Source organism: Panicum virgatum, chromosome 3K, assembly GCF_016808335.1.
Source record: "Panicum virgatum strain AP13 chromosome 3K, P.virgatum_v5, whole genome shotgun sequence".
Lineage (NCBI taxonomy): Eukaryota > Viridiplantae > Streptophyta > Magnoliopsida > Poales > Poaceae > Panicum > Panicum virgatum.
In genome coordinates, this window is record NC_053138.1 from 27,834,817 (window position 1) to 27,905,408 (window position 70,592).

General features: G+C 46.2%; 5 protein-coding genes and 1 long non-coding RNA gene across 9 annotated transcripts; 3 read left to right on the forward strand and 3 right to left on the reverse strand.

The window, feature by feature from the left end:
- Positions 1-1,767: 1,767 nt before the first annotated feature.
- On the reverse strand, positions 1,768-11,479 carry LOC120698798 (DUF21 domain-containing protein At4g14240-like). 3 transcript variants are annotated; one of them, XM_039982535.1, is made up of 13 exons: positions 10,945-11,479; positions 9,990-10,066; positions 9,240-9,323; positions 9,052-9,165; positions 7,356-7,442; positions 7,201-7,272; positions 6,563-6,630; positions 5,443-5,530; positions 5,287-5,360; positions 4,789-5,128; positions 4,628-4,674; positions 4,462-4,543; positions 1,768-2,254 (listed from the first exon to the last, which is right to left on the reverse strand). In XM_039982535.1, the coding sequence occupies exons 1-13, from the start codon at positions 11,333-11,335 to the stop codon at positions 2,132-2,134; spliced, it is 1,647 nt and encodes a 548-aa protein (XP_039838469.1). In that variant the 5' UTR covers positions 11,336-11,479; the 3' UTR covers positions 1,768-2,131. The 3 variants fall into 3 exon arrangements, with proteins under 3 accessions (XP_039838469.1, XP_039838471.1, XP_039838470.1); XM_039982536.1 differs by having other exon boundaries at positions 1,855-2,245; XM_039982537.1 differs by lacking the exons at positions 9,990-10,066; positions 10,945-11,479 and adding an exon at positions 9,550-9,955.
- A 5,233-nt stretch (positions 11,480-16,712) lies between these two features.
- Positions 16,713-19,009, forward strand: LOC120698799 (peptide-N4-(N-acetyl-beta-glucosaminyl)asparagine amidase A-like). 2 transcript variants are annotated; one of them, XM_039982539.1, is made up of 3 exons: positions 16,713-17,729; positions 18,014-18,021; positions 18,160-19,009. In XM_039982539.1, the coding sequence occupies exons 1-3, from the start codon at positions 16,893-16,895 to the stop codon at positions 18,821-18,823; spliced, it is 1,509 nt and encodes a 502-aa protein (XP_039838473.1). In that variant the 5' UTR covers positions 16,713-16,892; the 3' UTR covers positions 18,824-19,009. The 2 variants fall into 2 exon arrangements, with proteins under 2 accessions (XP_039838473.1, XP_039838472.1); XM_039982538.1 differs by having other exon boundaries at positions 16,719-19,009.
- Positions 19,010-19,913: 904 nt separating this feature from the next.
- On the forward strand, positions 19,914-24,377 carry LOC120698800. The gene is made up of 9 exons (XM_039982541.1): positions 19,914-20,198; positions 20,332-20,391; positions 21,292-21,436; positions 21,732-22,129; positions 22,368-22,541; positions 22,628-22,744; positions 23,254-23,433; positions 23,522-23,568; positions 23,667-24,377. Exons 2-9 carry the CDS (start codon positions 20,344-20,346, stop codon positions 24,229-24,231), a joined length of 1,674 nt encoding a protein of 557 aa, XP_039838475.1. The 5' UTR covers positions 19,914-20,198; positions 20,332-20,343; the 3' UTR covers positions 24,232-24,377.
- A 782-nt stretch (positions 24,378-25,159) lies between these two features.
- On the forward strand, positions 25,160-26,272 carry LOC120701373. The gene is made up of 3 exons (XR_005686066.1): positions 25,160-25,231; positions 25,328-25,410; positions 25,588-26,272. It is a non-coding gene; the product is annotated as an uncharacterized LOC120701373 (long non-coding RNA).
- Positions 26,273-52,955: 26,683 nt separating this feature from the next.
- Positions 52,956-54,634, reverse strand: LOC120698801 (uncharacterized acetyltransferase At3g50280-like). Its single transcript, XM_039982542.1, has one exon. It carries the CDS (start codon positions 54,484-54,486, stop codon positions 53,116-53,118), a length of 1,371 nt encoding a protein of 456 aa, XP_039838476.1. The 5' UTR covers positions 54,487-54,634; the 3' UTR covers positions 52,956-53,115.
- Positions 54,635-59,650: 5,016 nt separating this feature from the next.
- On the reverse strand, positions 59,651-66,718 carry LOC120698802 (protein ALTERED PHOSPHATE STARVATION RESPONSE 1-like). The gene is made up of 4 exons (XM_039982543.1): positions 65,620-66,718; positions 63,664-63,839; positions 61,025-61,248; positions 59,651-60,629 (listed from the first exon to the last, which is right to left on the reverse strand). Exons 1-4 carry the CDS (start codon positions 66,716-66,718, stop codon positions 59,837-59,839), a joined length of 2,292 nt encoding a protein of 763 aa, XP_039838477.1. The 3' UTR covers positions 59,651-59,836.
- Positions 66,719-70,592: the final 3,874 nt, after the last annotated feature.

The window sequence follows — 70,592 nt, forward strand, 5'->3', positions numbered from 1 at the left end:
ACAGTTCCCAACTTCGAATCGAGCTGTGTGCCTGGATAATCTAAGGTCAGATAATTCCTGACTCTTCTTGGAAAAAAAATCATTCCTGAAGATTAATCTGGGAAGGACCGGCCCGCACCGCCGCACGGACAGCCGTCTCGGTTGATCGGTATTGCGCTCCGCTCCGTCCCAGCCTGTCACGGGCTCACGGCGACGGGCACACGGGCTGTGCACCGGTGGGGTGACACTGACAGCCCGGGCGCCTGTGAAGTCCGTAGACTTGTACTAGGCTATTTTCGTAGCCAGGAATCCCAGGATGGGACGTCAACCGCGGCCAACGCTGGGCAATGGCTTGTGTTTCGGTTGGATCAGTAGCGGCTGGACGGCCCATATCGTACGACTCCGCTACCAAGTATTGGCACTCGTAGAGTGTGGCTAAACAGCGAGAATTTTTTTTAAAAGATTACATAGATACTCATCTTCTAATATTTGAGATTCGTACAATATAATTGTCGGATTCAAAATCTTATGCCACACTGACAAGAGAAAGAACGCAGCAGCATGCGAGACGGAGAGGGTGTGATGGAGAAAATCAGCTATACATCGGACATTGGTAGAAAACCGCAAAAAAGTACCACATCATAAACATCGGGAAACATGCAGTTCACTGTAACACGATAGAAAATTAATTACATAATCAATAGCAAGTGGATAATTACGAACAAAAGTTACCCCTCAAAGCTAAAAAAGCATTGTGAAGATTGAACTACAAAAAAGCTGTTTTTTTACTAGCATCTAGGGGAGAAACTGTCCTTTAATTGGCTTTTGGCATTTTTAAAAGCAAAAACAGTGTTGGAAGTCCAAGGAAACACACACTAAATAAACCTTTTGTTACTTTGAGGGCTATTCTTTTTTCTTAAAAAAAGTACAAAGAGAAAATTATGGGACGCCATCTTTATGATTCGGTCATGTGGTAACATTGTGCACAATCGATTGATTAGGTCGGCACGATCCGATCATGCGGTGATGACGGCGGACTCGGCATCTGACATTTCATCGCGTCCGGATCTCGCGCCGACTTCCGGTCCCGTGCGGCCACGGCCCACCGTGTGAGCTTCCCTCCTCTTCCTCCGGCACCGCCCTTGCCGCAGAAGCCCAGCCACCGCCGCCGCCGCGGCGTCGGCGTCTCCCCTGAGCTCGAGAAGGACCCTGCCGCACGACGCGCAGGAGGCGAAGTCGCCCTCCGCCCGGAGCCGGCGGAGCGCGCCGCAGTGGGCGCACCAGCACATCAGCGCCGAGGGTGCCATCGCCACGACGCCGCGGGTTCGCCGGAGGAACGTGTCGCCAACCGACGGGGATAATTTATACGTTGGGTGGCTACATCTTTTGGGAAGGTTTCCGGGCGTTCCGCTCCGAGATCGGACGGGCTCGGCTTCGCTAACGCATTGTGTGCTTGGTTTTGGAGGACGAGCAGTGTGGAATGTGCCTCCCTGATTTGGGGTTCCATATATAGTGCGCGTGCGAGTCGGCATCGAGTCGGTTCAAGAACCGAGTCAAGGTAGGAAACTTGGCGGTCATGGCTTCGCTTTCTTGACAGCCAAGGTTCCGGTGTTTCCCGAGTCCTATACACAAGGACACGGAATACAAGTAGGAGTACATCTCACTCGAAGAGTCACGTCGATTTTTTTTTTTTTAAAAAGAAGCAACCAAGTAACCCGATGCCGATGGCGCGTCAGGCGCAGCCATCCAAACCGGTCAACACCAGATAAGCCTGTCCTCAGCAAATAGTTTGGAGTAATTCGGTAATCGCGACGGCTACACACTACAAACATGTCCTCCAGACACAGGTTGTGATGAAAATATCATGCACAAATATGAAATCTAGGAGTCTACGAATCTGAAGATATAGGTAGTTCCTACTGCCAGTAGTAACAAATAGATTCAAAAGTGGCTATCTACTTTCAAAGTCCATAACCAAAAAGGTGGGAATTCAAACACTAAGGTTTATGGCACCATGTGCACATTGCTCCAGCTGGAATTTACAACAATGAGTACACCCGTATTTACCTCTTGCTGAATATAGCAAGAACCGTAGGCTCTTCAAGCATGGTTCCGTGCATTTTATCTCTACATTACACGACGCATTTAAGAGTTACCTCCTGTTTTCCAGCAGAGGCTCCACAAGGTTCACTTGTTTTGATGGGTTCGATTCACCTTCAGTAGGTTTCTTCAGAATTCCAGCAGGCTGCTGCTGTCCTTGGCGATTCTGTGCTCCCTGGAGGGACAGCAAAATCAATAGGTTTACTAAATTAGTAGCTCACAAGTTATAAATTTAGGGTAATTCTGGACTAGTGATGAAAAATTCACAGTAGTACAATAAGAAAGCCACAAAATGACACTAGTAAATAAAAAGGGAAAATATATCCAGCCATCTATTCAAAAAAAGGTTAGTATCCTGTCAAAAGGGAAATCTGGTCAATAATATGCCAGTCCAACTTAGGAGTCAAGAGACTATTATTGGCAAGTCCATTTAACACGTGATTTCTTAACTGACCCAGCATATGTAATTCGCATAATATCAATATTACAAAAAATATTAGAAATCCCAGTCAGCTGATATCTTGTGTAACCAATAAAATATTGTGTAAAAAGAATGTGGAAAAGATTAATGAACAACAAAACCAGCAACAAACAGATGAGCATTTTCTGTAATACCCACAGCATATAAGCTACTCCCTCCATTCCAAATTATAGGTCGTTTTAACTTTTCTAGCATGGTTTTCATGGCGTTGCCTAGGCGTCGCCTAGGCGACGCCAAGGCGTCCAAGCGAGCTCCCAATCGGGGCGTCCCGTCCGCCACGACCTTCCGGTCTATGGCGTCGCCTCGCGCAGGAAGGCGTCGCCAAGGTGTTCGCGCAGACGCCACACGAGCGGAAGGCGATGCGCGCGGAAAAAAAATGGGCGTCAGCGACCTGCGCGCGCATGGGAAAAAGGGAATCGCGCGCGCGGGAAGGGAGAGGGGCTGCGGGCGGGCGGGAAATCGCGCGCGGGGGAAGGGAGAGGGGTTGCGGGCGGGTGGGAAATCACGCGTGCGGGCGGGAAATCGTGCGCGTACCGCGTATACTCCAGCGCGCAGGGCCCCTGCAGTGCGAATCGACAGAGGAAAGAGACTAGCGGGGAAAGAGAGGAGAGGGCATGCCCCCTTGCAGCTCCAATCGATAGAGGAAAGAGAGGAGAGGGGGAAGAGAGGAGGGCGGCGGGACCCTGCGCGCGGACCTGGAATTCGGCAGCTGCACGCATCCACGGCCTGCTGCTCCGCCTGTCCACCGCACGCCTCCATGGCCTGCAGCTCCACCCGTCCGCCGATTGAAGCCTCCCCCTGCAGCTCGGCAGCTCCGACCTCTGCAGCTCTGCCCTCCATTGATTCGTGGCTGGCTGGCTGCTTCCTCTGCTCTGCCTCTGTTGGGGAGCCCTTCCTTCACGTTAGCTCAGAGCAGAGGTATTCTTCTATACTTCTCTCCCCTTCTTTGCTCTTCCTCTGCTTATGCCGTATTGTACTTGTTGCTGGCTGCTTTGCTCTTCCTCTGCTTATGCCGTATTCTACTTGTTGCTGGCTGCTTGTGCAAGATTGTTATGTGCTACTGCTACCAGTGGTTCAGTGCAACGTGCTCACTGCTCTGTTCTGCTTTGTATATAGCCAAGCCATGTCTGCCACATGGGCTCCAAAAATTGCAGCAACAAGGTATGTTTGTGTCACTCAACCTAGATTAGTGTATGAGTATGGCGTCGCCTCGCCTCGCGCCATACTCGCCTTAGGCGTCCGGAAGGGGGTAGGTCGCCACGCCTCGCCTTACCGCCGTAAAAACCATGTTTTCTAGATACATAGTTTTTAGCTTTTTGCTATGCACCTAGATATACACCTATGTAGGTAGAAAAATACGCACCTAGAAATGCCAAAACGGTGTATAATTTGGAACGGAGGGAGTATCTTGAAGCTGAACTTAAAAAACTTCACTCAATCTGAAACTGCCGCTGTTGTTGATAAAATATTAGATTGTCCATTCAATGTGTAAGTTTGTCCATCAAATCTTCTGCTTAATTTCTTAGTGGATGAATATTTAACAGGTTGAACCAACTTGAACAACTTAATTTATAAAAAAATGGATGAAATACAAATGTTTGGACATGAACAATTAGCACCCAACACTGCAATATCTGGCTGAGATGTCTGGCTGGCATCCAGGCCAAGGACATTCAGCACAATCAAAGATATATATTAATATTTTATCTACTCTCCAGAAAATTCATATTGTCATTATTAAATAGCAAATATAAATAAATTAGCATAAGAACAACAATGCTTTGACTTTCTCAATAGCATGATGACAAACTTGTGCTAACACTATGAATGCCAGACATCAAACTTTCTACAGCCAGCATGGGTCGTAGTTTACATAACCATAGCAGAAAAGTGTCACTTACTGCAGCCTTTTGACCCGTTAATCTCCTAACAGATGGAGCCCTTGCAACTGAAGATGCAGCAGCAGCAGCAGCCACTCGGATCCTGTAAGGGAGTGAGAATTAGTCGCTTTCTACTTAGCATATGTTGAAGAACGGGTAAAAAAAGTAGTGTGCAGTTGAGGCATACCTTTTGTGAACATCAACATATTCATCAGTCTCATCCACAATCTCCTCCTGCAAAATTAAAGAACTTGAACTGAGACACATCATATAAAATGGTATTCCCCCCGTTGTTATATGAAGTTTAGGACAAGCTACCCAGAGGAAAAATACATTTTTACACCTTACCTGCAGGAGTTCTTCAAAGACATCTTCAAGTGTGATGATACCAACGACCTCACCATCCTCGATATCCTCTGATGCCCTAGGCACTGTGTTCGATGCTGTGTTTCCATTAACCTGCCTGTTATGTGGTCTTTCAATGTCAACAACCACATTGTCTGCCCTTTCTTCAGCATTAGATAACAAGGGAGCAGTCAACTGTGCTGGCCCAACTGCTTCCCTGTTTGGTTCAGTTTTGTTAGCAGGTGGTTCAGTTTTGGGTTTAGCCTTCACAACAGCAGCCATATGACTACTTCCTTTCTGAAACTCATTGAGTATATCATACAAAGGCATGTCTGAAGGAACCCTGGAAAAGTTAGTATTAAGTTATTGACCAAATATAAGTCATGAAGAAAGCATGTTAATTTACTGGCATGATACAGCAAAGAAAATATTTCAAAAATGGTATCGTGTACTGAAACATGATTCTACGCAAGAATAAAATCCAACAGATGAGGGGCATACCTTGGAATCCTTCTAATTGAAACAGCACTAACTGGTGTCTCTGTTTCAGCACGAACAGTCAAAAGACTTTTCACCTAATTAAGTTCAAGCTTATTAGCTAATAATCCAAAATAACTGAATAATAATCAATGGCATCAATGAAACATTGAAACATACCAACAGGAGACCAATAATATTTTTAGGGTTTCCTGAGTATACAGGAACACGGCTGTGACCACGAGCAAGAATTTTTCCAATCGCTTCCCTGCAAACACAAAAGGACCAATAGACTGTTGTAGTTAAAAAAAGTTTCTATTGGCAAAATACGAATAATACAGTGTTCTGGATACATATTTCATGCAGAAATTTCTATAGTGTAGGTGAAACTCAAAACCTAGGATACTCCAAGTTTATGTCTGGACTTGATGTCTGTGGTTAGTCCAGTATGCCCGTGTTAGTGTCGTGGTTCATCTGTTATGTAATGCTGTGTATCCTAAGGCCCGTTTGTGTCAGTGTTCATTGTGTGTTTCTGCTGTCAGTGTTGTGTGGTGTTTCTGTAAACTCTCCTTACTAAAATATGCGCATGCCACGTTCTCCAAGAAATATAATGGCCTTGCAAGTTGCTAGAATAGATCGGAAAGTACAAGATAGCACAACCAGAAAAGTGCCAGTAATGTCAAGTGCTCATTGCAATTTACAGCCTTAAGCACAAGGAGCAGATGATTTCCACCCACCTGGACAACTGAAGTTCACAGAGCAAATATGGGATGCACAAATTATTGTGATTCACTTAATCATAATATATTGATAGGTAGTTGGCATATATGAGCAAACTGACAGGACTGTGTGTCCTTTGATCAATATTTAGCAACCAGTCTCTTCATGCTCATTTGACTGCACTCATGTCTAATGTACCATGTGGGCATGTAAATGGAGTGGAGAATTTCTGGCCGCATATTTCCTTTTCTTTCTTTTACTTTCTTGTTGGTGGCTATTGTTGGATTTCACCTGTAGCCTACCCCAACTTGCATGGGACTAAAAGAATTTGTTATTGCTATTGTTGTTGACTGACTCTGATTCCAAAGAAAAAATGTAGGATAATATACTAGTGATATCCTTCCATGTTTGCTATATGATTGCAACCCTAACCATCACTACAGACCCTAATTAGTGATGCAGGGAAACAGAAACAAATAACAAACGAAAATATGAGCATAGCACAAACAACATGAATTAAGATCAAGAATAAGGAACATGAGCATGAATTGTGGTATAATAAGTGGTGATGTAGTATTACCAATCCAGCTTGGAATCCACATCCAGCGAGAAAGTTGACTCAATAGGTGTCATAGCTTCTGCAGCAGTCTGCACACACAAAGCAATAAGATTCCTGTCAAATTCAACTAGAAGCGTTTAGGTTTCTGCCAGTGTCAGCCAATTAAGTGAACTGTTCCTCAGTGTGCACGGCGCTGCCAAACCTGAATCACCATGTCACTTTGCTTTCTAAGCAGTCAGCACATATATGAACTGAGGAACCTTGTATCGGATTTAACACAAGAGGAACTTGCACGATGTTATTTGCACAAGTATTACAACAAATATCAAACCTTTTCCAGTTAGCATTGTAACATGGAACTGGAAACCCTTGAGCTTACAAAAAAAAATAGAGATATAAAGAATAAAACAAATAGAGGTTTACTACAGGATATAAATAGGCATCCTAGCTTAATGTTGAAAGCTAACAGAATACAAGACAAAAGAGATTTATAGCTCATACCAAGGAAGCAACCATTTTACAATATAGCAAGTGTAGCAATGTTTGGCTTTTATACCAAGAACATTTACATTTGGATATATTATCAGTGTTCCCTTCAGATATAAGCATTACTTCTATACTGTGAAAATAGGTCTCAAATTATGAACATGATTATATACCTTTTCAGTCAGATCCAAGGCTCCGCTTATGATTGTAGTCTCATCATGAGTAAGCTCTCCACCCTTGCCAGCCTGTCATGGTAGAGGCTACACTGTCATATACCCTGGTTGAGCATAACAACTTCTCAAGAAGCAGAGTGATACAATAATGTTACCTCTTTGCCATGGATTGAAACTAGAGCTTTCAACTGAGCTCGCCTAAAAAGTGCAGACTCATTGTGCCCAAGAGCGCAGTCCAAGAGCTGAGGGCAAAAACATACTTGAGTAGCCATGCAATAGACCATAAATCAAGTAATAAACTTTTAAAAAACATAAACAAAGATCATCGAACAAAACAGTATCCAAAGATGCATACTGTGGTAGAATATGCAATCAGGTCATCTTTTACTAAACACTACGACATATTATATTAAAGTATGCAATAAATCAGAGTATAGCCAGTCCGATTTAGTCACTTTGATATTCAATCTCCAGTGAGGTCACTTTGGTAACAAAAGATCATCGAACAAAATAGTATCCAAAGATGCATACTGTATTACTGTGGCAGAATATGCAATCAGGTCATCTTTTACTAAACGCTACAACATATTATATTAAAGTCTGCAATAAATCAGAGTATAGCCACTCCAATTTAGTCACTTTGATATTCAATCTCCAGTGAGGTCCCTGCATCATGTCAAAATCTGCATTCAATTGCCTTCACTGAATTGCATAAGAAATTAAATGCAGACTTTCCATGACAGGAACTTAGCATATTCAAATTTTCTATGAGGGGCAACTTATCACAAGTTACTTTAGTAAAAGAAGCTTGATACCTGCTGAAAGGAAGGAGATATCAAGCTTCTATATCAGCCAACTCTTAAGATAATACAAAATGTTAAGATAGAACTGCCGGTTACACCTGTACTGAGGGCAAGTATGTAGGATACTATTGCTAGATTCAATTTTCATCACGAGACAGGATAATAAGCTTGACAAATGGTAGCAAAAGAAAATCTCACATGCAACTGATCACTATGGGGGGGGGGAATGAGAAGTGAGGACCAGTGTGCACTTTTTGAGGACTATAACATGATGACATGGAGTAAGGTTACAAGTTAAAAGAAAGACTTCACTGATTATTTAAGCATCAAATGTACAAAATATGAAACGGCTTGTAGAGTGCTCACTGTTCTACAAAAAAGTATCATGTTTTTTATTGGCTCCTATAAAATATCATATTATTAGGAAGCAAGATCAATAAATCGATACCTAGTTACTTACCAACAGGAACAGACAAGAAATCAAGAAAACATATGGAAATAAAGAGAACTAACTTTTGCAGGAAACACATGGAATTTATAAATTATCTACACCACTAAGAAAACTATCTCTATAAATATAACTAATTAGCACCATTCCTATTTACATAGTTTGTAGTAACTATTTTTCTTTGGGAGTATAACATCACTGCTTCCAGTGTGTAGCATCTACTAAGAAAATTAATTTTTCTCTTCCTAAGAATATTAAAAATATTTACTAGCCAATATATAGAAACTGGCAAGGATGAAGTTTTTGCTGAAATAGAAGAGAAATAACAAATATTAAAACTAGCTTTAGCTATGACACGTAATAGGTCATCAAATATCTCGCATGGAAGTTGCTGGGGTTTTCAAGGACAGTGGAGACCAAAACATCACTCTATAACCAAGTTCATCAGCTATGCCATAAAACTGAACAAAAATAGGAGTCTGAAGTAAAAGCTTTACCATAATGTTATTCATGGGATTCAAAATATATGCAATGACAGGAGCACATAGAATTGCAGTACAATAGGAACTAGAATTGAATTGTGCGATTTTGTTGATTTACCTTCCCAATGGGGTAAGCAATTGGATAGCACAGGACCATGAGGATCCGTACAAGCCATACAAAGTTAGCACCCACTGCTAGACCATATCTAGTACAGATTGCTTGTGGTATAACCTGGTGTTGAAACACTACACAGTCAGTCAGACTATACAATGAGCAAATAGTGAATTTGGACATCAGATGGATACCTCTCCAAAGGCAAGAACAAACGTCACTGATAATATTACAGCAACAACAGGATGAAAAATCCTGTCAAGAAATATAGGAAGTGCCTGTGATGGTCACGCGAGGTAAATGGAAGTCAATGGTTGAAGATAATAGAGAAAATAATGTGTAACATTTGCTCTACCTATCAATGACTTTAAAGTTCAGAAATAAGGTGGATAGTGACATAAAGAAACAAAGGGTACATAAGTGTCAACTAAGTGAAAGAACACTCTCCTATAAGAAGCATGATAGTACATTTAGAATGAAGCAAATAATAATGATTGGACATACATGCACCAACCGTGATGCAGTTGGACTAATAAGGTTAGCACCAACTTCCCCTGCAGTTGGATGATGAAAGAAACTAGCAGTACACATGCATGACCACAGGAAAAAAAAGAATTTTATGTAGTGAATGCAACAAATATTACACTCAATCTTATCTAAGCTTCATCAACTCCCAGTTTCCAACATGCAAGATAACCACAAAATGGATTAATGGAAATTTTATGATATGGTGAAAAAAATTGAACATATGGAGGCAACTTCAGAATATTGTCTCTCTCTCAATAGTTAGTTAAAACTTAAAAGTAAAAGTGTTGATGGCTGCATAATTCATCAGAAACTTGAGCCAGAAAGGTCTGATGTTAGCATACATTCTTTTGGCAAATGTTCAATTGTAGAGTGTAAAAAAGTGTGATGATTGATAAGATTGAACCCAAATTCTCTACCTCCATGGCAGCAGCATTACACAACAGCAGGGTAACAAGAAGCTGGTGCTGCTTTTGAACAACCGGAAGGATGGCAGCTGCAGCAAACAAAGCAAGTAAATAAACAGCACATGTGAACAGCTGAACTATCAATCAAACAGAAGATATAATAATAGTGCGTGCTGGATTTGAAACAGGGAAGACCAATAGAAGGTCGAAAGGACGTGCTAAAAGAGGCAATGTGTAGCCATCTAAGTGACTAAGCAGCACTACTGCCACTTTTAGACCGAATATTGCCCCCGGATCCATTAGATGAACTCATGACGATGAGAGGCCCAGATATCCCACTTACACTTCAGTGACTTGAGCAACCCAGACGAGATCAGCAGGGCAAATAAAAAAGATCAAAAGTTACAGAATATATTATGGAAAGCTATAGCAGCATGCTACCCCGATAAACAAACCTGGCAGACCCAGGAAGGTCAAGGGCAGACACCTTTATCCTTGTCCATTGCATACTACCTCCAATTCCCAGATACCTACCATTTCATAACTAACCAGAAAGAGGTGAATCGATAAAGACAAATCCCGCCCACAGTACTTTTTTTTATTCCCTGATTTCCTTACTAACTTTTTTGTTTGTTCTGCTTTCCTTTCCAAACATTTTTATAAGTAAATGCCAGTACTAGCATCCCATCTTATCCTCAGTGCCATTAACGCTAGTTTCAGAAACCTAGCAGCCCTAAAATCGGGGCCAGAGAAAATCATCACAGAACAACAAAAGCGTTCTAATCTTCAAATTTGCAGAGAAACAGGACAATTCGGTACGATGCTCTCATCCCCATTCCCCAACGACCAACGTAACATGCCGCAACACTATGACCGTATCACAAAACCCGCTCCTAAGAAAACAGCAATCAGATCGAGCAGAACGAGGGGGGAACAGGGGGGAAATGGGTAGGGTTTCGGATCGGACCAGCCTGCGCCTTCTCGGCGTCCGTGCCGCTGCGCTGGAGGATCTCCAGCTCGACGAGGCCGAGCGACATGAGCCCCAGGGTGAGCCCGGACATGATCCCGGCGAAGAGCACGAGGAAGCAGGAGGTGCCCGCGTACGCCCACCACTCCAGCGTCCCGAACGCCGTGTCCTCCCCCTGCACGATCAGCGCCATCGCGCCCACCCCCGCCGCCGCCGCCGCGCTCGACGCCGGCCGCGCCGTCGCCGCCACCACCCGCGCCGCCGCCGCCAGGCTCACCGCCCGCGCCCTCCCCGCCGCGGCCGCGCTCGACGCCGGCCGCGCCGTCGCCGCCACCACCCGCGCCGCCGCCGCCAGGCTCACCGCCCGCGCCCTCCCCGCCGCCGCCGCCATCGTCGCCAGAGACAGAGACAGAATCAGAGCTCGCCCTCCGCGGCCGCGATGCGTGGGCACCGTATAAAGCAGGTCCCGAAACGGGGGCGGAGCGCTCGCTCGCGAGGAAGGACAAGATGGCGCGGCTTGGAGGCCGTGTGATGCGGCCGCGGCCAGACTGGGGGCGCTGGCGGTCGATCGGACGGCTGGTGGGACGCCACGCGGGCGGAGCGGTGGGCCACGTGGACCCGTCCCACGGCCTCCGGCTGTGCGACTGGGACGAACACGGGTCGCGCCGCACGTCGCTGGCGTTCAGAGAGTTTTGGGCGTTGTTTGGTTTTGGGTGAAAAAAATAAATTTTTTTCTCTTTTAATCACTAATTAGAGGTATTAAATGAAATTTAATTACAAAATAACCTTCACAATCATGGTACTGTAGCATGTGGTGTAGCTAATAAAGCATTTGATCGTATAATTAGAAGATAATTAGATGTGGTTACTGTAGTATCACTGTAGTCAATCATGATGGAACTTGACTCATTAGATTCGTCTCGAAAAATTACACCTATACATAAAAAGATTTTGCAAATAAATTTCATTTAATACTCCATATATATTTATCTTTTTGTGAAAAGAATTTGAGGGTGGAAACCAAACATGGCCTTGGAGGCCGTCGCCCGCCGGTCGGGATCGTCGCGGCGTCGTGCTCGCATAATCGCATCTGCGCGGGGGAAAGAAAAGAAGCTTAAGATGGCCTGGATTGATAGCAATGATGTGATCGCGACGCCGCCTTGCTGATTCAGCTGGCTGTCTCCGTAATGGAAAATGTTGACATAGAAAAGCTCCTAGAAGCAAGATAACGCAGCCATCGACTGCACAGCAATTTCAATCTTGGATAAGTTTGTTGTTGGACATTTTTATTTTTCTATCGGATACTGCTCAATCTTGTATTTGCTAATAGGCACTCTTTAAATTTGAATATTTATCCAAGAATGCCTACTGCAAAAACTAATATGAAAGAGTGTCGAGCAGAGAAAATGGTTTACACGCATGGTGGTCTTCAACAACTTTTTTTTGGTAGTAGAAACGCTCTTGGTAATTTTAAAATTGGACCAACGTGCTAGTACGGATGTTGTGAGCGTAGCCCACGTCTTGAAACAATTTTGGGAGTAAATCCTTTAAACTTTAGCTTTCAGACAAGTCACACATCTATGTGACGTGGCTTGTCGAAAAAAAATCATAGAAAAGGGACGCGATAAGCCTTTTGTCCTATTTGTGCCGTATTATGACCATGACGGGCTGTTATCATTTCTTTATTTTTGGACAAAAAAATGTTTATCTGACCTCTTTTAGTACCATTTATCTTGTATGATCATGGAATCACGTTCAAATTGGTTTTTGTATATCGCGAGTGATGCTCATGCTGATATTTTATACTTTACTGATTTTCCTCGTGCTTGGAGAGCCATATGAATAGGAAAGGCACTTATTTTGTTATAAAAAAGCACTTATTTACAATAAAAAGGTGGATGCAGTTTTCACCGACCCAAGACACTTCTCCATAGGATACTGTTGCGTGAATGCAGAGTGGACGCAAAAAGTGTCGATTATAATTTTGGGAGTAGATCCTTTTAAATTTTAGCTTTCAGACAGGTCACACATCTATGTGACGTGGCTTGTCAAAGAAAAAAATATATATCATAGAAAAGGGGTGTGATAAGCCTTTTGTCCTATGTGCCGAGTGCCGCATTATGACCATGACGGCCGTTTCTTTCATTTTGGACAAAAAAATATGCATCTGGCCTTTTTTAGTACCATTTAAGCCCTGTTTGGTTCCAAATAAGTCACATACTTATAAGTCAAAAAGTGAAAAAAATAACTTATTTTGCCAAACACTACGAACTTATAAAGCCACCACAACTTATAAGTTTTAAGCAGCTCCACCCCTGCTTAAAACTTATAAATCCCCGTTGTCCGCGTGAGGTCTACACCTTTTTCGCGTGGGGCCCACACCCAACCCTCCTATCTTCACCGCCCCGCGCCCTGGCACCTGCACCCGCTGCCCCGCGACACGCTGCCGCCCTGCTGGCCCGCCGCCGCCGCTCCGCGAGCTCGGCGCTGCCGTCCCGCGAGTCTGCCGCCGTGCCGCGGCCACGCCACCGGGCACCTCCGCCTTGGCTTGCGGGCGCCGGCCGCGCAGGCCTCCGCCACCCGCCACCCCTCGCCGCCGCCGCCCCTTGGCCCAGATCTCGCCATCGCCGCCCCTCGCCCCAGATCCGGCCGCTGCGCGCCGTGCGAGCTCGGGGCGCGGAGGAGGCGGAGGGCGGCCGCCGGTGGAGGGGTGCGGCGAGGAGGCGGAGGCCGAAGCTCCTCGGCTCCTCCGCAGCCGCCCTTCGCCACCGTTCCCTATTTCCTTCGCCGCCTCCTTATAGATCTCGGTGCCGGTGCCGGTGCCGCCCCTCTCCACCATGGCGGCGAGGTCGGGGAAGGCTGCAGCGGCAGCGGCCAGGCGGTGAGGTCGGGGAAGCAGCGGCGGTGGCGGTGGCGGCGAGGTCGAGGAAACCCGCAGAAGCGGCGGTCGGGGCCGCGAGGGCGGGGAAGGCCGCAGCGGCGCCGACCTTCTGGAGGACGACGACGCGGGGAAGGAGGCAGGAGCCGGCAGCGCTCGACTCGGGGAAGAGGGCGAGGCAAGCGCGTAGGAGGAGAGGGCGAGATGCGCGCGGGGGAGGAGAGGGGCTCTGCGCGTCAAGAATAAGAGACAGGGTGGGCATCTGATAAAACTTATAAGTAATTTATAGCCAAACAGACAGGATTTATAAGTCATTGCTTTTAAATCACTTGACTTAATAAGTCACCCGACTTATGAAACCAAATAAGACCTTATCTTGTATGATGATGGAATCGCGTTCAAAATGTATTTTCACATCGCGAGTGATGCTCATGCTGGTATTTATACTTTACTCATTTTCCTCGTGCTTGGAGAGCCATATGAATAGGAAAGGCACTTTACAGTAAAACGGTTGATGCAGTTTTCACCTACCAAAGACACTTCTCCATAGGATACTAGTTGCGTGAATGCAGACTTGCAGAGCGGACGCAAAAGTGTCGATTTGTTATTGGGCCGGTTTGGTTACGGCCTAGAAGTCTTAGAAAAGATTTTGATGGCTAATTAGTGGTGTCAAACAAACACAGTTTACAAAATTAATTTCAGAACCTCATACAAGATTCTCTTCTCGGCTTGTGTGTTCTAGAATCCCTCGAAACCAAACGGGGCCATCGACACGATCGGGAATCATTAAGAAAGCATGGAAGCTTCAAAAAAAAACACGAGTAGATCGACATCAGGCATGACTACAAATAAATAGTTTCCTTTAGAATATAAATAAATAGTTTTATGACATGATTAGAAGAGTTCTGAAGCTTACGGATGACTGGGCCCATTTTGACCCTTATGTCACTGTCTGCTACCCAGCCAGAAAGCCTACCAAGGGCGAGCGCGAGCCCGTTTACATTTACAGCCCAGTTCACACCAAGGACGAAATCAGCTAGCTGATCAGCAGCAGATCTTCCCAGTGTAGGCTCTGTTTAGTTCCCACCCCATAAATCCCGTAAATGCAAAAAAAATCGTCACATCGAATATTTCGACACATGCATAAAGTACTAAATAAAGTCTATTTATAAAAATTTTTGCATAGATGGGCTGTGAATCGCGAGATGAATATAATGAGCATACTTAATCCATGATTTTCAACAGTGATGCTACAGTAACCATCCGCTAATTATTGATTACTCATGGATTAATTAGCATCATTAGATTCGTCTCGCGATTTACAATCCATCTGTGCAAAAAGTTTTGTAAATAGACTTCATTTAGTACTTCAAATTAATAAGATTCCAACGCAAAAAAAAATTGCGCCGGAAAAACAAGGCCGTACTCTCTTTGGGACGGTGCAAAAGCCTGCTTTGTTAATCGAGGTTATTAAGCCATCGACTAATTGCGATTAATCGTGATTAGTCGTCCTAGTCTCAGAGGTAATTAGACGACTAGGTAAAATTCTAATTAGTCAGACTTATTGTCCGGTCAATCACGATTAGTCGGGCGATCAGGATCTTATGTGGCGACTAAATTTAATTAGACGAGTTAATAACATTATCCGAGATCGAATTGACTCGGCACGGCTCATTAATCTTGCAAGCTTAGCTGAACCAGAAAACCTGGCAATAGTCGTACGTCTTGATTCGTTATTTTCCTATGGCCTTATCTCGTTATTTGTTGAAGTACTAAGGTGTGTGTTTGGTTGGATGAAATGTAACGTTCAGTAAGCAATACCGTTCTGGCAGTTTGTTTCCAACAATCTGTAATATCCGTTGTTAACAGCGTAATCCAATCTCAGTCAATACATATTTGTTACCATGGCTTCTACTACGTAATTAGAAAAACGATACAGCCCTGCCCTGCTTAGCTCAAGGCAGGCTCTTTACCTAGAGCTCCGACCACGCGCTGGCAATTCACCACCGCCTATTTCGTTGCTCAGCTCACCGGTGTTGGAACTGGAGATCTGTAACAGCTAGAGTGGGCCGGGCCAAATTCGCGAGTAAGCGACGCGATTTGGTCCCTGGAAGTTGAAGGGAACCCACACCAGTTTAAATACCAAGCCCAGGGTAGTTGAATAACTTCGGTTGCAATTTTTTGCGCGAAACGAGGACGAAAGCGCAAGAGAGTTATTTAGCAGGTGTGATTTACTCAACGTGCAGAGTAGATCTTAGCCGAACATGGAGTGTTACATAAGTATAAGAACAAGTTTAACCTAGAAATGAAAGTTGACGAACTAAATTGACCGTTTTAAAAGTTCGGGGACGAATTTGACCCTCCATGATCAAAATATCTATTGCCATAAATAAATTCAGACCTGAGAAAAAATCATCAGGTGACGAAAGATACGCCTTATCCTCATGGAGACCAGGTGTCCGTACACGTATTATCCTGCCGGCGCACGGAAGTTTGCCAATAATCCGATCGTGTTCAGGCCATGTGTTTCATTGTATTCTTTCTCGCGGAAAAACTCAAGAGCTTCCGGTTTCGGACCATGACCACGAAAGGCCAGGAGAAGCCGCCAACGTCGAGGACTCGAGGCAGCGGGCACCTCTCGCGCACCATCAGGGCGCTTGTGTATTCCCGGACATGCCCAAACGACGCGAGTACGCGACATATGTACGCGGCAAAGAGCAGCGTCGTCGCCTCGAGCGGTCTTACTCTTATCAAAGGCACGAGGAGTTATAGATCGATGAGAATATTGGCATTTTAAAGATGATACCAACACACCGTACACATACATAAACTTGCTCGTTGAACCATACATCACCGTGAGCATTTTGCCCACGATTTACGTGGCCACGAGTCACGACTCACGAGCAACCCCTCAATCTGAATTTTTCTCAAGTTCCGAAATCCGAATGCAGCCAAACGGGGTCCAAAGGAGGCTGCCGTTTTCCACTCCAGCGAGTCGAGTCGTCCCTCTCCCCCCTTCGACGCAAAGGGGACAAGCTCGCACGCGTCTCGCCTCGCCTCGCCGCGCAAGATGCCGCTGCGCGCGCCGCCTCGCCGCCGCCTCCTCCTCCACCTCCTCCTACTCCTAGCCCCGGCCCTCGCCGACGTCCCCGACCGCTACTCCTCTCCGCGCCAGGGCGCGAGCGCCGGCGCCGGCGCGGGGCACGGTAATGCGCCCGCGCGGGAGTACCTCGACCCCACCTACCCGACCCCGCGCCCCCCGCCGTCGGCGCCGTCCTGCGTCGTGCCGGTGCTCTCCTACTCCTTCGCCAACACCTACGGCGCGCCCCCCGCCACGGCCGCGTACGCGCCGCCGGCGGGGTGCCCCGCGCCCTGGTCCCTCGTCGTGCTCTCCTTCTCCGCGGCCGTCGCCGGGGACCAGTACGACCGCGTCGCGGCCGTCTGGCTCGACGGCGCCGAGCTCCTCCGCACCACCACCGCCGAGCCCACCCCCGACGGCATCCGCTGGACCGTCCGCAAGGACGTGACCCGCCACTCCGCGCTGCTCCGCTCCCCGCCCGGCGGCGTGCTCTCCGTCATGCTCGAGAACCTCGTCAACCACCAGTACACCGGCGTGTACAACGTCAGCGTCTCCCTCGAGTTCCACGGCGTCCCGGCTTACCTCGCGGGCGCGGGATCCTCCTCCTCCTCCTCCGGCGGCGGCGCCGTCGGTTCCAACCCGTCGACGCCGACGCTGCCGGAGTCGTACTTCCAGCCGGCGGACCTGATCCTGCCGATCTCGGAGGCCACGGGCAACAGCATCGGCTTCTGGTTCCGCATCCAGAACTCGTCGGACTCGCGCTCCAAGCTCGTGAGCGTTCCGTCGAGCACCTACCGCGCGGTCTTGGAGGTCTTCGTGTCCCCGCACTCCAACGACGAGTTCTGGTACTCCAACCCGCCCGACATCTACATCCGCGAGAACAACCTCTCCACCTCGCGGGGCAACGCCGCGTACCGCGAGGTCGTCGTGAGCGTGGACCGCCACTTCGCCGGCTCGTTCGTCCCGTTCCCGGTCATCTACACGGGCGGCATCAACCCGCTCTTCTGGCAGCCCGTGGCGGCGCTGGGCGCCTTCAACCTCCCGACCTACGACGTCGAGCTGACCCCGTTCCTGGGCCTCCTGGTCGACGGCAAGCCCCACGAGATCGCCCTCAGCGTGGTGGACGGCATCGCCGAGTGGCTCGTCGACGCCAACCTCCACCTGTGGCTGGACCCCGCCGCGTCGAGCGTGTCCGCCGCGCTCGGCCGGTACCGGACGCCGCGGCTGTCCATCACCCGCCGCTACAGCACGCGCCTCCTGGACGGGAGCTTCAGCATCCGCGCCAAGAGGAAGTTCCGCGCCAGCGGGTGGGTGACGTCGTCGCTCGGCAACTTCACGACGGAGGTGGAGACGAAGCTGGAGGCGACCAGCGTGGTGGAGTTCACCCTCCAGGGCCGGAACAAGACCGTCCGGCTGCAGGCGGAGCAGGAGACGGAGGTCACCGTCCGGTCGTCGGAGACGCGGAAGGAGGTGGGCAAGGTGGAGACGGAGGCCAAGTTCCCGCTGTGGCTGGAGATGGTGACCGAGGACGCCGGCGGCGGGAACGGCACGTACGTGATGAGGACGAACCTGACGCACTCCCTGAGCGTCGAGACGAGCGCCGAGGCCGAGGGGCTGTTCGAGGAGCGCGCGGCGCGGCTCGCCGACGAGCAGGCCGCGGCGGGGTGGATGCTCGTGAGGGACCACGACGTGCTCAACGGGTCGGCGGCGACGACGCAGGCGTACCGGTACAGCGACGGCGCGGGGCGGGTGGAGCGGGCCATCGACACGCTGGACGGCGCCGTGCTGAGCGACAACGTGACGGAGAGCTACAGCGCCCTGGGCGTCGCTGCGATGTAGAATCGAGCTCTTCGATCAGATTTCAGAGCGAGCCGTGCTTCCAGTTGTTGCAAAGATGGCGGCTTGCTTTGCTTCCGGTGTAAAACCGGTGTGTTATTTGTGGGGGGTTTTGAGTCCTTGCTGTTTGTATGTAGTTTCAACTTTCGAAGTGCACGCGTGGCGGAAATTGTCAGCGGTTTTATATGCCCTGATGATGAACAGAATAAAACATTGGAGATGTTTCTGAAGATGTTAATAAAATGGGGGTTCCCTTGTTGGCTTGTTGCTAATCTTTTGGGCGAGTTGGTCAGACGGCAAATTTCGTGCTTCACTTTACATATATGCTCTCAATAAGCAAACATTACAAATGTGCTCTCACATGATTTCGATTCATATGCCAGAAGCTAGCGAGGGAACAGTAGATACCACAATTAAATTTAAACACTCTTTCTGCCACGGCGGGTGATAAGGTTGCCCACTGGACAAGGCCTTAGAGCAACTCCAATAGATAGATTGATCTTCCTTTTTTTTCTTTTCCACTTTTTCTCAATATAGGAGATTAATGTTGAAAAAACTACTCCAGCAAATTAATTTTCCATCTCCCTTTTCCCTTTATTTTTTCTCAATCCCTAATATTTTCTCTCCAATCCCCAATAGAAAGGGGAGACATCGCATCTTCCTTTCCATATAGAAATGAGGAAAAATCAATCAGCTGGAGCACTTCTTTCATATATGTTGAAATTGAGAAAGAGGATTTTTCTATATGGTGAGAAAAGGGAAAGGAGAAGATTAATCTGTTAGAGTTGCTCTTACATGATCCTAATGACATCTGGTGGGGGCACTTATCCTGTTTAGTTCGATTTATTATTGTTATCTCGAGATCAGGTACGTCAGTACGCGAGCCTGCCAAACCAAACAGAACTGTCAGAACTGTACAACAAATCTACAACAGCCAGGAGCCGAAAGAGCGAGCCATGGGCAAGCCGTTCGCCGTGCCGTGAAGGGGGCGAGAGGCACCGATCTAAATCTAATCTTGACATCGACCCCGGCACGTAATTACTGTGGGATCGACACCGTTGGGTACTTGGGTCAGCTCAGCTGGGGGGGGGGGGGGGGTGCAGCAGAGCACCAATATGCCGCCGGACGGGCGCCTCCTCGTCTTCAGCCCCCGCGCGCCAGCCAATACGCCGCGCTCGCGGCTCTCCCTCCCGTTCCCACCTCGGGACCGGTCGCGCCCCAACGCAACGCTTTCCCAGTTCCCTACGCCCCCGCGTCGCGTGACCACCCGCCGCCGGCCGCCCTGCCCGCGCCCTCCAATAAGTAGCCGCAGGCCCCCCAGGCCGAAAACCCTCTCCACCCTCCGGACTCCTCAACGACTTCCTCGCCGAGACTCGAGACCCCCTATCCTTCCCGGCGCCCGCGCGCCCGATCGGGCCAGCCTCCACGCTCACGACGGGCGCGTCTTCTTCTTCTTCCGAGGTCAGGCTCCACCCGGTTGCGGATTGTCGCAGCTGCCAGATTCGTTCGTCCGCTGCTACTTGCGCCGGCGACGATCTCTAGCGCTCGATCGCCTCAGGCTGGTGACCGTGCGAATTTCGCGTGTGGTTTGCAGGGTGGGGGGACGATGGCGGAGAACCTGGTCCTGGACGGGCTCTTGGAGGTGTTCCCGCAGGTGAGTGCCGCCTGATCCAGTTCATCTAGCCATCTAGTCCGCCGCCTTCCTCTCGCTCGATCGATTCCCGTGATCCTGTCGCGTGCTCCGAACACTATTAGTAATAGTAATAAGAAATAAGGGGAAAAAATACTGAGATTTGCTAAGCAGAGTAGTGCACCGTATTAGCTTTGTCCGGGCAGTTTGTCAAGTTGTGGGGCGAATGTGCCATCGGGGACGGGGGTAGCAACGCTGCTGATTGTGTCGTTGTCTGCGTTGACGAAGTCCAAACCAACTATTTAGCATTACTTAGCGAAGAAGGTAGCATTGAACTTTTTTTTACAACTCGAAGAGAATTTGGCAACCAAACGGCGAGACCTCTTTAGACGAGTGGAATATGGGAATAATGGCATTCGGCATAGCTTAATTATGGAATCATGATCACTATGAACTTCTAATGGACCGAATGACGCCTCTTAATAGAAGTTTATAATTTTTTTGAAGGGTGGGCCGTATTTGTCTATTTAATAAACTGATATGGAGTTTTGGGTTACTGTTTGCACATTCATCCGACAATTAAAGATCTTTCAACCTGTTTAAAATATCCAGTGATCTAGTTTTTTTAACCCGCCAACCAATTTGCTGTCTGGCATACATTGATAGAGGAGAGTATCCATTGATCTTGTTGTCTGCTTCCAGAAAGTTCAAAAAATTAGCTATGCCTGCAATTAGTACATTTTTTCTGGGATCTTCTACAGCTCACACTGAAAATTCGTAAAACATTGGCACACTCTTTAGATTTCATTAGGAGACATGCTATGCACTCCCTTTGGCTTTGCTGTTGTTTCAGTTGATTAGTTGTATGCGTGTTTAGAAATTGTAGACCTGCTACTTAATCCTAATTCGATATATATATCGCAGGTTGACTTCTCGACACTGATAGAAGTTTCCATACAATTTAAGGATGACATAGATTCGGCTGCAGATTATGTCATGCAGAATGTCCTCCCGAATATTATCCCAGATCCTAGTCATCCAAACCCAAATGATGATTTATATATTCATGGTAAAGTTTGATCCTATTCTTTTAATTATTTGATTCTTCCTTTAAAGAATTTATACAAAAAACATTCAGTATAAATTTATATCTTTTTTTGTGCTGCATATCACCTTTGTTTGACTAAAAAAATACCAATACCTACCTTCTCAATGCATATCTTCCTGTTCATATGTTGGATCACTAGTCTGCACTAGGTCCTTCTATTTACTTGACTAAACACAGTGCTTTTCCCTGTTGGACGAATAGTTATGGTATTGCCTCAATTTTCTTTTCATTTCACTTTTTCAATTTTCTTCCTCAGGACATCAGCTGGCATGTGACGACACAAGTACCCAGTTAGAGCTTGATCCAGAGTTAAATGATACAAATTCGAATTCTGTACATTTTGATCAGAACAACAATGAAAAGCCAGATAACCTCATGGCAAAACATTTGAAGCAGTCGTCAACGGGTTTATGTCCTGAAGTTTTTGACGTTCCATCAACATCTGGTCAGAATTGTGTATCTGAAGAGTTCAGTTCAGATTGTCTGCTAGCTGATTCCCAGCTGCATGCGTCTTCTGAGAGGAAACTTGAAATTTCAGCTTCTGAAGAAGGTGATATTCCATATGATTGGTCACCTCATGTGACCCTGCGATCAAGCTATTCTGTTAACCTTGAGTCCCTTGATAATATTATTGCTGATGAACATTACAAAAAGGTAAATGCACTATCTTTTCCTTTTAAGTCAGAAAGCATTCTAACTGTTAATGTTGTACTAAGTGAAAACAATCTTTATATGTTGATAAGAGGTGGAACCAATGCAAATTCAATGATAGACTAGATCCCTAAACCCTAAGAATTGTTGACTGTGTAGTCATATATGTTATGTGGTTTCCTTGTCACTTTAATACTACAAAGAAGAGCTTATTAAGAATTGCTCTTTATGTATGACACAGAATGCTTTGATGTCAAATGTCGCTGCAATAAGTGAAATGCTGCAGGAGGTAGAGCTAAATGAAGAAAAAACAAAACGTGCTATTTCAGAAGCAAATCAAGCTGGCAATGATATCCTTGTGAAAGTGGAAGAATTAAAAGAGATGACAGCTCATGCTATGGAAGATAACAGCAAGGTTGTATATATTAAACATTATTGTGGTACTATATTTGTGTTTATTAGTTGTCTCAAAAGATATCTTTTTTTTTTTGCAATATGTAGGTGGCAGGGGAGATTTCTGCTGAAAAATCTATTCTAGCAACAGAAGCACAGGAGCTTCAAACTCGGTTGTTCAATATTTCTGAAGAAACAAAAAACTTTGTGGTGACTATTGACGAGGTAAATTGGAATTGTACCGATTCATATGTTTTTATTTAAAATTGTAAATGTAGAAAATCAACATTTAGAATAGGGCACACTATACAAAAGGTAGTATAAGGTTCACTTCCTAATTAAGTGATGTTTCATTTGGACCTTGCTTGCAGTTGCACAATTCTCACTATGCCCCCAACTTATGTGTTCTCTGGAATCGCTGATACTATACTATTAATGCTGCTCGTGGTTTAAATATTGTATTTACATCCAATTTTAAATGGAGGTTTGTTACACATTTGGAAATTGTGTTGCCTTTTATTTTCCTTGTTTGTATGGAATTTTTCAGGACAGTACTTCCAATCCATATTGGTTGGTGACTGTAAATGTTTTTTTTCTAGAACTAAGATGAGTTTATTCATGTTAGGAATCTTTCGCTACGTCCTTGGCATCATAACTTATATGCATATAACTTAGATTCTTCTGGTTGTCGAAACATTCTTCTTAAAATTATAATTCTCATTCATGCTATGAAGATGCACAACACTCTTCAAAGAAGACTTGCTGCTGCGGAAGCAGAAAGGGTGGCTGCTGAGAAGGCAAAACTTGAAAGAGAAGCATCAGCTCAGAAAAGTCTAAGAGAACATGAACTCTCACTTGAAGCTGCAAAGAACCACTCTAAAAGGCTGGAACAACAAGCACAAGAGAATGCAAAGGTAACGTAACTGGTATTTCATCAGAAGCACAGTAAAGTTTGATTCATGTTTCAGTAAGCAATGGCTAATATGCATTAATTTGATACAGCTGAGACAGCTACTGACAGACAGAGGCCATGCTGTGGATGCATTGCAGTAAGTTTTGTAAAAAAAAAATTATAATATTGGAATTGTTGAACGCTCAAACTCTTGGTTTTTTAAATAACTGACATTCCCTTTTCTTTTTAATCTAGTGGGGAAATGATTGGAATCTTTGACTGCATAACACAGCTTAAGCTAAGAGTGGATATGCAGCTTCCAGTTGATGAACAATGGCAACATGTTTCATCGAGCTTGTCTAGCTCCACTGTTGATGCACCAGCACAAGTTCCACTGGTCTTATCTAGCTCGGATGTTGATGAACCACTACAACATGCTCCATCGATCTTGTCTAGCTCGGCTGTTAATGAACCACAGCAACAAGTTCCGCCGATCTTGGCTTTTGATGAAGATCTGGATCAAGTGGCATCAATGTTGTCTAGCTCGGCCTTTTTTAATGGTAACGGGCCCCTACAACCTGTTTCATCAAGATTGTCTAGCTCGGCGAGATCAGCATCAGACAAAAGTTTGGCCGAATCATTTGCATCCAAAAGCGGCTGGCCGTCTCCTGCAGTACCGAGTGCTAATTTGATGGATGATAAGAGGATTGCTGGTGTTTGTGGCGGTGATTTCGCTTTGGACGACAGCTGGGATGTAGTCGACGATGAAGAGACCATCATGACCCCAGCAAGAGCCAAGAGTACACCTATGCTGCTCTAGATTTACTAATTAACCAGTATTTGCTGCCCCTTTCATGAACAAGTTATTAGCACTTAACCATATTTTTATCTGGATGTATACATTATTATTCTATTAAGTCGAAATTTATAATGTCTATATCGGTCTGCATGACCGATGTTCTGCCACCGTTGCCCTGTTTTGTTGGGATCATGTTGATGCTGTTTGCTTGTTGCTTCCAGCCGTTGTTTGTTCTTTCTGGTGCCGGCTGAAGTCAGGCGCAACAGCCAGACTCCGATCTAACTGCAGTGTGCGTATTTACATGCGTACTTGTATATCTGGGAAATATTTAAGAGAATGCGGAAAATGTGCAATTGAAAAGAGATTGTGGGTCAATGGCATCACGTGGAAAATTAAAGAGAACAAAAAGGTCAGATCATACATTGGACTTGAAGTTGTTGGGAAAAATGCATAATAAAGGTTGCCACTGTTTCACAAGTGGCATTCTGTGAATATCCACTCTTTGGACATGGGCACATGGCGTGCTCTTCCACCGGTTCCCGCGAGTTCTCGCCCGCACGAGTAAACCCTGGACCTATGCAGCTATGCTCGCAGGCAAAGCGGTGGCGCAGGGAACAGGCGGATGTTGGATGGATGGAGAGAGAGAGAGAAACATGCATCCTCGTACGCAGGCACGCACGCGCTAACCATGACGGCACAGAGCGCGAGCGGCGCCGGAGACAGACACGTCGTCGTCTCGCCCTCTCGCGGTTCGTGGAAGAGCGGCAAGGCATCCGATGGTGTCTGGTCGCCCGGCGCGCAACGTCGCGCCGTCGCGTGGCCGCGGCCGATAACGAACAGCCGGGCGGTACGGCGTGGGCAGTGGGCACGCTTGGTGGCCGAAGCTCCAAGCGTCGGCCGCCGGGTCCCTATATATTCCCCTTTACGCAAGCGCAGCCTGAAGCAGACGCCTCAGCGTAACGCACAGGATGAGGGGTCCTCCAAGTTCCTGTCACTTGTTCAGTTGTTCCTTCAACTTCAGGTGCATTTTTTTTTCGTCGTCTCCGCCTCTCTCGGTTCTGTTTCCAAATGGAGAGTTTGTTCTTCACTAAAATGAGGGTGTGAAATTTTGGTCTAGGTTTTTAAGCGCCTGGCAGTTCTTATCTTCTGACAAGCAAACTACTGTACTACTGAAGCATGATCTTCAATTCAGATGTGAAAGTATGGATCCTGATCACAGTTTCTTATCTTCAGGTCTCGTATGCATGGCACGCAACATGCATAGAACTAAGGAAAAATGTACACATTATTCCATCTGTGCATTTAGTGCATCTGAATTAGATTATTTAGCTTTGGTTCCAGCGCACGGAGAATGATAGAGCTTGGTCGGCTTTGCAGTTGCAGATCAAGTTTGAGCCGGAGGTCCAGGCACTTTTTAGTGCATCTGTCACCGTTACGGTGGGAAACGGCGAACGCACCTTGTTCTGGGCCGACAACTGGATTGGGGGCACTTCCGTGGCTCAGATTGCTCCCAATCTGATTGCGCTGATCTCCAACCGTAACCGCGCGGCAGAGAACGGTAGCACAGGCCTTGACTAGACGGCGGTGGGTCAGGGACATCAACGGCGGTCTGTCCATCCCGGTTCTCATGGAGTACATCCGCCTATGGAACCTGATGGCAGATGGTCATCTTAGCGAGGTTGCGGATTCCTTTCGGTGGCGGTGGACCACTAACGGCAAGTACACGGCGATGTCGGCCTACGCGGCGTTGCACCAGGGGAGCGTGCGTTTTCAGGGAGCTGCGCGCATTTGGAAGAATTGGGCACCTCCCAATGTGAAATTCTTTGTCTGGCTAGCAGCACGACAGAGGATCTGGACGGCGGATCGAAGACGCCGGCACGGCCTGGACCCTCATGACATGTGCTGGTTCTGCGATCAAGAGCCAGAGACCTGCGACCACATTCTGGTTAACAGCACATTTGCCAAGCAAGTCTGGTGGGATGTGATCTCGGCCTTGGGCCGTGTTTGGATCCCAAAATCAAAATTCCAAATTTTATTTTCCGGCACCTGCATGCAGACTTAAATCTAGACGAAATAAAAAACGCATTGCGACTGCTGTCTGTAAATGGCGAGACGAATCTAATGAACCTAATTAGGCTGTAATTAGATGCTAAATTGCTACAGTAATGCTACAGTAAATAACCTCTAATGACAGATTAATTAGGCTCATTAGATTCGTCTCGCGATTTACAGACGAGTTCTGTAATTATTTTTGTGATTAGTCTATGTTTAGTACTTCAAATATAGAAAGATGCCTTTTTAAAATTTTTACGTCCTGCAACCAAACACGGCTTTGGACTGCACTTGCTCTTTCAGTCCGTGCCAGCTGACACTGCGAGACTGGTGGACTCATTGCCGGCAGCTGCAAGTCAAGGAGCGTCGGAAGGGTTTCGATACTCTCTTCATGTTGATCGCTTGGTTTCTTTGGAAGGAACGGAACGCTTGCCTTTTCGACCGGCGGCTTTCGACCACTGAGCACTGACCAGCTCTTGGAGACAGTCAAGTCGGAGGTCAGACTTTTGGTGGAAGCTGGAGCCAGGAGGCTTGGTTGCTTGGAGTAGTAGGACTATTTTGTACTGTTAGGCCGAAGTTTTTTCTTATCTTCACTAAGCGGCTCTTGTGACCGTTTGGTGCTTGCCGGATGGTTTTCCTACTCGGCGTTGGGCCTGTATGTGACTTTTGCTTTTTGCTTAATACAAAAATGCGTAGCTCTGCTACCTATTCGAGAAAAAAAATCTGTGTATTTGAGAAAGTCTTTGTTTATTTAGCATTTGGGAGAATACAGAAGAAGAGTTAATTCAGCATTTCAGCATATCACGTTTTCAGAACAAAATGTGCCGATCGCGCAAAACCAAAAACTACCCAAAGGTAAAACTTTATCCCCTCTGAAAGTGAAATATGTCATAGGTTAGGCGCCCTCGTTGTTTCCGATATCACCTCCATCAGACTACAGCTCGCCATTGGCCAAAGGGCCTCTAGTTGAGTTGGTTAGAGGAACCCAGCGGCACTCCTCAGGTCCTGGGTCCCACTTCTCGTGGGAGCGAATTTTAGGCTAAGGTTAAAAAAATCCCCTCGCTGGCCCCGGTGCCAATGCACTGGTGTGGACGGCCCAGGTCGGCCTGAGGGTCTTACATGGCCCAGGCAGGGTTCCCATGGGCTACGACCCTCAGTGTCAGGGCGGGGCCAGGGTTCGGAGATTTTCTCGGTCGGGAAAGCCGAGGCTTCTTCTAGAAAATCAATACCGGTGGGGCGGTCTTTCTCCACCCGGCCGAGTTTTACAGCTGGCCATTGATGCTTCAGCCTTGTACATTCTCGTCCCAGATGCAGAAAATAAAAAATGGTAATGGACTGTACTTTGAATGGCGTCTTCAGTGCCACACATCCAACCAAGTCCCATATGCATAACAGGAATTCTGGCGGTTAATGGCACTCTAGCTGCTCTGTCCGCAACGGACATGAACCTCGTGGATGCCCGGTTTCAACCCGTCACTTTCCAGTAACACCTCGTGCGGCTTCCTAGCGGCCGAGGACGCGCCACGATGCCAGGATGAACTCCGCTAGTAATTACAACCTGCAAGAAGGATTTTGTCTATGTAATCATCCTTTTGTTAAACCAAATCAGTTTTGAAGCACCGTACCTCATGGCATTCGATCAGAAGCCTAGGAGAGAGACGTTAGTTGGATCGCGGCGCCGATTCGAGAACTCGAACCCGACAAACCCAGGTGTATGCTTATACATCAATCTTTCGTTTATGTCAGATTTGAAGCAAATGCACCAAGGATTTAGATCATTATAGCTTGATCTTCAGAGAAAATTAAAGGAGAACCCAGAAAATCAGAAAAAGATTTTGAAAGAGGGCCCTGACGAACTAAGAGAAAGCGATCGCCGCACTTTCACTGCTGCGGCGCTGTGTGCCCAAGGCTCCTAGCACCACAAGCACGCGCCGCAACAAGCGATCGCCGCCACGGCCGGTCGCTCTCGGTCCGGACCTCGTCGATCGATCGGGTTGGAGCCGGACTGGCCACACACTGCCCCGCGCGAACAGTTTCCGTCCCCTTGCAGGATCCGAGAGTATATAAAGTTTCGGGCGCGGCGAGTGAATTGAAGCCAAAATCAGCTAACCGCCACGCCGGCATGGGGGAGGGGAGCGGGAGGAAGACGAAGAGGAAGCTGGAGAAGGCGCGGGGCGCGGCGCGGCAGCAGGTGGGCAAGCTCTACATCATCGCCGCCTGCCTCGCGCTGCTCGTCTGCGGCTGCCGCAGCAGCAGCAGCAGCCACACCAAGCGTACGTGTATGTATATATGTAATATATATCCTGTATGTACCGGTTGGTATGCTCATATATATGCTGCATTACTATTCGATCTTTTTTTGGAACGCTGCAGTGTGGTTGCTTATGTATAGACGATGCAGTTTTCCTGCGTGTTTTGAAAAAAAAACATTTAGACGACGCATGATCGAGCATCATGGAGCTCCGGTCTGCATTGCATTACGCTCCAGTGCTCCACATTTGGGTTCAGCGAGCTGGGTATATCAGGAAGAATAATGCAGGATATATATATATATATATATATATATATATATATATATATATATATATATATATATATATATATATATATATATACAGTGAACTGCGTCAGCTCTTGCTAGGAATTACCAAGGCGGAAAATTACTGAATTAGACGTGTCTTCCGATGTATAGACAACAACAGCACTACCACTCCTACTAGTCGAGAGGTGCATTATGCCTTATGCGTGTCCTCGGCAACAGGGCTACTGCATAGTCCGGCGCCAGCGACATGCCGGCCGGCCGGAGGAATGTGTGGCAGTGAGCCAGCGGTGCGGTGGCGCGCTCGATCGGCGGCGGCGCGCGGACAGCAGCGGCGCCGCGTGGAGTTCCGCGCGCCGCTGGCCGGAAGGCACCGACGCGCGGCTTCCCCCGCCTCCAGCATTCGTGCCTGATCCTTTTCCCCGAGTCGCCGCCCAGCTCGATTCTCTCTCGTGCGCCCCGCGCGGGGCGCATCTGCCCGAGCAGCAACTGCAACTCCCTCGCGCGCGCGCACGGCGGCCTGGCACGCGCACGCGGGCGGCGGGACACCAGAGAGCCGGCCGGTGGCCATCCTCGTCGGGGCTTCCTGGGCTCGTCCGCACAGACCACGATGGATGAATGTGAGAGCCACATGTTTCTGCGGCACGGCCCAGTCCAGCCGAGGTTGCCCAAACTTCTCTGTTCCACATTGGGCTATTGGCAATCGCTTTATTACGCCCTTACCCAAACCAAGCCCATGTTTGATAAAATAATAGAGCCCATGTTGATATAAAAAAAACCAAGCCCATGTGTGGAACTGATGAATTATTCTAATTCCTTTATATATATAAAAGATAAGATAATATGATATTTTTTTTTGCGGGTAATAAATATGATATTTGTTATTCTCATGCTACATTTTACAAAAGCCAATCTCGCATGTTTACAGGGAATAAAATCAAGAAACAAGCCAAGAGCAGCAATGGCTGAGTAGTAGCAGGGCTATGTACATATGGAGCAGAGATTGATACCGCTATTTATCTTTGTCCGGCATATACAGTTGCGCCGCTAGAGCCGGTTTATTTCGCCGCATTGCCAGTAAGCTACCGTGTGTGCTAGGCAGTGGACACAGCTGCGATTGTGCTGGACAGTGGTCTACGCACATGTCACTGTCACGTGCGCAAGGATTCTGTACACATACTGTATGAGGTGTCAAGGAGATTGCTGAATGCTGATGAAGGCAACTGTACGTCGTGGTGTGATCGACTTGGGAGCGGGCCAAGCCATAGGGAAAGCGTGCCAGCGACCACGCAACAACGGGAATGATAAATCAACGATACATGTAGACCAACATGTATTCCTCTCTGTCGCCTTTTGGTGCCCATTTCTTCAGACTTATTGGTGCCTTATTATCTTCTTCCGAGCCTGACAAGGCGTTTCCAAATGTCTTTTTATTTCTTACTTTTTGTGCTCAGGATGCAAAATTTGTGTTTTATTATAAACTTGTAAAGGAGTATGATATATGTACGATGCTTGAGTTGTTAAAACAACATGTATATTTTTTGTTATTATTGAACTACTTGTGATCTCACTAATTAATAAGCTTCATACCGATCAGATACGTGCTGAAATTTTTATAATAGTTTTCGTGTAAAAATCATCAGTCATCACATGATGATGCGTGCAGTGGCCATAATAATGTTATTTCCATCGCCTTAAAAGTACATCATGACTAATTTTAAGAAAGCCATATCATTTGAAAAAACGGTTGTCAAACAGATTCATGGAACACACAATAACATAGCCACGGGCCCATGCAGGAGAAAGATCTTGACTAAAGAACATATAGCACATATGTAGCACTGAACTGATACACAGTCCATACAGAAATTAAACTCAGACTTTTTTTTATTACCGTTAGATGACGACATCAAACGTTGCATTACAAGGACTTTATAACGAAAGGAGGTCCATATATATAAACGAAAAATCATGATCGAAGTCCATCTTCAAAGTAAAACTACTTTTCCTTGCGGGGGTCTTGAAAACTACTTATTAGTTGGGCTACTATATATATCAGCATGTGCATAGAAGATAGAACCAACTTTTTTTTGAGTATGTATAATAATGCTCCTCACAGAGCTTAGACACAAACAAAAAGAAGAGATACCGTACCTTTCCCAATTTTCATTCATAAAACCGAGCATGTATATACTAGTGGAACGTAATAATGTGTAGATCGAACATATAAGTAAATCGATCATTTCTTCAAAAAACATATAAGTAAATTACCCATCTTTCCAATTCCTAACTTAATTAGACTCGATGCAGAATCAACTGATCTATATCGTGATCCAGTGGTACCCATCTTCAATTATATAGGATGATCACTATTTAGCAAGATCAACAATAATAATAACTGATGGCTGATGATCATGGACGCACGCGACGATGGAGGACTCTTGCAGTCTTGATTCATTTTCTACCAGAGGACCCGACAGGCTGGAACTACTGCGCGTGGCAGCGGCGACGTTGATCTCCGGAACCTGGCCGCCGTGCGTGGCGGCCTGCCTTTTGTTACTTGGAACATCGGATAGACATGTTGGTCTTTGTGGTTGGCTCGCAATGCATTGATATAATTTGAAAACAAACAATAATCTTTCTTTTTACAGATTATCTTCATAGTGGTGTGTTGGCTCGGTACTTAGTCCATCCTCCAGAGTCTTATGTAATAGGATTTAGATAAAGTGGCATCACAGCGTTTGGTACTGATGGCCAGCGACTTTTTTACCTGGCCGCATGGGTGACGGTCTATTCTTCGGATTGTTAGTCATTAGAGTGCCTTTATTTTTTCTTTCATAAGATTGTGTGTCTTTACGGCAGGCCAAGATTTTTTCTTGGTTCGCTTGTATCATCTTGATGTAACATTATTATTTCTTAAAATTAATAAATTACCTTGTGGGAAAAAAAGGTCAGCTACTATACTCCTTAATTCAAGTGGACAGCAAAGAGGACACATCACTCATACTGTCATGGCAACAGTTCTCGATCGATTCGAAGCCACATACTTTTTGTTGCTAGCTTAATTAGATGTCCATTTTGAGGGAGATGATTAGCTAGGCGACAAGATGAGCACAGGATTTGCAGGCTAGTAGGTCGTGGACACGTTAATGAATATTGAACTAAAAGCAAATAATTACAATCCAATGCAAGACCAGTTGTAGCTAGCCAGCTAGATCACTTCCGATCTGAAAGTACTACTTCTGCTTGCTGATCGGAGATGCTATAGCTAGTCGTAATAGGCACGTACTCGTCCTAGGTTCCATTGTGCTCTTGTAAAACAAGTACGCTGAGACATGTCTACACGATCCTTAAAAAAGGTTATTAGTTAGGGGAACGTATCAGGTGCAAACCAACATCTCCGTGCAAACTATGGAAACTTCAATTTGGGTCGTCGGATCAATATCCAAGGGGCACGGGGGATTTGATAATTTTACAATCTGGACCCGCCCTTGGATTGGGTAATCAAACTTTTGCAAATCCCTCCTCCCACCCCCTGCGCCTCTCCCCTTAGATGTTGATCCGATGGTCCAGATTGAAGTTTTCATAGTTTGCACGAAAAAGATTGGTTTGCACCTGATATGTTCCCGTTAGTTAAATCTGGGCGTACAATAATACACAGACCCTTACGACAATTAACCGCCATGCACAATGATCACATCTAAACGAGGCTAAAAGATAAGGGTATACATACAATATTGGTGCAGTATACATGGCCGGCCTCTCCTTGTTATTACAGCTAAACTTTTCAAATCATTAAACTTAATTAATTACTAACAGGAATGGTTTGTTTTAAGCCCTAGTAAGCTAAAAAATATCTCAGCATGCAGCATGCAGTATTACCAAGACTTGTCAGGCCCCTACACCAATGATTACACTGCATCAGAAAAGATTGCCACCAAACCCCAGCTGTAACGTAACTAGCTAGCACACAGCCCGACCTGTTGTACCTTCTCTAAAGTCACAGTCTACACAGGGCCGGGGCAGCATCTTCACTAGGAAGAGCCGAGATCCAGGAGAGGTTGTATATATAGTTCAGCACCGAGACCCATATCTTTGCATCTCACACTGCGCAATGCGGGGTTTGTGTGGTGGTGTTATCTTGCATGCCCTGTGAAGCCTAGCGCGCGCACATAGGTCGTCTCTACTCTGACCTGCCTCAAATCTGATCCGATCAATCTCTCCGACCAGCTTGCATTGCCATCAGCTGTAAGATTATATGGCAGAGGGGAATAATAAGGAGGGTTCGAAGCTGGGGAGGCTGAGGAGCGCGGCGAAGCAGCAGAACGGGAAGCTGTACATCATCAAGAAATGCATCGCCATGCTCGATCTGCGGCGGCAGCCAAAGTATGTATATCGTATAATACACTGCATTGCTTACATCGTCGTCGTACCCCTCATCACCCATATTATTTGATAATGGCACTATTTCGTAGCTCTTGGATGTCCCGGATAAGGCCGTACATATGTATATATGCATAATGTTAAAACACTTTATTTCTTGCTCAAATAAATGCGACACATAATAATCAATGCTAAATTAGGATTCCGCAGTCAACAGAATGCATAGAGATATTAGTTTGTGTTGCACTATAAATTTAGGGGACAAAAAGTTCCAACAATTTCATATCATATAGATATATATACACAGCAGGTCCTTTACTGCGATGTCCAGCCATGAGTGCTCAAAGTTAAAATAATCAAAACCAATTTGAAGATTTGTCATTACTATTTTTTCATTCCTCGTGGAAAACCCATCTAAATTAAAGAATACAAGTTTCATGAAATTGTTCAACCTTTTTGCATCAGTTCGTACATGTGTGTGTGTGTTGGGGGGGGGGGTGCTCTGCCTCATGGTCATGTACTATAAGAATTTTCCATGGACAAAAATGTTGTTATTAGGCAAAAAGGCAGGCCAATCGACTACATTACCTTATTGCTAGAAAACAAATAAGATTGGAACTCAATGATGACAATGCATATGATAACAATTTTCTCAACACATAACCATATATATGGTCAGCCGAGGCGGCACACTAAGGTTGTTACCTTGGAGAGCACATGTGTGGTACTTATTAAAGATCGAGGGGTTTCCCCAAATGGAACTGGCCATATGTTGTCCTTATCAACACTGGACCAGTAAACTAATAGAAGCAAGGGACACTTGCTGGGTGTGCTTTCGTTCTATCAATCATATTGGAAGCATGCATATATAGATAAATTCAAAGAACATTTTACAATTTTGTCTCTTGCCTGAGAACATTTTACAGAGCACATTAATGAAGGTAGGGAGTGATAACAATATCAAATTAAGAGACATTACTCATCAATCTGCTGCAATAACATGTGCATGAAACCAATTCGGTGCTCACTAGCTAATGTTTTTAGATGATAAACATCCTATTAGCATACCACACGTCCACACCCTTGGTCCCAATTTGTATAGAGTGTAAGATTAAGAGATATATCATAGTATCATGTCAACACACACACACACACACACACACACAGAGTCTAACATTTTTTTTGCCAAAAATCTCTAACATTGATACCAATTACCAACACGTGATGAAGATCATCAGCTAACCACTGTCCATGTCCCCTTGATTCAAACGCAAAACCAGAAAACTGAATAAATACATAAATGGGATGGCGTAAGGAAATGGAAGAGATAGGACAACATATGAACCAGTAATAATCACTAATGCCATTAGCAAGTGACAAAGATATTACAGTAGTAGTAACTAGTAAGAGCCGCATCCATGCTATTTATGTTTACCAAATTTGATAACAAATTAAATAAAACGGCCAGGTTCATAGGAGCGCCAATAAACAATCATTAAAACTAATCTGATCCAAGAATTTAATCTGAACCAATTGAAAAAAGAGAGCCTTATTTGGAGCTACACATCTTGTTTCTCTGTCATCATCACATAACACTATGTGTGTTTTCTGGACATGCGGTGATTTAAAAATAATTTGATATACACTAATATCCATCTTGTCGTATCACAAAAATATGTGCAGGTCAAAGATGAACACAAAAGGACATCAACACTACTAGCCATCATCTCCTTCGATCAATCTACTTCCCTCAAGCTTGAAACAGACATGATTTTATATACTAGAGGAGAGAATATATATGATGGAAGCTATGTGTAAATCAAGAGACCGATGAAGAAAGGAAGCTCGACAAAGTACAATGATAATAACAACATTATATATCATCTTATATGGGTATATATGTTGAAGAAAAGAATTACCAACAATGAATGTAGTTTGTGCATGTATATGTATTCCCTGCCCTGGATTTACAATAGTGTATAATGCTTGATTAGGTTAATGAAGCATGTTTGTGTACATCACGGACCATAGGCCCACCGTGCCACAACCAAAAAGTTTTATTTTCTAGGGACAAATCGACGTGTGACATTGTGGAACACTTGGATATTATATTGCATCAGATCAGACAACACTTGGCATTACAGTGGATTCTTGAAGCTCTTAGTTTATTATTTTCTCCAAAAGGAGAGTTTTTAGATTAAAAATGAAGAGTCAAAATAAGCCAATGTGTTCATTCTTGAAGAGTAAAAATTACTATGTTAAAAAATAGAAAAAAATATTGCTTGTTTTGTGGTCAATGATAATCTAACAGTGTATAGATTTAATTGAGTCTATACCAAGCTTCAAACTAACTGAACTTGGAATTTTAAAATTTAAAGAACTAGTAGTTTGTTTGGCATATTGTCTTGGAAGCAGAATGGATAAATGAAGAAAAAGAATCCATGTAAAACACTGCTCATCATAACTAGAATTTGTGCCAAAATCATTTTGAAAGGATAATGCCAAAATAGAAAAACAAGAGTCTATATATCAAACATAATCTAGAAAAAAGTAAAACATCACATAATAAATAACAATAAAACTATAAGTCAGCTTTTTTATAATTGAAAAATTATCATGTGCTACACGTATTCACATTCCAAAAAAAAATACAAGCATGTTATCTGGTCGCCACAAATTTAGTTACACACCACTGCTTTAAAAACAGTTTTGAAACAGGTAATAGGCTACTAGTTACCACCGTTGTTGGAGTCAAGGAGTGTTCCAGCCCCCTACTCCCATGGAGCCCCCCCCCCCCCCCCCCAAAAAAAACAAATTTCAACCATGAATGATGAAGAGGAAGAAGAAAAGGAGGAGGAAGAAAAGAAGAGAAGGGAGGAGGAAGAAGAGGAAAATGAGCCCCTCTCCCCCCCTCTCCTCCTGAATTCACATCCTAGATTTGCCACTGGATATCACTCCCAGCTATAACTGGTATCAAAACCCTCTACACTCCCAGATTGTGTTCCGGTCCGCTAATGTTGCTTAGAGCATATTACTAATAGTATAGTTGGAGCTAACCAAGAGATTGTTCCATAACTAGAAGCATCAAAACACATGGAATCGAAGGGAACCAATCTCCTCGCCCCCTTGAGCTGATCGGCTCAAAGCAATTTTTTCAGTTTGCAGCAAGATTTGTCCTCTAGTTCTATGATGATGAGTTGATGACACCTGTTCTAAGATAGATATTTTGACAAGTCGACTTTTTCTTCACTCTTCAAGCTATATGACGGAGATTGAAGGATGAAGGGAGCATGAGGGAAGAAAAGTAGAAAAAGAAAAATTATAAAATATATGCATTTTATAGTCCATTATGCAAGGTTCTGAATAATATGAATCTCTTTGATCATGTTCTATCCATTCTAACCATGTGCAATACGATAATGAGGACTGTGCTTGTGCCTCAAGATCGCCTTTTTGCCTACATATGTTCACTTGTGTTAGATATACTTGTTTTGAAATAAGGGCTTGAATTTCGCTTAAGTTCAATAGCATTATGAGTTTTATTTGGCTTATTCATTACTGCTTGCCAAGTCTTCCACGTAAAAATGTAGCCAATCACAATTTGACCTTTGTTGCTAAACACTTGAGATAGAACAATATGTTTTGTTCCATATAATTGAGTGCATGGAGAGCGTCACCAAGAGTCTACCCAAGTCTCACTCTCTATATTTCTATTTAGCTATCCATTTAGCCAAGATTCTCTCTCTATATTTTGGTACACTCCAACATACCAGCCAAATCGCCTATCTAAATTCTGACATGTGGAACCTCTCTCCTGTCTCTTCAATATCTCGCTGCTCTTCTCCCTCTCTTCCTCCCAGTTACAATGGCGGCGCCGACAGTCGAGCTTCGGTCCGTGCAGCCAGCTCGCGCCGGGCAGTGGCCAAGTTCCGCGAGCTCTACCCTGGCCCCCGCAGCACCCACGCACAACGGCCGCCACACTCCGCCCCGCGTAGCCTGCCCCCGGTGGCAGCCGAGCTCTGCGGGCTCTGCCCCATGCCTCTGCGCCACCCGTCGCGAGCTCCGCTCCATGCGCCGGCGGCAAAGTTCCTCCCCATGAAGCCCTCGCGCGCCGGCGGTTAGAGCTCGCGGGAGCAGATGGCGAGTGGGAGTGGCGCGGTACATTTGCCTAGCGAAGGGGAGTGGATAGCTAGCGGGATAGCAGGGAGAGGAAAATAAAGAGGCTGTTGGATCTAATTTTTACCCTAGTTTAATTATATTTAGCTATCCAATTTGTTTTACAGATAGCCTCTTGGAGATGCCTTTGCTATGTAATGTACACTTCTTTGTTTGGGTATTTTTAATTATATCTTTCTATCACAATCTTTACAGAGGGAGAACATCACTACAGATTTTTGCTTTGAACTGGTAGATGCCCACAAGACATCTCCCATTCAGAAATGCATTTTTTTATATGGAAAAACGAATTCACATAAAAAACTAGAATCCGTAGTAGTCTGTCTCCCCTCTCGCATGTTTAATTTTGAGCTGTTAATAAACTAAAATCCGGAAACCCTGCGGTCAGCCTGATAGACCATGTCGTCGGAACCGGAGTTCTCTCCAAACACATGCATGCTGCCATTCAGAGAAAAGCATTTTTTGGATGGAAAAACGGGCACATTTTTTCACACAAAAAAACAAAGCGGCACGAGACGCCATCTCCATGGATCCGCGCTAGCAGCTGGCCCGTGAGGGCTGGCGCGTGTCGCCGTCGGCCATCCTCGTGGGTCGCGCGTGCCCTTGCTGCCGGCTGCCCATCAATCGGATCGGACGCGATCGCGGATAGATCCACACACATCTCGCGCGGCCACCGATCCCGCGAGTGGCGCCGCAGCTAGCAACGTCGCCCCGAACCGGCCGCCGAGGGCGAGGGCCGCACGCTGACCCAAGCAAGAAACCTCGACCGGGCCTGGCGTGGGGCATCGCCATCGGTCTCCTTTGCCGAAAGCCAGCTAGCTAGCTAGTCACTGTGTGCCACGGCAGGCCCCTACCCTGGCATGCTGCCAATGCAGCAGGAGGCACGAAGTCGACCTGGTACTGCCACGGATGGCACTACAGTATCGGCAGACGACGACGACGCATGTCTGACCACGGCTGGCGCATCCTCCGATCCATTATCTGAATAGGCTCTTGCATCGCATCGGCGGCCTCCGGGCAACGGAGGTGGACAGGTGGTTTGGCATCTGTTCATGCGATTCTCTTTCAGTGGAGAGCAGAGAGGACACACACTACTCGTACTGTGCTTAACGATCGACGCAGGTCAGAGTTTTTCGTTTTTTCTTGGTAATAATATATAACATGTGTGGTTTCAGTTCAGGGTTAAGTGTCTAGAGCTAGCTGTGGGTGCACTGGATTGGCTGGGAAGGTCTCGTTGCTTCTGTTGTGCAATAGAAGCAAAACTGGGGAGAGAGATTGTTCAAGGTGATCGAGTTAACTAGATAGCTATATAGGGATCACTTCGGCTCGAGATGAGCTAGTAGTGATGGAGACCCTAGTCCTAGGCACCTCGGTCGCGGACTCTCTAAATTAAATCATTTTTTTGGTTGGCAAAAACGGCAGCAAAAACTTGTGTTTGGAGGTAGAGTAGTTATAGGGAAAATAGTATTCTATTTATTTGAAGCGGAAAATTTCAATAGATAAAAGGATGATTTAAAAGTACACACTTTAAGAAAAGGGGATTAAAAATTTGGAAGTGCAAATTAGCGCCCCTACGAGTTCCCTCGTTTTGCACCATTAAAAAAATAATTAAAAATAAACCAATGCTGAGGATTGGATTGGCCAGTATCCCTCTTTTTGAATATGCATATGGGGCAGGTTGTGGAGCAGAAGACCTATATCTCAGTTGTGCACAAGCGTGTTATCATACGCCAACCAGTAGCCCTAGCCTTTTTTTACAATTCAACTGCCCCTTTTCAACTTCAACAACCTATAGTATCGGAGGACCTAAAAGCCTAGCCAGACACTGGACTGTTGAGTTTTGTAGACGTGGACTTAAACTCTGGCTTTCTGGAACCTCATAATATAATAGGATTAATATATATTACTACCTCCGGTCATATTATTTCAGACAAGAAAATGTGGCTTGCATGCATGTAGCTCATTTTCGTTCTTTTGTCAACACCATCTGTTCGGCTGGCTGTGGCTGGTGGCTAATGCTGATTTGTTGTGAGAAAAAGTACTGCTAATTGACTGGTGGCTAGTAGCTGGTGCTGATTCGGTGTGAGAGAAAAATGCTGCTGGTTGTTTGGCTGACAAGCCAGCAGAACAGAGTGAGATGGAGTTGAAATTTTTGGCAGGGGTATTACCAAAGCAGTTTGCTCATGCTTGTTTTGTAGACCATTCCGGCCTGCTTTAATTTTCTCAATAATTAGCCCATAACGATGCATCAGAAAAAAAAAACAAAAAAGATATAAGCCACAAGCCCAGGCGCAACTAGCCCGAACCGTCGTGTCGTTATTGCAATCTCAACAGTCTACACTGCAGCATAACAACTGGAGCTGGTTATATATATTTCAGCTTCGACGAGACCCATCTTCGCATCCTCACTAGTCACAGTCCTACACCGTGTGCAGCATCTGGGTTGCTTGTGTTGCATGCTCCAGTTCAACTAGGGAAGCCTATTCAACTAGAAAGCTCATCAGGCATGGCGGAGACGAAGGAGACCTCGAAGTTGGGGAAGCTGCGAAGCTCTGTGAAGCAGCAGAAGGGGAAGCTTTACATCATCAGGATGTGCATCGCCATGCTCATCTGCGGCGGCCCGAATTAACTGAGTATGCATGATCATGCGCTGCTTTCATCCCTGAACCTGTATGGATTTTAGTTTTGATCGAATCATCAGGAAGCTAACTAAGCGCTTGCTCCCTGTTTATCATACACACCCAGTGCCATCGTATATGCTATATAAATATATATCAATTCAGCATCTTCACTATGAATGTGCTGCATTATATATGCATATGCTAAATCTGAACTACTACATGAGTTGTAATCCGCAGGGATTTTGCATCCAGACTGTTGATGGATCCAGTACATACTGAAATGATATATATGTCTTCACAAGTGTAATTTTAGCTATAGTTCATGTGAACTCTCCTTATTCTGATCTGCAGATCAAATATGTACTTTCTCCATCTTTTGATTCAAATATATGGGATACAACTAAAGTAATTACCTGCTGCCGTAGTTATCTTTTGCTTTTTAATGAAACTTGAGACTAAGGTACTTGATTGAGCAATGAGCACCATCCATGCAAAATGCATACGACATGCGTGTATATTCTTTCACGTTCTTCCTCAGCTAGTACTAGTGTCTAATGTCTCTGGAATCAATCATAAAGTTATGATCAGTTCGACACAATTTATCGATTGGTTCTGTGGTAATCACTAGTACATAAAGCATTTGTACTGGCACCTCAACTTTTTTTGTGCTGACAATCGACATAAGCAACTGCCAGCACAAATCGATTTGTACTGATGGTTGCCTGAAGCCATCGCCAGCACAAATGCGGGGGTATTTGTGCTAGCGGATGCTTATGTTGACTGCAATACATATCATTTTTTTTCTTAAGAACAAAATTATTTCATATGAAGCCGGATGAAAACAAATTTAATTATATGAAAGTTATAGAGCTCAAGATCTAAAACTTGGTGACAATATTTTCATTCAAGACTGTTTACTTGACCAAATATTCGTTACCTTTTCTTATATCAAATCTTAAACCTTATTATCCAAGTCAACCTAAGATGAAGACAAACCTTATACCCAAGTTATAGAGTTCGACGAGATCTAAAACTTGTAGATGACAAATTTTTCGTTCAAGATCATATACTAGGCCAAATATGTGTTACCATTTATAAAATCCAAATTTAAAAACATAAATTTGAATTTTTAATTTGTTAAATAACCTTGGATGAAGATGAACTTTATACCCTGTAAGATTTGAATTTTAGAAACAAAAATTTGAATTTTTGATCTTTTTAAATAACCTTGGATGAAGATTTTTAAAATTTTGTATTTGACAACTTTTTAGTTTGAGATTGTTTAGAGTGCCAAACGTACAATGTATTATTCGAAAAATGATATCAGAAGAACAACATATCTTGAAAAGACGAGATGTAATATGTAGGTGAAATGGTAAAGAAGGAACACACGAAAGAAGAGATCTCAGTTTTGAACCTTGTACACCGTATGTGCTCGAAAAAATGTGGGAATTGTGTCAAATGATGGAGGGTTGGATGTAGATACCTACTAAAATGTGAAAATAAGTTTGTTTATTTTATTTTTTATATTTTAAAATTATAAAGTGTGAAATCAATTTGTGCTGATTGGCGCTTAAGACAACCGTCAGCACAAATGCATTTGTGCTGGCGGCCGTACACCCACCAGTACAAATGTTGATTTGTGCTGGCACAAGATTGCTAGCGGATGTCAAATCCGCCACCACAAATACGTTTTGATGTCCATAGAAATGCTTTCTGTAATAGTGAGTGACTCTTTAATTTATGCTGACATATGGGTGTAAACATAATCCTACATATCTCTATATCATACAAGTCCTAGTGACAAATGCTCGATGCTGAAGCCAAAACTGTTATACTATACTCGGAAATTCCTAATGATTTTAGATCCAATCTCCCATTCCATTCGATGCATACTTAAGGCTTTCTGGTAAATAGGCATTTAATAGTAAAACCCATTGATTCAGGGCAGTACATCCAATGGAAGCCATTAATCGTAAAACCCATTGATTCTGGTAATAAGCATCCAACGGAAGTACATGGAACCAAACGGAAGCCAGATAGAGGCCTCCAAAACATGCCGATGCATGCATGCATCTGAAATTTTGAATGCGGTATGAGTGAATCTCATAGGAACTGATGAGAATAATCATCTTGATAAAACAGTTCAATAAAAAATAATTGAACTTTTGTAAGGAAACTCAACCCCTTGATCAACTCATACACGAATAACTGGTTTTGAGAAAACACACGTTAAGTTCATTCTCTTGATTATCTAAAAAAAAGTTCATTCTCTTGCATCATATGGATTTATACCACGTGTTTGATGAAGTGAAAGTGTTTGACTGGCCCCAATAAAATTACCAGATAACATCTGTCCCTGATTCTAAACACGCCACCGTCCATTGTGTCCCCTTTGGTCGGAGACTCGGAGCACAACCCGGCGAGCGAGTAAAGAGAGAACAGACGACGACAATTCTATACAGAATTAAGACGCGGATGAGTGAAAGCGACGGGGCAACTGATAATAGTAATTATCGTAGTCGTCATTAGCAAGCGACAAAGAACTTCACTGTTAACTGCTGTGCTTGTCAACAGACCAATCATAGCCCTGAAAAAAGAAAAGCTTCGGATGGTTGGGGCAACAATGCAATCGTGTGAAAACAAAATGAGCGGAGCCACAAGCTAACAACCTATCCGAAGGTACACATGCATGTTTGTCTGCTATGGATGTGTTTCCATCCGTTCAAAATTATAAATAAACCACGCTCTAACATCTTAAAATTCAAAATGTTTGTAAAAGGGGATCGATCTTTAAATAGTGATGATAGAAGAAAATGTGTGGAAAAATTAAAATTTTTTAAGATGATGAAGAGAGAACAATTAAAAGTATGTCTATCATACTTGAGCCCCGGGTGAGCTCTAGTGGCTCCTTGAGCCCACTCTCACGCCGGCAACCCGGGTTCGAGCCCCGGGGCTGGCACCGGGGGGCCCTTCGTTGCCCCTCCCAGTGAAAAAAAAAGTATGGAAAATATGGAAATTAATAATAAACCAAAATGACTTCTATATATGCACATATACATACTCACTCCGTTCCAAATTATAATTCGTTTGATTTTTTGACCTCAAGTTTGACCACTCATTGTATTCAGAAATTTATGCAAAGTATTACTTTTTTTGTTATGACTTGCTTTGTTAATAAAAATTCTTCAAGGATGATTTAAACTTGCATTGACTATATTTACATAAAAATTTTGAATAAGATGAGTGGTCAAGTTTAAAGTTAAAAAAATCAAATGAGTTATAATTTAAAACGGATTGAGTATATACTTTGCACACAGAGAATATATACTTTGCACACAGAGAGTCGAGAGTCGATCAGAGACAGGCTACGTACGTGCCTCTACTTCCTTGTCTTTTTTTCGAAGTAATAAACGCACCCTATTTCCCTGTCACATGAACAGTTAAGGACATGCGCACGTGACGTGGCGAGGTGCATCACGTGGACGTGGACCCATGCGTGCATCGGACGTACGTCAAACACCTTTGTCACTCTTCTGTTCAGATAATGATTGGAACGGTGACGACGCTGATGGCAGCGAATTGAAACCTACCTGAGAAGGACGGGCTGGACGGCAACTGTTTGTGACGGTGCTCCTTCGCAGTGGCGTAGTCAGAATTGGGAGCAATGGTGGTTGATTGTCTAATTTTTTTTACCCGCTATAAATTTAACATGTCGGTAAAATATTAAGATGAAGGTCTATTTGACTACTCTAAGAACCAAGAGATCCCAATAATATATTATTTTCTAGTGACAGAATAAAATAAGATTTTGTGCACCTTATGGCTGATGCTTGATGGTGAATCGTTGTTACTGATCGAAGCCACTAGGCACTAGCAAATAGATGACACATTGCTGATCACAGCCACTAGCAAATAGCAGATGCGTGATGCATCATGCATCTCTAGCTCAGTAGCTCTATAGAGAGATTTGAAGGAAAAATTGAAACATGGCTAAACAAATAGGATAATCGAAAGAAGATTTTGAGGCGTATTGCAAAGCACTCACATGTGCTGCTCGCCTGCTTGTCGACTCGTCGTCCGGCGCCCGTCACTGGCCTGTCGGCCATTGCTGCCGCTATGTGTCGTAGTAAAAAGAGAGATCGGAAGGGTGCAGCAGGCAGCAGGATACGAAGTTACACTTTCTGCGCTCTACGGAACAGGAAAGTAGAGTTGCAGAAACACGAAAGCTACGAAGCACGGCACATGGGCTGCTGTCATCCAAATTTCCTATGCCTTGGATGGGCCGAGCGCATGGTGGTCCATGGACCACCCGGACCACCGTGTAGCTCCGCCCCTGCTCCTTCGACTTGCAATTGGTCATATACGACACGATCGAGGCAGAGAGCCCTGGGCGGACACGCTCGCAACAGCATCCGGATTGGGAGCCGACGACCTTGCTAGCTTGCGAATCCTGTGCAGTGAACGGCAGTATTCACGCCATTGTCGCCACAGCATCGATCCCGAGTATTGTTTTTTTTTATCAAGACATACCAGTATTATACGTTAAGGATAGTACAAAGACGGGTACAAATACAGGTACACCAAGAAAGAATACAGAGCACAGCTGATACGGCAAACTAGCACACAGGCCCCTAAAAACAAAAAAAAATTACAACCAAGTCCCTTGACCCTGTGCAGGCCGAATCCACCGAAGTCCATCGCCGCCGACCATCGCCGGAGGGCAAACTCCGCCAACCGCAGGACAACTGGAGCCCCATCGCCGCGAGGCTTTGAAAGAGCCGCAGTAGACACTCGCACCGAAGAGCAAGATGAAACAAACGCTGAAAAAGCATCGGCCGGGGGCACGCCCCGAGCACCAGCGTCCCTGGAACCAAACTCGCCGGCGACGGGACCAGCCGCCGCGGGACAACCGAGCGTAGATCCACTCCCCCAACAACCATAGGACCCTGAGCCGTCGCTCCATCCTCGACAATAAAAGCCAGCAAACTCACCAGACGACGAGCCACTAGCGGACGACTCCTGAACAGGGGCATCACGCTGGACGCCCCTCCTCCACAGCCTCGCCGACGGCGCCGGAGCGGAGCACCATCGGGGCGAGGAAGAGACCGGGAGGACCTTATTCCATGACGCCGCCGCCGCCGCCGCCGCCTCGACGCCGCCACGGGAAACCAAACCCTAGATGAACTAGTACCTAATCTACACCGCCCGAACGAGAGCCACCGTTCCCACTCATATCCGAAGGCCCAACGGCCGCCGGAGGCGGAGGGGAACGGCGACCTCGCTGGCGGGAGTACGAATCGCCTCCCTTTCGCCTTTCTCAACTGTAGGCGGACGAGAGAGTTCGAGAGAGGCAGGAACCGAAGCTCGTGCCGTTTTGCGGCGGGACGGAGTTGGGGAGGATGATCCCGAGTATTGTTAGGATGGAAGATCATGGACCTCCCATCTTAACTAGATATATATAGTACCTGTGAGACTGTGATCGAGTCTGTGACCTCTGCATCTTTCCATGAAAGGGAAGAGACCTGTTGCTCATCTGTTCATGGTGGCCTGCATGCTAGTGTGTTGGAGCAAACTCTAGTATTTTGTTGTAGCTCTAGGGTTAAGCTATAAATAACAGAACACAGCAGAGTATGTCAATTTGTAATATTTTTCATTCTTCATTTGAGCTTCTGAAACTTGGACGGAAATAGTGTTTATTGAATAACTTTAATTTTTCAGGAAGAGATATGTTGACGCAAAAATCCACCGGTAGTACAGAACCTGTTTCACTCCGTAGTACAGAACTCAAGTCGGTGCCATGGTGATACTTGGCATGCTAGTCAATTTGAGTTGCAATTGCCAAAGAGGTTAAAGGTTAAATTCAGGAATGTATCGGCCAGAGGTTGAATCGCTCCATTAGGATATTGGCTAGACAACCGATACGGATACCAAAGAAATCGGCTAGAATCAGCCGATTTGGCAGAGAATGTGCAACTAATCACTTAGCGACACGTGAGTAAACACCTAGATCCAAACTCGATCGGCTCCGGTGACGAAGTCACGTCGTGAAGCCGATGTACATTACAAATCTAAATCGGATAACTTGTGATAAAAACTAAAAACAAGCTAAATTAAATGCATTAACCTAACACTAAGATAGCTATTATCGATAACTTGTGAGTAAATTAGATCTAGATAAAAGTGATGCACCGTAAATCTAAGATCTAACGTATTCAATAACTTGAGCACTATAGACAGAGGAAGAAACGATGCGCCGTCAACCTTGATCTATCTACGTAACTCGACAACTTTGAGTTAAACAGGTAGAGGAAGAAGCGATGTGCCATCAACCTTGAGCGGCCTACCAACGTTACTCGACTCAAAACTTACCAACAAACTGGTGATCAAAGCTGAAGCAACCCTGCTTGCTGAGAAGAACTCGTAAAAAGAAATTCTATTGTTCCTATGGTGAAGCTGCCTACATGAAAAGTAAATGAAAGAAATGTAAAGGGTTTGTGTTGGATGTGATTGATCAGGTTTTACAAGAGTCGGAGTTCTGTTATTTATAGCTTAACCCTAGAGCTCCTTCTCGATCACAGCGAGATTCGACTTGCCTTAAAAAAAACTTTCCAAAACAAATTAATATTTGACACGCCCCGACCAGATAACTTGCGATGTCATCCATTAGCCATTCCACGCTTCACCAGTTGCGACGTCCTTGGTCCTATGAGCCCAATCTTCCTCTTCCTTCAACGTCGGCTTGCTCCATTTGCTGCTCATCATCAACCGGACATGTATCAAAAAATGGTGTATGCTAAGGCTGTCCGCAGTGGGTACTGGAAACCATCCGGTACCCAATACTCCAGTATGGACTTAGTGTCCCCCCCCCCCCCCCCCCGCAGCGGGGGGTGCTAAGCCATACGGGAAAGTGGCGTTCGGGCGCAGGTCCTGAATTTCCAGGGGAGAGAGCGGAGGGACGGTATTGGCCACGTCGGCTTGTTCCCGCCGCCTGCACCCAACCGCCCCGCAGGGATGAGCCCTGCTCCGCCGAGCTCGGAGGGAGGCCACCCGCCCACACGGAGCTCGGAGTGGCCCGATCCGGCCGCCGTCGGAACTCGGGGATGCCTCGCCGCCGAGGGAGCAGGGGAGGGCCGCCGCATCGCGCCCGCCCATGGAGGAGGATGGGGAGCAGAGGGCCGGCAGAGAGAGACACCCCACCCGAGCTCGCGAGGGAGCAGGGGATGCCCGTTCGCCGCCGCCATGGCCTCCGCCGTGCCATGGCCTCCGCCGCGCGAGGATCCGACTGGCGGGGGGGCACGGGGTTATGCGCCATGGGTTGTGGCGGAGAGAGCAGGAGGTGGCGGCCACCGCGAGGAGGCGTGGCCGAACCGGCCACGCCACGAGGAAGAGAGAGAGGGTGTTGGGGAGAGAAATGGGGAAGGAGAGAGGAGGGGATGGAGGGCGCCACGCGCTGAGGACCACCGCGAGGAGGGAGGGGAGCCGAACAGCCGGGGGCAGGGAGCCCAGCGCCGCTCCGCGGGCGGGCCGCGGCTACCCCGCCTCGCCGCGCATGCTAGGGAGAGTGGAGGAGGCTGGTGAAGGGAGCTGGGAGCCTGAGAGGGGGCGGCACCGCCGGGAGGCAGGGGCCGGTGCCGGCCCGCGCGCGCCTGCCCCGCCATGGCGGGCCCCCCCCGCTCCGCCGCGAGCTCCCTGCCACAGGTCCCCGCCGCGTCCACCGCTGGGGGAGGCCAGAGCGCACGAATCCCGGTGTGCCGTCATCCCGCCCCCGCCGCCGTCGTCCTGTCCGCCGGGCCGTCGCCGTCCTGCTCGCCGCGCCGCCGCCATGCCCGCCCAGGCGTGCGCCGCATCCAGTCGGGCCGTGCATCTTCTCCCGGCAGAGAGAGAGAGACGGGGAGGGAAGGCGCCGAGGGAGGTAAAGAAAAGAAAAAAACTGACACGTGGGTCTCATTTGCTGGTAGTTGGTATGGAGTAGAGATATAGAGGATGAACGAGCGCAGGAAAACTGAATATAGAGTAGAGAATCTCGCTGACCAGACGAGAATATTCTTTTTAGGTGATTGATTTAGAGTATCACGAGTGCGGACAGCCTAAAGGAATAAGTATACCCGGTGGTGTACACACACCATCACAGCTACCCAAAGTGCCCAGGGATGCTCTACTATTTTGGACCCCGTAAATGCTCTACTATTTTGGACCCCGTAAAGATGAAACATTCTGTAAAAACAAACGTAATGGCAACGCAAGCCAAATATGTGAGCCGCGGGAACCAAACTTTATGGTCGTGTGTGAGCACTTAGTGTCATTTTTGGCTGCTATGTAGTGTTAAGTGCATGTTTACTGTGTATACTGTTTAAGTGTGAGATCATTTGGTACAAATTCAAACCATTATGGCTTCTGTATATAAAAGATTGTGAGCTACATATTTGTGTTTGTGTTCATGCAATTAATATTGTCTCCTTTTAGTTCCGGTTGTAGACTACGAATTCAGGACCAAAGATCTTGGGCTACAATCAGGACTAAAGGGTATGTGATGCTAAAAATATTTGCACCCCGCATAATTTGAACTCGAGATCTCTTGCTTTATGCACAGTTTCTTTGTCACCCCGCCTACGCAGCACATGTATTATATATGGACTGTCTTCCTTTTGAACTAATATTTGAAGGACCCTTTAGTCCGAATTGGTAACACCAATCAGAACTAAAAAATTTGGGAGCTCTTTAATTCCGATTGGAGCCACCAACCGAGAATAAAGAGACTAATGATCAGTCGGCATTGGATAGCTTAGTCCATCGGTCCTGACGCCACTTTCAACAATATAAGACGTCAGTCGATGCAAGTCTATACCGACTGACCATTAAATGCTGGATTCTCCCTTTACCGACCACTATTTTTTGACGGCATTTGTGAGGCTATGGTCTAGCATGTTCCCAGTATGCCCAAAACACCTCCGGCCCTTCCAGCCAGGCGCTATTCCAAAGCATCATCGCCACTGTCCCCGCTCAGATCATCAGCGCACCCGAGACGGCGCTTTCATCGACGCGCTGGATATCAATACCTAGAGCTGCCTCCAGGAAGCGCGCGCGCCCGCCCGTCCACATGCGCGGAACAGATGGACTTCGTTTGTGGGACAATATCATTGACGACGTTGCCCTGAACATACAAATCCAGTTTTTGTGTTCCAAGGCTCGCTGAAGGCGTTTGCTCTGCAGCCATCGGAGATGACGCCGGCAACTGCAATTGCTATAAATGTCCATAAGAGGGGTTTGGGCCATCGATGTTTGTTTAATGGGCCGCATGTGCGCTTTTTTCATTTTTATATTAAAAAAACAAAATTTTAAAAATATATGTCGAATAGGGAAATTTTGGCGACAGGGTGCATGTCGCCCGTCCAGTGGTGGACGGGCGACAGGACCTAAATGTAAAAAAAATTATATTTAGGTCCTGGCGCCCAGGGCGCATTAAACAGTGAACTTGTAAAATTAATATAAAATCGTAAAAAATCATAAAAATACAAATTCAACTGTTCTGGGTTCTATGAAACAATATATACAACTTTTGTTACATAAAGTTTTTCATTTGATCAATGTATCTTGCTCTATTTAAAATACCAGTTTAATGCACTTTTATTTAAATATCAAGATCCATCCTTTGGATGCATGTCATCTTTGGCCATAGTATTGCATATGGTGAGCATAGGCTTGTACAAAAATGGTAGCCCCAGAAAACATTTCTAGAATAAGTTTTTAAATTAGATCTTGCAATATGTCTAGTTTAAATGGGTTATTTATTCATGCTGCTATACTGAGTATTAGAAGTCATACCTTTTACAGTACCATTATTTTATTTCCTAAGAGCTATGAAAAAAGTTTGGTAAATTTTAGATAAGCACAACTAGACCAAATGAATTATTTCAGATTTTCCTAGGTACAAGAACTATTTTTCTTGATTTAGATACATTGATCAAATGAAAAATTTTATGTAACAAAAGTTGTAGATCTTGTTTCATAAAATCCAGAACAGTTGAGTTTGTATTTTTTAGATTTTTCTACGATTTTATATCAATTTTACAAGTTCACAGTTTAATGCGCACTGGACGCCAGGACCTAAATGTAATTTTTTTTTATATTTAGGTCCTGTCGCCCATCCAGTGGGCGACAGTCACCCTGTCGCGACATGCACCCATTTTTGAAAATTTTCCTATTCGACGTATATTTTTGAAATTTTGTTTTTTTAAAATATAAAAATGAAAAAGGTCCCGGAATTCTGGCACGGCAGCTGTTAGAATTATCGCAGCAGGCTAGCAGCCCACGCAAAGTGCAATAGACCCATCCTCGGATCGGAGCCAAAAGAGGCCCATGTTTATCTCCCAAACAAAAAGCCGTTATTCCTGCCGGAAAACTCTCCGCACCGCGAGGCAGGCGGCGTGAGCACGCGGGCGGCGAGTTGAGGCGGAGCGACGCGAGGCAGGCGAGAGAGAAAGAGAAGCAGGAGGAACGGCGAGCAACTGCGGCGATGGCGCTCCACGGCAGGTCCTCGAGCTGCGGGGGGATGGGCCCATCAGGTTGGTGTCCGTGAGCAGTGAGCACCAGCCGCGCGAGCATGGCTCCCACAGTCCCACCGCGGACTGGTCGGCCGGCACGCCGCCGTGCAGGTCGACGAACTGCAGAGGCTGAGCTCCGTGATGCGGCCCGCGGCGTCGCACGTCATGCCCATCCACCGGCACGGCGACGCATCGGTGTCCCTCCAGTCCCCGAGCGCCTCCGCGCCGCGCCGCTGCGTGCGCTTCCCCGCCAGCAGCGCCGCCGTCCGCGGCGAGCGAGCACCGCAGCAGCAGCTGGTGTCACTTGCAAATCCGTGTTCTTGCTTGCGCCGGAAGCACCACGGGAAAGTGGAGTGACCTGCAGCTTTGCAAAGCCAGGAGTAGGTGGATTGGTGGCGAGGTTTAAGCTTCCCTGACAGGTTTAGTACCAGAGGGAGAAGAAAGAGAGGCACGCCGTCGCCATGGCCAAGCCTGCGATTTTATATGCCAATGGAGGAAGGAGAAAGAGGTCAGCTGTGGGAGAAAGAGGGAGGGATGGAGCGGAAAACTAGGAAGAAATGGCGGGTGGTGGAGCGCCGCAGTGCCAGCCGGGTCCACAAGTCAGGACTTAACTGTAGGAATTGATGGAAGGTGGACTGAAGGGCATACATGTTAAAAAAAAAGTTCTTGTGAGGATATATAAGTGCAAGTGAACTTTTTAGAAGTATATGGAAGTAACTAGCAAATTTCATAAAAATATATAGGTAAAGGACTCACTCTTCTTTCCCTTTTCTAAAGGAGAAAACATGTCAGGCGCATTTGCCATAGCAAAGACTCTCAGGCGCATTTGTCACAGCACACTAGAAAACGTGTCTTTGCCCAAATCCACTAAAACTCTATGGCAATTAGTGCCTTGTTCGGCTGGCGGATTCAGCCGGATTCAGCCAGCCACAACAGTATTTTTCTCTCACACAAAATCAGTCCAGCCACCAACCAACCAGCCAGCCAACAGTATTTTCCTCTCACGCGAAATCAGCCAGCCATCCAGCCAGCCAGCCAGCCGAACAAGGCATAGGTGTTGAACAGTATAACACATATTATAATATATCCTCATCAAATAGGTATCAACACATTTATAAAAGACAGGTATTCTTCTACCCCTTCAAATGAACATTTCAGATAGATAAAATGATAAAATGATATGGTAATAGCATGTTCTTCACTATTCAGCAAGCAGTACACAAGTACATACATGCTAATGATATGGTTAGCTAATGACAACTATAAGTATGGAACCGCTCCATTCCTAACATTAGGAACGGAGCCATTCCATCCTATGTCACTCTTCAACCAAGCACAATATCATGCAAAACACAAAGCATGCTCTCCAGCCGGCTAATATCATGTATGTGATCCTCGTCGTCTTTTTTTTCATAACACACTTGCGCTGAAAGCCTCCTTATATCCAATACATATCAATTGTATGAAGCAATTTCTGGTCAAAATCAACCTCTTCGTAGCTACGACTCATATTATCCCAATAGGTAACACAGTTTTTGTTTTGAGACTAGCTTAATTTCCTTAACAATTTTAGAAGCAAATCATTCCAATTTGTGCTATCCCTATCTAAAATCTTTAGCATTTTACATGTCCTGCAATATTCACGACCATCATCATCAGTTAATTTGACATAAACGCCTACTTGAACAGCAAACCTGTAGGACGAATTCGGTCCGTACGATTTATTTTGCAAAGTCGAGCCTACAGTTAGTCCAACTTTAGAAAAAATAACAAGAATATTACACATGGGAATCCCGTCATACATCGGCATGGTTCTCTAAAAAAAATATCGCCGAAGAATCGTGGAGGAGATTCCTCCACCTCCTGCCACGAGCCCCATCCTGCCATGAGCGGGCGCCGTCGTCGTGATAAGCCGCCGCCCAGGCGCTGGCGAAGGCAGGACTGTGCGCCTGGACTTGGGCGGGGCAGCAGCAGACGAAGGGAGCGATTGGAGAGGCGCGCAAGGAGCAGCAGCTGACGGTCGGGCGAAGGGAGCAGCAGGAGCAGCGCAGGGAGGAGAAGCCGATATGAGGGGAAAGAAAGAATAGGCAAGGGCAATTTTGTCTTTTCGCGTACCTTTCTATTAAAAATGATTATATTAAGAGGTGTAGTGCCCAGAGCTCAATTACCAAAGAGTTTTAGTGTATTTGGACAAAGACAAGTTTTTTATATGTTATGGCAAATACCTTCTCTTTTTTTAGTGTTTAGGACCTAATTTTTCAACATAAAAATAAAGTCCCTCCATCCTTTCCGCCAAACATAGGTATAGAACATTTCTAAAATATTCCTAAAATTAGGAACGGAACCGTTCCATCTTCTGTCACTCTTCGTCCTAGGACTTATTCCCAATAATAGGTCAAACACAATAAAAAGTGAGACAAAGAAAAGGCAGATGTCACTCTTCAACCAAAACATATATAACCTAAAACACTCGTCGGAAAGTGAGATAAAGAAAAGGCAGATGTCACTCTTCAATCAAACACAAAATAAAATACTCGTCGGAAAGAAAAGGCAGGATAGCGCTGAATGAAAACGCACGCATTCCTCGACGTCACGGCGGCGAGACGGCGGCCCGCAGCTCCTCGTCCTGCTCAAGCGCCGCCATGTTCTCCGGCGTCATCACCACCTCCACGTCGATGCCGCCGTCCCGCCCGGGGAACAGCGACGCCTTCCCCTCGACCTTGTTGGCCCTACCACTCCGGACCGCCAGCGCCTTGCCCCACCCGAAGTCGCACCCGTACATGTCGAACCGCGGCGAGCTCCCAATGAACACGTCGTTGCGGCGGAACCACCTCCGCGTGTACACGGTCGGCTCCGCCGCCCACGCCGCCGCTCGCGCGCGGATCTCCGGGTCCGTGTGCGCCGCCACCGCGCGCCCTACCGCCGCCGCCGCCCACCCGTGCCCGCGCGCCAGCAGCTCGGAAGCCCGCACCGGCCCCGTCGTGACGGACGAGATGCAGTTGCCGAAGTACTCGCCGGGCACCGGCGGCCGGAGACGCCCGCGGTTGTCGATGGCCGCGCGGAAGACGGTCTCCTCGTCCGGCGCCCGGCGCCACGCGCGGGCGAAGCACCGCCACATGAAGGACGCCAGCGCCTGGAACCTCGTCACGGCGGACGCGCCGGCCGCGTCCCCCGCCGCCAGGAGCTCCTGCCGCGCGCGCTCCTTGAGCACCGACACGGACCCCTCCGAGAAGTGCAGCATCCGCTCGCGCATCGGCGGCGCCGGCAGCCTCTCGACGAGCGCCGACGGGTCGGCGCACGGGAGCACGGCCGGCGCCGCATCGCCGCCGTCGGGCGACCAGCGCTCCAGCAAGGGCGGGCGCGACGTCAGCGCGCCGCGGGCGTCCGGAGGCGCGAGCCTGGCGCGCGCGATCTCCGCCCACGCGTTGAGGAAGTTCCAGAACGCCGCCCCGTCGGCGAGCGCGTGGTTGCACGCGAACCCGAGGAAGACGCCGTCGGCGAGCTCGGTGACCTGGAGGGCGAAGAGCGGGAGCTCGTGGCCGTCGTAGCTGACGGCGCCGTCCAGCGGGAAGAAAGACTGGACGACGCGCGGGACGTCGCCGGGCGGCACCACGTCGGCGACCGCGACGCCGTCCGCGACGGCGTGGAGGATCTCGGCGCCGTGGCCGCCGCAGTCGATGGAGACGGAGCAGCCGGCGACGTCCCCGCGCTGGTGCCTCTCAGTGGCGAGGCGGCCGGCGACGGGGTAGTAGGAGCCGAGCGCGTCGGCGAGGGAGCCGTGCAGGTGGTCCAGGAGGTCCGCGGTGGCGAGCGGCGGCCGCGCGAAGAGGAGGCCCTTCTGGATGTAGTTCATGGAGAGGAAAGAGGTGTCCCACGACGTGAGCGGGATGCGCTCGCGCGGCCGGGGCGGCGGCTTCACGACGCACCTCGACACCACGCGCACAGCCGACGGCGGCGACATCCTCCCGCCTCTTTTTGGTACGTTGGACGACGGTCGGCGAGTAGTATTCTGCTTGGATATGTTTTGGATGGGGTTAAGCTTGAGCTTTGGAGACCGCGCGCTGGGTGAATATTTCTGCCTGACACCACGTTAACAAGCCTTGGCTTCTGTATAGATACTATCCTATACCAACTAAAGGGAATAGTTTTGCCTGACACCACGTTAACAAACCTTGGCTTCAGTATTGATACTATCCTGCTCTGAAACCCACTAAACAAACTACAAAGAATACACCGACGGGTCGAAAGAGCATGTCGTATGTCTGCAAACTCTGAAAATATACTTTTGGATCCACAAATTTGTAAAGGTATGTCATTTAGGTTCGTCAACTCCAAAAGTGCATTTCTGGATCTATATCTTTTTTTTAATTTTTCATTGAAGGTCAATATATATCCAGGTGTGTACACAATGCTGACGTTAAACATGCTGACTGTATTTAACCTGTCTCATTTACCTCTCTTTTTCTCACTCTCTCTAATCTTAGCCACGTACCGGATTTCGTGACATCTATGTCGCTCTCTCACCCACCCACCACGTCCACTAGGGCACCCACTGGTTGACCGGGCCCCAATCACCATAGCAGGAGGCACCCTGAGCGGCGGTCTTAGATAGCCCAAGCAAGTGGCGGGATCGACAAGCGACCCGCCGGCCAAGAGGAAGTGGAGGGAGATGGAGCAGAAAACTAGGAGCAAAACGTCAATTCTCATCATAATCAATGTTGGCAGCGTTGGAACGTATAGTAATCGTGCCATGTCAGCGTTACGTGTATACATCATCATGTATGTAAGCATCCATGTGGAAGCCACATCATCGCCATATCAGCAGCCATGTCTCCATGCATGACGTGACAATTGAATCTGTGTTATTTATTTTTTATCATAAAAATGGGTTTGGTTGGGTTGCGGCCTGCGGGGGCCGGGGATATTTTGTGACAGTTTTAAAACATCATGGATTAAGCAATCTGCGACGATTTTATTAAAAACTTCACGCGATATAATCTGTGACGCTCAATACATTATGAAATTTGAGATCATTATAGATACTGGTTTATGATGGTTTTCCATTGATCTATGATGAAATTCAATTATCATGGATTAACAAATTTTTTGAGTGTGCGAATGGACCTAGAAATGCAAAGTTGACGGACCAAATGACACACCCTTATAATTTTGTGGATCTAGAAATGCAGTTTTGGAGTTGACGAGCCTAGGTGGCACACCCTTACAACTTTAGGGACCGTTGATCCATTTTACTCCACTAATTAATTTGGTTGGCCAGATCGTAGGCAGTGAGTGGTGGTGTGTGGGCCGATGAAAACATTTGTTGGTACTCCCTCCGCAGTCCGCACTAAATTGTAGTTCTAAATTATAGATTTGTTACGCGCTATACGCTATATCTGGACATATTATAATAAAAGTATATATCTAAATTATTAAAATGATCTATAATTTAGAATTTAGAATGGGGGAGGAAGTAGATTCCATGACGTATGGTGGTGGCGCACCAGTAGTGCTACGTGGCACTCGAGTCATTGAGTATTTGAGTGTAAATTAAGTGGTTAGCCTCCATCAAGAGGTGGAGCAAAACATCTCCTCGTGCTTGCACCTATGCATCTAGTTAACAAAAACATCTCCTCGTGCATGCTATGGTTACATCTACTCTCGTTAGATACGTTAGATTTTCGTGGGCAACAATGCCTTCGCCGATCTCTCTATGTCCTCAGAGCAAAGCATCTAACCCTTGATTGAGAAGAGACACATGACAAGATGAGCAAAGTGGAAGAGAGTGGACACCACGAGATACGAGGATGGGGAGTGCTCATTTTTACGCACTCCCTCCATCCCACAAAGGTTGTTCGTTTAGAAAATTTCAGACATATTATTAGTAGTGAAAAATGATCACATTATCCCTAAGTAACTATATCAGTTGTGATTGAATACTGCATTATTTATTTGGTTCCCTAAATCCTCAATAAATACAAATGTATTGGAATCAGAAAAATAGCATCTACTTAAACAGTTGATTGGCTCCATACCAATTATTTCATGGTATTTGATATTGATTTAATTTGATGGATTTTACTACAATCTAAACGAATAGTTTTTGTGAGATAAAATTTGAAGGCTAAATGAACGGTCTTTGCGGGACAGAGGGAGTAGATGATTACGGTTTGTTTGGTGAGTTTGAGGGGGGGAAAGAATATAATCATTGAAGACGGCATTTTTTTAGGACATTCCTTTGCGGGTCATTGCAGACTTTAAAAAACATTTGTAATAGGCATTACTACAGAAAATATACTTTCAGAATTATTAATTAAGTTTGAGCTTGCCATTGAAATTTTGTAGAGATAGATATCATGTCCATCATATCCCATCTACAGAAATATTATAAAAATTTGCAAATTTGCTCATCAAGCTAAAATTTGACCTATACCATTGTGATGTCGACAAAGATGCTATAATGGACGTGATATTCTACTTTCACTACACTAAAAAAGTTTGCAAATGTTTTATAAATTTTACTATAGACTATAGTGGGCGTGATATACACCACGATCAAATCTCCAACTTCATTTAAAAATACAAAATGATCAATTTTTAAAATTAATTTACAATAACTATATTACAATCTGATTTTCTGAAACTCTATGTAATGACTAGAAACATCTAAACATTTTTATCTATAAATATTTTTTTGATTATAGCAATTTTTTTTCAAAAACATGATATATAATATTATCACTAATGGATTTTAAACCAAAAGTTTATTTTAGATAGTTGGCTTTAAAAAATCATCTACGATATGTAATTATTAGATGAATTGTGAGAACTGTTTGTAATATCGTGTTGGTATAGACCTTTTTAGTGGTGATAGTTGATGAAGATTTGCAATTTAGGTGATAATAGATAATTCAATCTCTAGAAATAAATTATTTAATGCAAATGGCACACATGTAAATTGGACTAAGAAATAATCAATGAAGATAAATCAATTTTATTCAATGGTGCTGATGACTTGTCATTCACCTGTAATCCATACTAAGCCCGATTCAATGTTCCACCCGCTCCTCTACAAGGCGCCGCTTGATTTTTGAGCCAGTTTGGAACAAAGTACTGCTCAACACCTTGATTCCATTGAGTTTGTTGTTCTTTCATGAGATAATGGTATTTTTTTCATCCTATATCTCAGCTCCATATAATCTAAATCCTACTTAGAAACACCCAAGGCACGATATAAGATAACCGCTATAAATGGCATGATAAGAACATCTATAACATATTGCCAAAAAAAATAAATCCAAAAGCAGTCCCTTAATCGCGAATGCCTCTCCTGACTGGTGAGATAATAGGTTAGTGTCTAATTAATTGTTTCCTTGTCCCTTTTCCTCTCTCCCCCTACCGACATCATTTCTTTCTCCACTCTCTCCCTCCTCTCTCACGAGACATCGGGCGGCATCTCACCCTCATCTTCTTTGGCTCTCCCCCTCCTCTATGCGCTCCTATGCATCCTCCTATACCACCTACACCTCCGCCGCGGTAGGATGTGGGCCGATGCTAGCAGATCCATGTCTGACACAGCGGATCTGTGGTGCGACAGCGCATCCACTCGAACGGGGGCGATCCGGTGGAACTATAACATTGGATGAGCCGAGAGGTGTTCAGATCTACACCTAGTAGTTGGGTGGAGCGGTGGTCGAGCTCCACCTCCACCTCGTCTTCATCGACACGGGGATCAAGTTCCAAGGCATGGCGACAAAGGTGGGCGCCATGGCTCAACTTTTAGCTCCACAACTAACCATGGAGCAGTGGTGGTGAAGGTAGGCGAACCACCTCTTCTCCCCTCCTCTTTCTTGTCAGCAAAAATACCTGTGGTTGGTGGAGATATAATTGATAACATCCTATGCATCTCTAAGATTCCAAGTCCTACAAGTCTTTATGACCAAACAAAATAATGAGCCACAATCACATGACCATCAAAGTGAAAAATAGGCCCAATAAAAATTTGCATTTTAAAATTAATTAAGGGGGAATGCAATCCTTAGTTGCCAAAATTATGATAAGAACAACTCTGTTGATGACTTCACATAAATCATTGGTTGCTCGTGTTCTCCCTCCGGTGATGTCTTCCTGTGCAACCTCACACCCTAATCATCGGGACCCTAGGTTTTTTTTATAAAAACATATTTTGTTTATTGAGCACAGTGTACATCAATGAGGTCGAACTAACCCCAAGTTACGTACATTATGTAGCGCTGCTAAGACAGCACAAGAGGGTTTGTGATCCTCTGAAGAACAAGAGAAAGGAAAAGAACTGTGATTAGTTACAGTCTTTGCCTGCATAGCAAGACAGTGTGCATAGCAGTTCTCCTGCCTATTGATTTTAATCACCTTAAAACAACAGTTATCTTGGAGGTCTAAAATTTGAGAGAAGGGACCCTAGGTGTAGATGGAGGCTAGAAACACAAGGACCGACAACGAAAGGAGTAGAGTGGAGTATCAAGGTAGCAGCGGCACCACTAGACCCACTGGTAAGTAAAGCTAGTGGTAGGCGATATTGACAGTTGGGGTTGGGGTGCAAAAGAATCAAGCGCCATAGGAAAAGCCAAGACAATGGAGCGGAGGTGGCAAAGGTGCCGCACAGTGGGAGGAGACAAAGATTCAATCCTGAAGAGAGCGGAGACGATCTGACTCTGTTCATTTGAAGTTGGATTCGCATCCAGCGCCTAATAGCCATAAGTTCATAATCAGTTCGACCGAAAATTGTCCAAATTAGTTTTTTTAAAGTCCAAATTTATTCGTCTTGTCAAAATTAAAATGCAGTGTTCTGATTTCTTACGCTTCGTCCACCAACTATACTAAATCATGGGGTGAAGTACGTGCAGTTAGATTAGCTTAGGGGTGAGTGGTTGCCTGAATTTAGCTCAACCAGACTTCTAGGATGCGATCTTCCCTGTTTGGATCCTGGGACTAAACTTTAGTCCCGGAAAACAAACAACCCCTAAAATCTACTGGGAGCGTGGTTCATCCGCCCAACGAATTAACTGCTGTGTTGGACCACAACGGCAAGTTGCATGGCGTTAGCCTGGCCGAGAGGGGCCTGGTTCTCCGGATGCGGTACAGGAAGCTCATGCTGAAATAGCCGAATGATTCAATAAATTAAATAAAGAAAAAGACCAGCTATCATCCCTAACTGTCCTCGTCTGAAGAGCTAGATATACCGCAAAAAGGGGTCGGTGAAGAACACATGCAGTACAACATTTGGAGGGAGAGGGATATTACTAGCAATCCTAACTCCTGTACATATCCTTCAGCTAGTTGTTGCCCTGATCCTGCATCAAGGACATTAGCCTCAGCTTCGAGTACATATCGAAAGAGGCGTTGGAGAAGTCAGCCAGCGCACGGAACAGCTCTGGCAGGTGTGCCTTCAGGATTGACAGGGACTTCTCCCTGACCTGCTTGGATAGTTTATTGTGGGATTCAATCTCATCATCAAGCTTGCTCTTCAAGCTCTCCACCACGAATTTCTTCTCTGTGACTGCATCCTTGTGCGCTGTTCCCTCGCCGGTTTCTGGATCGACGTCAAACGCTCTGCGCTGCGAGTGCTTGTGGCACCAGTCCTCAAAAGCCCGTGCCTTCCGCATGTATTCCCGGCGAGTTTGCTCGCAGATCTCCTTCTGCTTCAATTCCTCATCTTGAACTCCTAATATAGTCTCCAAGACTGCTCGAAAACTGACAATGGCTGTCTTGGCGAGATCATCTGGCAGCTTGGTCTGGTGCTCGTTCCAGGCCTGAAGAAAGGCTTTGATAGGAGGTTGCTGCACCCTGGGTGGTGATGCTACTTTCTCCTTCAAGCTGCTCTCAATGGGTACAAGGTTCAGCTTCAACCAGCTATAGAGAGCATTTATGTATTCCTTTTGATAACTCATATGGTCAGTAAAATTTGTGATCCACTTATCTACAATATCACGCAGCTGGCGCGTGTGGCTGTGGTGATAATCACTTGTTTCAATATTTGAATCAGAAATGTCAACTGACTTCAAATGTAGCACAGTTTTCAGCTGGTTAGCGTGATGCACGTGCATGTCCTCCCACATTTTTGCCATCCTGAATTGATAGCAAAAAATAAAGATTATAAACCTGGTGCAGCTAAAGATCATTTCATTTAACAGAAAGTAATAAACCAAACAAAGCCAGAAAGAGAATGTAATGCCGCTAAAATCATAATCCCTATCCATGCATAGGAAGTCAGGTTAGGCAATAAAACTGTCGATGCTGCAGAGCAAGCCCAACAACCAGCATTTTCTGGTTACTAAACTGGAAAAGGATACAGAAGAGTGCTGCGCTCAGGTGTTCCATCAACAACGCACACAACTAAATCACAGAATAGGAAAGAAAGAATCTATTGGTTTTCTAAAAAGTAAGGATACATCTGAAAAGATATTTGTCACAATAATTAGCAATCTCATGCATAGTAGGAAAAAGCAATCCAGATAAATTACCTGTCCGCAAGATCCAATAGTCTTGGGTAAAGTTGATTATCACGGAGATGCTGAATTTCTGACACAGTTGAATCCATTGATTGCATATCAACTATGTATCTTGTATGCAAGTGAGTTACAGCAGCTTTCGTTTTCTCCAGAACCTCAATGGCAGCATTGTGCTTCTTTTGTCTATTTAACAAAGCAACCTTCCGCTGATACTCAAGTTTCATAATCTCACCAGCCTGTACAAATGGGGACAACTTTTAACGACAATCAAGTAGAATCCACACAGTTTCAAACTTTCAATGGTTCAGTTGAAACAAGCATCAATGCCAAAGCTATGAGCCTATGACTATATCAGAATTGCCTGATTCTTCTGTAATCAAGCATAAATGCTTCAAAAAACTTATGCAATTGGTACTACATTTCATTTTAGATATTAGGCAAAATGTAAAATGACCATACTAAAGCAACTATGCACTTGATTGACCAAATGTTCCACTCACATATTGATACAAGTTATATTACTTATGATTTCCTGCCACAAAGTGTGTTGATTATTCAGTAGTAAAAAAAGCACTACTAAATATTCCTTGCTCCTGTACATACATTTATAATTGTACTCCATAATTGGACACGAAAGACTTTCTCAATTGATCTTCCAAAGTGCACCCAAAAGCATAGTGCACTTTAGGCAAAAAGTCCTAAAATCACCTTAAGCACAAGGCATATGCGCACTTGATACACAGCAGGCAGCAGCCACAAATGAGGTCAGAGAGGTTGGCCTGGCCTAAGCAGCCCAATGCATCCCTCATCCCACAGTCCAACAAAAAAATTCATGCCTTGGGCACTACCATCGTTATCATGGTGTCGCCTAGCGTCCAGGCGCTTTTCCAACTGGGGCGTCTCGCTCGCCACGACTTGGCTGACTATGGCGTCCAATTGGTCGAGGCGGACACTGCACAACCGGAAAAGTGGCTGTGCACGCGGGGAAAAAGGGTGGCGGGGAGCGCACCGGGGGGGGGGGGGGGGGGGATCAAGCGCATATACCTCCCACGCGGGCACGCCCCATCCCTGCAGTGCGCCAAATCGAGAGAGTGGGAGGGAAAGAGAGGAAGAGGAGAGGGCGGCAGCAGCAGCACCTGGAATCCGGTGGCGCGCCGCCTCCATCCAGCCACCGTTGCTCCTTCCACTCCGCCTATTCAAGGCTCCTGCTGCTCCACGGCCTCTGACCTCCGCTCCGCCGATTCGCCCCTCCGATTGAACCTCCACATCACCAATTTGCCCTTCCGATCGGACCTCCCCCCGTCGATCCGCACCTCCGACCTCTGCCCCCATCAATTCATGGCTGCTTCCTCAGTTCCTCTGCTCAGCCTCCCTGCTAGCGTCCTTCACGTCGATTCTTCCTTTCACGTACACTCTTCTCTCCCCTCCTTTGCTCTTCCTTCACCTTCTTCCTCTGCTCTTAATCTCTTGGACTTGGATATACTGTGGTGATGTCTGCTTGTGCTTGTGCTTACTGCTTGCCTCTAGCTAGTGGTGCTGGTTGTTTGTGCTAGCCTGCTACGTGTTGATGGTCACTCCTGTGCTCTGTTCTGCTTGCTATATAGTCATAAGCATGCTACAAGGATCAAGCAAGCAAACAAGCGAAGCTGGAAAGAGAATGATCACTGGTACATATGCTCCAGAATTGGCAGCAAAAAGATAAGCATCAGTGTGTTTTTGTGCTGCTCCATTGTAGGTTAGGATATGAATATGGTGTCGCCTCACCGCGCGCCTTATTTGTCTAGGCATCTGGAAGGGGGTAGGTCGCCGTACCTCGCCTTGCCGCCATAAAAACCATAGGCACTACAAGTCCAGGAATCTTCTCATCCGGTCGAAAGAAGCCACAAGGCCCACAATGACATGGTGGTTCGTCCTCATCAATCACAACCATCTTCATGAATTACCAGTCCAGGACTCAAACATAGCAGCACTGCTGCTGCTGCCTCATCAGCAACTGTCCCCCAAAGGTCCACCTCTCTCATCCACCTTCCTCCTCTGCCTGCCCTGAATGATAGGCATCTATGCCATCAACATGTCAGCAGCAAGGGGTCGAGGATTAGCACAGATCTGGAAGTCCCACTCACAGGAAGATGTCCAATTTTAGCTACTGGGAGCTCGATCTGCTAGATTCGAGCAAGAATGTGGGGCTTCTAGCGTGGGCAATAGCTAGGGCATGCGTTTCTGCACCATGGTGACCTCCACGCCTTGATGATGGCACTGCATCTGGTTACAACTTGAGGCGCTACTGCTGTGCGGTGCTGCGCCCGTTTTTGAGCCAGGGCACATGCCTTTTGCGCATTTAACTAGAGTAAAGCACCAAGAAGGGCAAACATTTGAAAACCAGTACATACTGGCAGCAGAAAATGAAAAAAAAATCGCAGGTGTACCAGACCAATTTGGATACTAATAAGTAATAGCTGTACTTTGAAGTAAATGGGAAATTTTCTGAACGTCCAACTTTTCACCTCTTTCGAATAAGTTGCTAAAGCATAATCCCAACAGCTGTAGAATTCTAATTTCAATGGAATCATAATTGAACTTCCGTAGAACCAGTCGAAAATGTAAAGGTTCGTAGGCCAGCTAATAAAAAAAAACAAAGGAATGAGATGCACCTTCACTTCATCATAGAGCTTTTTCTCCCATGCTAAGATTTTATCTACTACAGTTGCCAAGGTCTCCCATTCATCGTTTTCGAAGTCATCCTTTGCATCATCACCATTTTGCATGCCTTTGAAGGATCTATTCCATGTAATTATTTTCATGACTCTCGCAGAATGATCAATATGCCCTGTAAAAATTATTGTGAACATGGTTAGAAGAGGGAATGTAAATAGGAAGCTATATTGCACTTGTGTTCATATATAAGTACAAGCACAAGTGAGGCATGGAAGAAAGTAATTTTATCATTTGAGTGGCGCCTAAGTAACTTTAAAGCATACAGTGTAACTATTAATCAGCCGGTAAGCCTTTTTATAGATAATTAGCAGAAGAGGTAAGTAATCTTATGAACTGCATCTGGATGCAAATTAATCAAAAGCATGTCATGTTTACATATGAGAATACATAAGAACATAAAAAAGACCTTTCTTACCTATGTAACTATAGTCCCATTCCTATAAAAGTATAAGTTAAACTTGTCTCTCTTTTAAATTCTGTATGAAAATAGATTAATCCGTATTGCACTAGGCGGCCAGCAGGTGGTGCGCGCCAAGTGCCTAATTATCAACTAGGAAAGCCAGGCAGAGATAAGTTGCCATGCAGGAAAGTGGGACCTGATGCCTACGCAGCTAGAGGCTTGGCAACCAATGTTTTAAACAGTTAAAACAAAGAAAGCGCATACAGGTGATCAAGATGGCATCCATCATCATGTGCCAAATACACAATTTAAGACAAAAATTGAGTCACAACATTGCCTGGATTTTGTGTACAAAGCATAGGCAGGTGACCTGTTGTTAGACCAAAACGCTACAGAAGACATTCTTACAGCGATGAAACTAAGAATCTCCATCTGCCCAGCGTATGACCTAATAAACGACAAAAACAGAGGTGCCTTTCGCACATGGGAACCTCAAAATGATGTGATGTCGCATTGTGCAGACAAGCAAGGAAACATCACGTATTTAAATGATTAAGACACGTTTTTTTAATGCCAAGAAAGATAGTTCTTAAAAGTTCCCTGCTTATGCTAAAAGGAATGCACAACAGTTTTCTGTCCTTTGTGGTTGTGTCACAGTTAGTAGTATAAACCAAACAGATAACACAATTACTAGCTACTACTATGATTCCTGTCGACAATTCTACAAATCTTAAAGCACTAGCAGTTTTCATCAGCTATTAAAATTGAAGACATATTTCATTCTTATCAACAAAATACTTTCAGTTATGATTCAGTTTTTTGTTTAAGAATTTGATCTCTTCATAGAGGAAACCCTCACTTCGTTCTCTTCTTTGTTGCCAATTTTAGCAGTCCTTCACTTCAACATCTAATCTGGTATTTCCATTATGTGCCTTTGCCATATCATTAAAAAAGACAAACAAAGTCAAAACTGCGATGCTTACACACAGGACAAATTGTATTAAAAAAATAAACTGTAGACTGGACAGGCTATACATCACAATGAAACCTGCATTCCAAGTCCAGCTCGCAGTTAGAATACACCATCAAATTGGTCCTTGCACCCACATAATCATAAATGATCAAGATACACACTTACACTTGTAATACAGAACAATAATGATGCAATAACACGCCAATGATTGTGCCAAAAACCTCTTCAACCAGTAGCTGCAAGAACCCTTGTGCACCCGAATGTTACCAATTGGGGAAAATGGGATAGTGGAGTGTGGGAGCTCCCTTGACTTTTGTAGCAACTCCACCACCACCAACCTCTGAGACACTAGTTCTCGACCTCTATCTACTAAAGAATCCATCACATCACTATCGCCATCAGCAAAAAAAATCAAATTTTTATGACAAATCCCACAGAAAAAAAAAACACAAGAGCCCACCACCTGGGAGCCTAAAACATCCAAAATTGCAAGCATCAGGGCACAATCAAGTCGCTGACCTCGGTTGTCGGCGAAATTGGAGTGGTAATGCATCCTGTTGGCCTCCAGCACCTTGGATACCTCACCAGCGCTCTCCGACGCCTTCAAGAACCTCTCGTCGATTTCAGTGAGCACCCGGAGGAGGTCCACACGCGGCATCTCGGCGGGGACTACCTTCCCTGCCTTACCACCGCCAACCAGCGTGACCGGCGGCGCCGACTCTGTGTGCTGGTGGTGCGCCGCCTTCTTCCCCTTCCCCTTCTTCTTCTTGGACGAATTCTTCGGGGGCTTCGGTGGCAGCGACGGAGGCGGCGTGACCATCTCCGGCGTCCGCGGCTCCTCCTCAAACTCCTCCGACAGTGGCACCGCAGCCGGCGGAGGAGGGGAAGGAGGCGGGCGCGGTGGCGATGCCGGGACGTACTTCTCTTCCGGCTCAGCCATAATCTCGTCGTCATCGGGCGCGATGGAGGCCATCCCCTCGTCCATGGAGAAGAAATAGTCCCAAGTGTCAACCCCAGACTTCAGCTCCGACGAGGGCGGGGGAGGCGGAGGCGGAGGAGTCACCGGTGTCTCCGGCGGCGGCGGCGACACGGGCGGCGGCACCGGCGGGCGGTGACGCAACCGCTGCCGCCGGTCGTCGAGGTGGCCGTCGTCGTCCTCCTCCCTCTCCGCCGCCTCCTCGTCCTCCTCCCTAATGGAGTCGGCATGGAGCATGGCGGGATTCTTGGTGCCGGCTGAAGGCGGCAGGGGCATGCTGATGGAGCGGTGGATCTTCGCCGGCGACGGCGAGAAATCCGGCAGCGGCGGCGGGGGCGGCGGCAGCGTGTCGAGCGGCGGCGGGGGCGGCATTATCTCGTCCGCCCCCGACGCGTCGGAGGGCCCCGCCGCGGCCGCGCCGGTCCCGCCCTGCCGGGCGCCGGGCGGCGGCGGCAGGGGCACACCCTCCCCGTGCGCGAACTCGGAGAGCGCGGCGCCCGTGTCCCTGAGCGAGCAGGCGTAGGCGGCGTGCGCGGCGGCGAAGGCGTTCCGCGCCGCGACGGCCGCCTTCATCAGCTGCCGCCGCTCCTTGCAGCGCGCCACCGCCTCCTCGTTCTCGATCCGCGACTGCGCGCACCCCATCTCGTGTCTCCTCTCTCTCTCAACCTCAGCTCTCCTCCCCCTCTTCCCCCACCCCTCCACCACCTCACCGCATTGCGCCCCCACACAAACCCCCGAAGCCGAGCAGAGCGAAGCAAAGCGGAGGAGCAGAGCAGGCGAAGGGGGCGAGCGGCCGCCCGGTCGGGTGGGGTGGGGTGGGGTGGATCTAACAATAGCCTCCTTCCCCTGCCCTGCTGGTGCCCGGCCCGAGGCGTGGTGGCAGCGAGCGAGCGCTCGGTCGGCGTGGGCGTGGCGAGGGGCTCGGCGGGGGTCCCACCCGCGCCGGAACCCCGGCGCCTCCACCATCCCTCACTGACAAGCGGGCCCATACGCTCGCGGGTCCGGCGCGTCAGGGACTCCGGCGGGTCGCGTCGCGCGGCGCGGACGTGCGTGCTGGACCGCGGCCAGTGGTGGGCAGTGCACCCGCGCGTGCCGCGCCTGTGCTGCGTTTGTCTCCGTCTGCTGCCTAGCCATACCCCGGTAGGCGGTAAATACCGGGGTTTTCCAGGGGCTTTTCACGGGTTCACGCCCCCGCTGCTGCTCTTTCCTCAAAATGGGGGGGGGGGGGGGGGGGGGGGGGGGGGCACGCCAGAAGGTGGAGGGGGCGGGCCACGCCAGAAGGGGGAGGGGGGCCCGCATGTCACTAGCGCCCGGGCGGGGCTGGGGGCAGGGGCTCTCGCTTCCGTTCCGTTCTGGTGCGCGGCAGGGTTGGCTCAACTTTTCACCATTTTCCGTTCAAACAAAAACTTTTCACCATCTTCCGTCGCGACGCTCTCCGTGCGTAAGGTCCGTCCAACAACCCCCACCCAACGGCTCGCCGGAGTCGATGGCGCGGCGCGACCGCAGCAGCCGTCAGCCGGATTTGCGACCGGATGGTCATACTCTATCTACTCCGTTCTTTATTGAGCGTGGTGTACTTCGATCAAGTTTAGTTTTTCCGACTTCGCAGTGACAAACCAAATTTTTGGCTCAACAGGACAAGTTCACCTTGCTCGTTTTAAGCATTGTTGGGTATACTTAATTCCTAATGCACAGCATGGCATGAGCTCTTGCAGTGGTCTTCGTGCATCGGTTTTGCTCTGTACTCTACCATGTCACCCACCTGTTATATTTGTCTCTCTTCATCTTAATTTGTCTTTAGTTTGGAGGTTGATGCGTGATCAGCAGTCGATCCAGAGAGGAGAGGTAGGAATGTTAGGATAGGATGACCTTGCAGTGGCGACGGACCAAGAGGCAACCCAAAAAATAATAAATTAACCTGGCAGCCCATGTAGCAATACAAGCTCTCATGACACCAAAACCACTTATAGCAAATCCAAATTGCTTAAGAGGTACGGTTGAGTAGACACTACTAGAATCCTAACATTTGCCGAGAGTTGTAAGAATTTTCCGACCACCCCTTGGGAACATTATTATTTGCCGACAGTTTGGAAGTGGTCGACGGTGCAAATAAGTACCCTTGGCTATTTGTTGTAATAGCCGACGGTCGCCATGATAACCAATTGTTTTAATAATGGGAAAATTCGATTCATGCCACCACAACTCCGTGAAATTGGGTGTCATGTTGAAAATCATGCCACTCAATGGCATGATTTTCAACATGAGATCCAATTTCAAAAAATTGGAGTGGTATGGATCCAACTGACCCTTTAATAATCACGGTCGGTAATGGTTAGAGGTGCCCGACGATTCCCTTTATCCCCCTCGGTAATTATGCTGGCAGACTTCACGATCAGCCCAATATCCCACGTTGAGAGGATAAAATGTGGAGGTGGTTACCAAACCTAGCCATCTCTCAGTTTAGAACATAAGATAGATCTGACGTCTGAAAGCCGCCGCTACACAAAGAACCAAGCTATGGCCGCAGACCTGGCCGACGCCGACGATGCCTGTGCATGTTGAAGATCTCAGCCTGGTGCTATCACTGCAAAGGGCACTGGCTGGGGCCATCGTTGCAGCGAGGAGGGGGCACCGCTTTCACTGGAACTGCAGGTATGCTTCCAGTCTCAGGAATCCGGAGTTCTGATCTCAATCACTTTCCTCGTTAATTACCAGCTTGCAGCTCAGCCGGCCATCTCGTTCAAGTGTTGTATGCCTGGCTGCCTGCGTCATGTGCATATATTGATATATAGATGGGATGAAGGGCATGCGTATCTTGAATGGTGAGAGCACCTTCCATATGCATGTGTTGTTCTAATTCTAACTCTCGCTGCGCATTCAGAATATATTCCTTTGGGTTGCAATTAGATTTTTTTTGTTAATCTTCTACGTTGCAGGAAGAAAAGGTTACCTAATTGGATAATTCAATGTTTTTTCTACCTTTTATCATCCGACATTCCCTTCTTCCAATTTGTTTTCTGAATCCGGATCAGTTTGAGATCTAATCTAATACTGTTGCTTTCCTTCCCAATGCAGATTAGTCTATCACAAATGGGCACATGATAAAGTACGGAAGATTATACAATTCACGGAAGGAGCAGCCAAAAATATAGTTCTATATTTGTTTTTGTAGATTATTATGTATACTACTATCTGAGAAATGTACTTACCCAATTGTATATGATTCTTTCACTTGAAATGAAATGTATGAAGGTTCTACCTTTATCAATTGCAACAGAGAAGTTTATTCCGGAAGTGTCATATTATATTACTGCAGTATTATATTTCCCTATCTCCATAATATATGCAGCAACACTGCAATTGAAATGCTACTGAAATAATAAAAAAAACTCAAAGAAAACAAATAAAATCAGTAATGAAAATAGAAGTAATAGAATTATTTTTATTAAAATGAAAATAAATGGCTGAGAGTATTCAAACCATCGGAAAGAGAATAACCGTCCATGTCCCTGTTAGCCTGATTATGAAACGGCCAACAGTGTACTGTCGGCCTTCTCCCGTTGGGAACTTAGTGGCTGACATCCTGTCGGCTATGGGTTGAATGCCCGACCAATGGCCGAGGGGAAATGGCCGACGGTATACCATTGACTATTTACTTTTCCGACTGTATATATTAATGACCGACAGTATTAAAACGCTAGGCTATAATTTAGATTTTAGTAGTGAGACTCCCACGATACTTCGTGGAAAGTAGACTTCATCCTACTCCGTAGTTCTATATCCCGAGTATAGTCATTTTGGCATTTACCTATTGATAGGGTCTTTTAGTTCTTTAATTAATTTTAAGACTTGTGTGTTTTCAGATAAGCAATGGCACAACATTCTTGAAAACTAGACAAACTATGCACCGGAGTTTCAAAACAAAATATATCCCCGCTAGTACAACCGCTAAAAAAGAATTCAGCAAATAAGAAACTACCACAACTATATGCACCGCGACATGTATCCAAAACATTAGCAAAAATCAGGATAAAACATCTACAACAGTGTACGGTTCCGGCAAATATCTTCTAGCCAGTAACTCGATAACTTTAGGGGCCACGATGAATACAAATATGTCAAGAAGGCAGAAGCTCAATTAAATAGCGAACGACTCTCGTAGCTTCTGGAAAGCTGAAAAGCTCAATTTTTTGAATTCTTTTAGCTTTTTTAACCCAGAAAGTTAAAAGCACGATCTAAAAACTATTATTGCCTTTCTAGAACAAAAGGCCCACAACATTATATTTTCATGAAACTCTAAAGTTGCAGCTCAAATAAACATGTCCTTAGAGCAAGTATTATGGTGATCTTTTTGCCTGCCTCACCAGCCCAAAAGCTGAGACGGAGAGAGAGGAAAAAAATATTCTCTCAGTTGACGTCTCACGAGCAGCCGACGTAACGCAGGCGTCTGCGTGCTTGTGGGGCCGCCACCACTGGTTCCTCATCTCCCATTGGCTGCCCATGCAGCCTATTAAAT

Coding starts and splice junctions, on each gene's coding strand:
- LOC120698799 (XM_039982538.1), top strand. CDS start 16,893: ATGCCGCTGCGCGCGCCGCCTCGCCGCCGCCTCCTCCTCCACCTCCTC.
- LOC120698801 (XM_039982542.1), bottom strand. CDS start 54,486: ATGTCGCCGCCGTCGGCTGTGCGCGTGGTGTCGAGGTGCGTCGTGAAG.
- LOC120698798 (XM_039982535.1), bottom strand. CDS start 11,335: ATGGCGGCGGCGGCGGGGAGGGCGCGGGCGGTGAGCCTGGCGGCGGCG. Junction 10,067..10,944: donor CGCCGAGAAGGCGCAGGCTG/GTCCGATCCGAA, acceptor TGTTTGCTGCAG/CTGCCATCCTTCCGGTTGTT. Junction 5,361..5,442: donor ATATTATTGGTCTCCTGTTG/GTATGTTTCAAT, acceptor GAACTTAATTAG/GTGAAAAGTCTTTTGACTGT.
- LOC120698800 (XM_039982541.1), top strand. CDS start 20,344: ATGGCGGAGAACCTGGTCCTGGACGGGCTCTTGGAGGTGTTCCCGCAG. Junction 20,392..21,291: donor TCTTGGAGGTGTTCCCGCAG/GTGAGTGCCGCC, acceptor TATATATCGCAG/GTTGACTTCTCGACACTGAT. Junction 21,437..21,731: donor TGATGATTTATATATTCATG/GTAAAGTTTGAT, acceptor TTTCTTCCTCAG/GACATCAGCTGGCATGTGAC.
- LOC120698802 (XM_039982543.1), bottom strand. CDS start 66,718: ATGGGGTGCGCGCAGTCGCGGATCGAGAACGAGGAGGCGGTGGCGCGC. Junction 63,840..65,619: donor CAATTTCGCCGACAACCGAG/GTCAGCGACTTG, acceptor TAATTTTTACAG/GGCATATTGATCATTCTGCG. Junction 61,249..63,663: donor AGCTCTATGATGAAGTGAAG/GTGCATCTCATT, acceptor CCATTTGTACAG/GCTGGTGAGATTATGAAACT.